We start from the raw sequence: 72,089 nt of genomic DNA on the forward strand, positions 1-72,089 counted from the left end.
TTTTCATCATCATTCAGCTTAAGATACTTCATTATAAACTATTGTTTTGTTTTCTTCTTTGATCCATGGGATACTTTGAAGTGTATTGCTTAATTTCAAACATACTGATTTTCTAGGTCTCATTTTGTTATTGACTTTTTGCTAAATTGTACTGCAGTCAGAAAACATATTTCACATGACCTTATTCAATTGAAATTTGTTGATGTTTCCTTTATGGCCCATCATATAGTAACTTTTTAAATGAGAGAGCCTGTAAATAATGTGTTTTCTGCAATTCTTGGGTGTATATGCCAATCTATATATGCCAATTTCTTATTTGTGCATTTTAAATCTTCTATATCCTTACAGTTTGTTTTGTCTGCTTATGTTGATAGTGAGAAACATATTGAAAGATCCCACTATAATTTTCTTAGAATTCTTTAGTTTATTCATGTACTTATTCATTCAACAAACAATTATTCTGGGCCTATCAAATTTTAGAAAATATAGCCTATGAATTGCATTGAGGAAGTTTTTAGTAATTAAGGAAAGTAGTTAGGCTTTTATAAATTTTAAGGCAATGTTATTAGTTCTATAAAAATTTAGGATTATTGTATCTTCCTATTGAGATAATAATGCTTTTCCTTTTATTTTAATAAAGTGTTTAACATTATCTTTTTTGAATATTTCATGGTTTATAGTCTACTTTGTCTGATGTTGATATAGTTACGCAATCTTCCTTTGGCTAGTGTTTGCATTCTATGTATTATTTTTTCATTCTTTTAATTTTACCTTTTCCTGTAAGGATTCCAAACATGCTCATTTTTGGAATCATCTTGGATCTGCAATGTGGATTAATATGAAAAAAATAACATTTTTACAGTACTTAATATGTTAGGCTCTAGCACACACATATTAATTCACTTAATCTGTACAATCATCCTATGAAAGCAATGATTATGTATTCATTTATTTCATATATTAATTCACTTAATCTGCTTGATGAGTCTACAAAATCAAATTACTATTATCATTATTATCATTGTTTTACAAATGGAGAAACTGATGCTCAAAGAGGAAAAAAAAAACTTGCTCAAAATTATAGAGCTAATGAGAGGCAGAGACAGTTTGGAAATAGCAATCTAGCTTTGGAGTCTATTATTTTACTTACTATCCTGTGCTACCACTTAAAAAAATTGAGAGCCCAAAAATGTAGTAGAGGGATTTATGATTCATGGACCTGCCACCGGTACAATCACTTAGGCCCCATGCCCAGAAGGGTGCCCTGTGTTTGGGGTTTAATGCCTTGCAGTGACCATCTTGAAATCCTGCATAATTTTATCTTTGTGATAAAATCTGTGTTTTGTGAGTGAAGGTGGACGGGATAATGCAGCACACCCTGTGGACTTGGAACCTCCTTACCTCCCTTGGATGGGCTCTCAGCCATCCTTTCCCCTGACTCCATGTAGCAATCGCTGTGGCCTTTCCACCAGGTCGGGGACTTGGCACAGGGAAAGTGGGATCAGGCCTTGTGCTCTGAGTCATGGGACGGGCCCAGCAGCTGTGAGGGTCTATACACACCCTTTGAGTACCCCTTGCTCAAGCAGCATGTTAAATCGCAAACAGAAAACACTATGAATAGGAAATATAAAACAGGTGAAGAGAGACCATGAAAGAAAAGTTTCTGTCCCCTTCTTCCCTGCTTTCTGGGAAAGGGCCTCACATTTTCACTGGGCTTGTAAATTATGTCACTGGACCTAGTAGATGCTAGTTGGTACGTTGTTTGCTGAGACCACACTTTCACTGTCTTTATCTTTTATATCTTAAACATCTTTTAGGTACATTTTTCTATCTAGTATTTGAAACACACAACCTTTCCATAGCTCTTACATGCAATTACACTTTGCTGTGGATGTTTACAGTTTACTGAGCATGATTACATGCATTGATCCACTTCTCCTTCTGAGTCCCCAGGTGACATGGGGGAAATATTATCATCCCTGCTTTGCCAAGGAATAAGTGAGTTATTCGAGGTTTCACATTGAATACATGGCTGAACTGGGGCTTAAATATTGGTGTTCTAAATACAAAATAGTTTCCTTCCCACTAAATGACAACTTACTTTTAAGAAGGCATCTTTTTTGGATCTCAATGAGGACAATTTCACATCCAATATTGCTATGGAATTCCCATATTGCATCTTTAGGATAGCTACTTATTAAGCACAAGCTTCTACTAACATATTTTATTCACATGGCCCTTTGGAGCCAGTTTTACAATGTTTTCAGTCACAAGCAAAGAAACAAGTAGCTGAAAGCGGGCAATTAGGATTGTACTGAGAGTTTTGGAAGTGAGTAGAATGTCCTTAAAATCCGAACATCTGGTTGTTATACTTGGTGAGCAATAAATGATTAAAGTGTTGCTGACACCAGTTAGCAGAAATGTATTCCAAAGCTTTGGTTTATGTGGGTTTTGTTTTTAAAAGGGCCAATGATAAAAATATAATCATTCCCAATGTGACTAACACACACGATTTGCCTCCCCCTTTTCAATTCATCCTATTTAGTATTGTATAAAGTATATTAAAATGATTGGTGAAATGGTGTTCACGATGATTGCTATGTCTACAACCCCTCTAAAGCACAAATGCTCCTGAATTTACAATGGTGTTATGTCCACATAAAACCATAGTAAGTTGAAAGTTGAAAATATTGTAAGACAAAAATGCAATTAATATAGCTCACCTACCTTACACGTGCTCAAATCACTTCCTTAGCCTGTGGTTGGGCAAGGTCATCTGGCAACACCACATGCTAGAGGCTCGATGGTTCACCCTCCTGATTGCAGGGCTGGCTGCTTGCTGTGGCTCTGTCCCTGCCTACCATTGAGGGAGAGTATGGTACCGTGTATCACTAGCCTGGGAAAAGATCAAAATTCAAAGTATAATTTCTACTAAATGTGTATCACTTTTGCCCCATCATAAAGTCAAACCATCATAAGTGGATCCTAAGTTGGGGACTGTCTGTAAATTCGAGGATTCTTCTACATGAAATCACTTTGAGGTTTTCCAGATGCAACACAGAGAACACAGTGTTGAGATAACTTTTATTTTTGTGGTGCCATCTCTTTAATAGTTACGTATACTTGGAAATTCAATTCACGTATTACCTGTAGGCACCAGTGGCATCGGGAGGCAAATTATTAAAAAATAACAATTTCACATTAAAAAAATGCTAGCCAGTTGCAGTGACTCACACCTGTAATCCCAGCACTTTGGGAGGCCGAAGCGGGCTGATCACCAGAGGTCAGGAGTTTGAGACCAGCCTGATGAAACCCTTTGTCTACTAAAAATAGAAAACTTAGCCAGGCGTGGTGGCAGGTGCCTGTGGTCTCACCCACTCGGGAGGCTGAGGCAGGAGAATCACTTGAACCCGGGAGGTGGAGGTTGCAGAGTCGAGACCGTGCCACTGCACTCGAGCCTGCGTGACAAAGTGAGACTCTGTCTTAAAAAAAATAAAATAAAATAAAAACAATGGTGAAAGCAAGTAATGGGGTAGTCTGAATCCAAAATTATTCTTTCCTGAATTTCCTGTTTATTTCAGAACATAAACAAAAGCTATTGGGTGCTATTTATGCTGTTTCCTCATCTCATTGGGAGTGTTGATAGAACTGTCCTGCCTGATGGAATAACCGCATAAAGTCAAACTCTCACGAAGACTCTTGAATGTTACTTTCTTGTTAAGTGGAAAATTTGGGACACTGGATCTAAACAAAACAATACAAAACATGTTCAGTTTTGCCCAAAAAGTAGAGTGGAAAATGGAAGTAAAGGAAGGACAAAGACAGTTCCTTGAGGTATATAACAAAATGCTCAGAAGTTGAACCAATTGATCTGTGGAGCACAGAGGAAAGTTTTGAAGCTAGAATCATAAAATGTTACTGGAAATCTAGAGGTGGTAAAGTAGGACAGTTTGGTTGTCTTGCAGGATTCTAGACATTGGAATAGAAAAGACTCGTGTGTGGGAAGGAAGTTGAGAGACAGTCCAGTGGTCTCAGTAAGTCTGATTTTGTTTGATTGCTTATTTCTCTCTTATTTTATTTTATTTATTTATGAATAAAGTCTCTTAAATAAATAAATAAATAATAAATAAATAAAGTCTCTTAGGAAACAGAATTGGTGTGGAATCAAGGTCAGTCTGTTGTTAGGTTAAAGTAAACTCAGTTGATAGCAGAAGAGTCCTTCGGATAATTTATTGAATGCCTTTATCAGGATCAAGAGTTTCTGTGGCCAATAGCTGTGTACTGAAATAAAGAACTGCACTCCACCCTTCCTGCTCCCACCACAGACACACACTGTGTGTACTTTTATTAAAGCTTATGAAAATGAATTTACAGAAAATCTTACAGGCAAAGTGAATGTGAGTGAAAAGCTCTCAAGTTGCTCAATTTCCAGCCTTCTTCAGGATGCCTACAGAGGCCTTGTTATATGTCAGGTCTGCTCAAGGCCCCAGCTCTACCAGATGTCAGCTGATCCTCCACGCATACTGCCCTCCTCAACCAGGCCTCCGATAGGTGCTCTCCTGCCAGCCCATCCATGGATCAAAGCTCAGAGCTGCTCCCACCAGCACATCCCTAGGCCTGGCTTGCCTCCTCTGATCCTATGAGAGGTTCTGTTCATGCCTAGAACGCATATCCTCAGTAGAGAGAAGGGGGTTTTCTTTCACTTGCTTCCTTTTGTAAGTAAACTGCCTTTTGATTGTAATACACAGGTGAATTTACTCAGGTGGACAACAATGTCACTTTATTCCTCCAGCAGATTTCATCTTGCTCTCAAGGCCTTGCAGTGGCAACAGCGGGAGGATTTAAGCTTGCAGTTCCGCATAAGCCAGTTTCTCCCAGTTGAAAGCACTCCCTTCAAATTGAAGTTTGACTCCCAGTCAGGATGATTTCTTTTCCCCCAGACAGCTTCCCTGCCCCTCCTCCTTCCCAGGAAGGGACCTGGGTACGGGGAGCTTCCATTTCCTGTGGCTGTAGGGGAGGGACCCATGGTGCCATGCTTTCTGGAAACTTGCTGTCCTCTGCAGCGTCCTGCAGGTCACTGGGTGCCCTGCACTGGTGCAGTTGAGGGTGCTGGCATCACTTCGAGTTTAGGCCACTCTTCTGTTGTTGGCGGTGGCTGCCCATGCCTCCATCCACAGGGTCCTCAGACTCATGCTGATTTGGGCCACTGGTTTGCTCAGGGGACATTTTCTCTGGCCAGTATACCCAGATATGTCCTCCTGCCAAGGGAGAGGCTACTCTGAATGACAGCCCACCTCCCCAGGCTGCACTGGGGAAGGAGGAAGTGGACCCCCATGTTCTCATAGGCTGGGTAACCCATCTGGGTTTTGGTCTTTGTCCCCCTCCTCACAGAAGGTTTCGTCCTGAGAGGTAATCAGGGCTGGCCGTCTGCATCCCTCTCTCCCCCTATATCACTCCAGGCTTCACTTCTGATGGGACCTGCCCAGTTCCTCCCTCACTGTCCTTCCCCGCTTGGGGCAATAAAGACAGAAGGGATGATTCAGGAACAGAAAAAGATGACTAAGATGGGGAAAATACTAACATACAGATGTTTCAAAAATATATTTCTTACTTGTTCTATTTATTTTTATTCTCTACTTTCTTATTGAATCAAGGGTGTTCTGCAGCCTCGATTTGAGAAATAGCTGATGGAGTCTTTCTCCCTTTCTCACTTCCACCATCTTCCTGCCCATTTTGCCCTGTGATCTTCCCCTGTATGCAAGGCCCGATCACGGTTAACTGCCTTCCAAAAGGACAAACTCAAAGAATCCAGCCAAATCCTCAAGGATCGCAGTGTTATCAATAGTCATCTGAGTTGAGAATATATACAATTATATACAGAATGTATTCTTTAATCTTCTTCTAACAAAGTTACATATAAAAGTGGGGTTATTTTTAAGGTCCTTCATAAAATGAAGAGAATGCTTCCAATTATGCCTAATTAAGCCCATACACGATTTTTTTTTTCTTCCTGATTCACTAGGCCTTAGGAGCAAGAACTCCAGTACCTAAGGGAAAGATGCTGCAGCTGCGTGTCTGGGATACTGAAGGAGCAATGACTGGATGGAGAGTCAGCTGAAGATTTTCTTCAACAAGAAAAATATTCTGTAGAGAAAGTATGAATGGATCATGTGAATAAGTAGGGAAAACACTGTTTAAAAGTTCAAGAGAACAGAATATTTTAAAATTGTATCTTAGAATCTGCCACTCATGTACACAGCTCAGATGTGCCCATTTCTCTCCAGCTTGCTCTAGTCTAAAACAGTCAGTGAAGAGCAGCACGTTTTTGGCCACGTTGAGGACATATGCTGTGGAAGGTTGTGCCTTGGCCTTAGGGCCACAGAATTCTCAGTGCTAATCCCCGCTTGCCACTTAATAGCTGTGTGAGCTTTGATAAATCAAGGGATTTCAAATCACTTGATTTCTCTGTGCCCCAATTCCTTCTTCACCCTCTGGGGATCTTGTAAAGACTGAGTTACCACACAGAATATCTAGCTAGTTCATTATATGGCAGCATATGGTACATATAGATACTCAATAAATACTAGTTCCTTCCTTTTTTCTCCTCCTTTCAGTTGCTTCATTTACATAAAAATAATACATCTTCTTACATTTAAAAAGAAATAGTTCAAGACCAGCCTGGGCAACATAGTGAGACCCTGTCTCTACAAACTAAAAAAATTGACTGGGCATGGTGGTGTCCATCTGTCCCAGCCGCTCAGGAGGCTGAGGTGAGAGGATCTTATGAGCCCAGGAGTTCGAGACCACAGTGAGTTATAATTGCGCCACTGCACTCCAGCCTGGGCAACAAAGCAAGAACTCACCAATAAAATAAAATAAAATTTAAAATAAAATAAAATAATTTTAGGCTTTCCATTGATTTAGATTGTTCTTCCTCAAATCAGGACTGATTGCTATTGGTCTAGTTAATAAGACTAATTCTATTCTGAGACAGGGATGAGAAATTTGCTTTTAACTTTGAACTCTGCCTCCAGAACTGCAACTCCAATATCAGGTCACTTACAGAACGAGCCACTTTCTGATGTGTGAGGTGCTTTTGTATGTCTGTATTCTGGAAACAATGGAACCTGTAGTATTTGGAGATATCACAAAGAACTTGTGGCAGAGGTGGCTACTGTCTACCAAAGATTCATATTTTCCTTCTAACCGTGCAGAATGAGGTGGTTCCCAGCCAGCTCCGCACTTCACAGAAGTTTTTCCCACTTCTGTCTAGTGGCCTAGAGGGGCTGGGCCACTTGTCTTCAATGGCAGTGTCAGAGCAGAGTGCTCTCTCTCTGTCCCTTCAGGTGGATGTTGTGGCAAATCAAGGCACCCTTTTCATACCTTTTTTCTTGTCTTGTCCAGCATTGGATGTTGATGGTCAGGGTGACTTTGGAGACCATTTCTTGAAGATGGCCGAGTTTCCATCATACCTAAAGGTAAATAGGTTCCCTCTAGCAACCCACTGAGATTAATTAGCACCCTCTGTGATTCCAGTCCCCAGCCGCACCCCTGCTGCTGCCTGAAGGCAAGAACCAACCTTTATAGGGAGACCAATGGATGGGGAGTAGAGTCTGGTTCCAGGGAATCTGAGCTTGGGCAGCTGCTATGAGTCAAATGGTGTGGGGTGAAGGGTGCTGGACCAGGGGTGGACTACTCGATCCACTCACTTTATTGTAAAGCAGTTAGTTTGTAAAAAAAAAAAAAAAAAAAAAATTGACCTTGCAGTGTTCTTACATTGGTTTTAGGAGCTTGGGTAATGTGACTCTGCCCTGAGAGATGATCATTTTCCCAATTTCTGAGTCCTCTGGTGGACAGCCACACCTAGACAAGGTTAATTTCTCCAGGACGGGCTGTTATATGTTACTTGAGAATCAGGATTTAGAGTGAGGACTGTGAAAATTGTGCAGTTGTTTGTATAAAATTTCAGGTTGAAGAATCACTCAGCAAAACTAAACAACAACAACAAAAAAATGAATTAAAAGAAAATCTGTTAGATGATATCTTGGTATTCAAGCTATCATCCCCTTAAAATAACTATCAACTTCTAAGTGGTAAATGGGAGATGAGTGGAAAATTCTAAAATGCCCTGTTTGCCAGCAGATTGTTTTCTATTCTTTTGTAGTATTTGGCATCTATAAACCTTAGTTCATGTTAGGCAATGTGCTTTTTCAGAAGATGAAGAAGATGGCCAAGTTGCACCTGAAAGGCACCCTGTATCCTGAATCTCCACATCATGCACCTCCACTGCAGTGAAGCCTCACAGTTGCTTTTGAAAAGTATGAGTTTCTACAGTGAGCAAACAAAATAATGCATAGTTCAAAGCACTTTGTAAACTATAAAGGATTATACAAATGTCAAGTATTATTATAGCAGAGCAATTTTGTCTGTTTCTTTGAAATGTTTTTTAAATCCCTGATAACTAAAAAGATGTGGGTCCATCATGTCATAATGTAAGAACTCTGTTCATTTCTCTGTAACTTAAGTTTGTAAATTTTCTTTTTGAATACCCCGAACTGCCCCCTCCCCTAAAAACACACACAGACACACACACACACACACACACACACACACACCACACAGAGAGCCCAAAGGGCTACTAAATATTAAAAATTTAAAAAGTAATTCTGCTACTAAATACTAAAAATCAAAAATGGTTATATTAAAACAACCTAACATTGCATAGCTTCCAAATCCTTCCCGTGTTGACTAAGGAAAGGGGATGTATTTCTATTTTTCAGAGTACCTATGATGGTTTGCTATGTAGTATCATGTGTAGCACAATCACTCAAGTCAATGCTGGAGAATTGAAAGAAATAATTGAACATAAAACAAGTGCTTTTTGGTATAGCAAACAAACTGTGTGTACAGCAGTACCAGGTGTGATGATTTCATTGTGTTTCACACTTTTGGACCCTTTCCTGAAGGCAAGTGTGGGGCCCACTGAAACAGCACAGTCAACGGCATGGTCTGCTCCCCAGGCTGGCTGTAGGAGCAGTGAGATGCAGTCATTGCTGTTGTTGAAAATTATAAGTATTTTGAGATGTTTGATCTTTTTATTTAAACAAAAAGGTTCTCCTGTAGGCGGGAGACCAAATGCTATGCAGCAGATGTAGCTGGGTAGGGCAAGTTGATAGTGACTGACGTGGTGATGGTGGTTTACAGTTTATTTTAGGTGCATTTACACACATGAGTTTTCTATTTTCTTTTTGAAGATAAAATAGATTTAAACTGCTTATTTGAATATACGGCTTCTAAAATGTAATGCATAAAAATATATAGAATATTAATTTTTATTTATTCACTTGTTCAGATGTTTGAAATTGAGAAACATTTATATCCTTTCTAGTAGTGTAAATCTATATTTTGTCAATAGGTAAGGAAGTACTGCAGGAAAATAGGAGAGCTGTTCTGGAGACTAAGCACTGTGTGTCTCTTGTGCAGTCTCTGCATTTCTCAGAAAAGACGGTATATTCCCTGTATGTACTTCAGGGAAAAAGCAGGCACACAAACAGATAAAAAGCAAAACAAAACCAAAACAATAGCACAATCCCATGAAACTAAAAAGGTCTCAAGGAAAAAAAAGACATTTATTCAATTTATTATTTAATCTTGATAGTTCTGAAACTAATGTAGAAATTTCATTCTCATTACAGACAGCAAAAAGAAAAGCTGAAAAGGAAAAAATTGTTTCATAACCCCCATTATTTTTCCTGAAAGCAAATGGAAATCTTAGGTTTTCAATATAAATGTACTTGGCAACTATTCTAAAAGACTCAAGGCTTGGGAATGATGATGGTTCTTCCTCTTCCTCAGTGAGCAACAGCTTTCGTTTGGATAAAATGACTCACACTAACTTTACATCATCTGATGAATCAGTTATGACCTAAATGTCTGCCAAAAGTTAAAACTTTGCTCCGCACTTACATACAATGATGTCTATCCAGCGAGAAAAGGATTTCCAGGTTTTGCCTGAAAATTGACAAGAATTAACACAAAACAGAATTGTATCTAACAGACACGCATAGGGAGCTCCTAGAAGTTGGGAAACCTTGACTCCCATTCACCTGACAAATATAGGTGGACTTTTCTTCTCTTCTTCCTCTCCCTCCTCCCTCTCCTCCCGCCCTTCCTCCTCTTTCCCATTCTCTTCCTCCTCCTCCCTCTGCTGCTTTTTAAATATAAGTTCTATTTATATTAAAATTACTTGAATTCATAGACATTCATTCCCCCTCTTCCTTCCCTTCCTCTTCCCACTCCTTCTCTTTCTCTCCTCCTCTCTTCTTCCCCCTCCCCCTGCCCCATCTCCTGCTCCTTTCCTTCCTCCTTCCCCTCCTACTTCTCCTCCTCCTCCTCCCACTCTTTCCCTTCCTTCTCCTCCTCCTTCCTCTCCTCTCGCTTTTCCTCTGCCTCTTCCCCTTTCTCCTCCTCCTCCTCCTCCTTTGTATTTTCTTTGATCCTAGGTGTACCCTCCACTCTCATCTTTTTCTTTCAAAATTACTTGAACAGACAAAAACTCATTTCTGTCTTTTTTTGAAGCGGGCAAAGGGAAAGATGCCTGGGAGGGGAGGGGAAGTGGAAATAAATTGCCTTCCTTCAGTTATTCTTTTGTCTTCTCTTCTCTCCGTGGCCCGTTTGTTCTCTCTAATTAAGATATATTCAGAGAAATGCAAATCAAAACCACAATGAGATACCATCTCACACCAGTTAGAATGGCAAGCATTAAAAAAATCAGGAAACAACAGGTGCTGGAGAGGATGTGGGGAAATAGGAACACTTTTACACTGTTGGTGGGATTGTAAACTAGTTCAACCATTGTGGAAAACAGTGTGGTGATTCCTCAAGGATCTAGAACTAGAAATACCATTTGACCCAGCCATCCCATTACTGGGGATATACCCAAAGGATTATAAGTCATGATGCTATAAAGACACATGCACATGTATGTTTATTGCAGCACTGTTCACAATAGCAAAGACTTGGAATCAACCCAAATGTCCATCAGTGACAGACTGGATTAAGAAAATGTGGCACATATATACCATGGAATACTATGCAGCCAAAAAAAAGGATGAGTCTATGTCTTTGTAGGGACATGGATGCAGCTGGAAACCATCATTCTCAGCAAACTATTGCAAGAACAGAAAAACAAATACCACGTGTTCTCACTCATAGGTGGGAATTGAACAGTGAGATCACTTGGACACAGGAAGGGGATCATCACACACCGGGTCCTATTGTGGCAGGCGGGGGAGGGATAGCATTGGGAGATATACCTAACGTAAATGACGAGTTAATGGGTGCAGCACACCAACGTGGCACATGTATACATATGTAACAAACCTTCACGTTGTGCACATGTACCCTAGAACTTAAAGTATAATAAAAAAATAATAATAATAAAAAGATATATGAGTGAAAAGGATACTAGAGGCAGAATATTTAGGCCTCATTTTCTGAGCGCACTCTTCTACGTGGCTAGCGTCTCTGCGCCGAGGTGCTCTGACTGACAGTGTAGACGCCCTGCTCTCATCCCCGCAGCCGCGTGGGATGGCCCCCGCGTGTGGCGAGTTTTCCATGCTTGGCGCTGGTATGTGTTCTCTGTCTGAGGGGTTTCCTTCGGCAGGTGGTGGTGAAGTGAGCAGGTGAGGTGTAGCACCCCCAGGGAGCCCTCCCCATCTCATAGATTCTCATCAATTCTGAGGACTGTTCCATAAGGGTTCTTGGAGGGTTCCCAGCAGAATCGAGCCCAGTTCCCATAGTGGTCACCAACTTGCTGTTATACACTTACATTAGTATAGTGCATTTTCTCTTTCCTGATATTCTAATATATTTTCCCCCTTCTTCCCTGTGCTTCCTGAGGTCATCTTCTAACTACCTGTCCCCAAGTCCTTTGCTTAGGTTCTGCCCTAGGAGGAACCCAAAGTGTGATGGTCACTGTCCTAAATATCATGGAAGATAAAGGGCTTGGAAGCATTTTCTTATGAACAACATTCACAGGGTTCTGGTACACATATTTTAATGGGATTTTCTAATAGTGTGTGACAGTTAGATGGTGCTTTGTGGTTAACTACAAGCTATCAGACAAATTATTTATGTTGATCCTTAGAGGTTAGTATGCATGCAATTATTATTAACATTTTACTTATGAATAAATGGTGTCACAGAGGACAAATGGCTTATTCAAAGTCACAGATAAGATCTACAAAGAAAACCCAGGTTTCCTTTTACTATGTGAAATTCTATGCATACAATTAGGACATTTATCCTTTACTGTCAAATTTATGGAAAGTGAATTTTACTAATTTTTGTTTGATTTTTCCTGCTGTCTTTATTTTGACTTTCTAGTTGTGGGCCTCAAAAATAGTAATATAGTTGTTTCCTGCTTTTCCCAGTGAGGAATAGAAATGAGCCAGTTAATTTTGTAAGTTACAGCTATAGTTCATGCCTATGTACAACAGGCCAGTGATATAATGTAAAAGTGAGTGATATAGTCCCTGGAAATTAATTGGGTAATTTTGTTATATAGTTGTATGATGATTCTTTTCTCTTGTTCCCAAAGCAACCCCCTAGGAGAGATGGAGATGGAGGTGGATGGGGTGGGAGTTGGAGAGAAAAAATGAATTATGTTTAGCAAAAAGAAGCAAATCTTGGGTGATTCATTTCAGATTGCCTAGGAAGACTGTCATCTCACAAAAAAAAAAAAAAAAAAAAAAAGCCTATTCTCGTAAGACTTCCCTACCCACTCTGCAGTGTTAAAGGAAAATTTTCTCCAAGATAAACACTTTGCATAGGCACTTGTCTTACTGTAAAGACTAATTCACTAGGTCTGCAATTCTTAATGCTGAAGCCTCAAAGTCAAAACTGCGGTGAAATTCCCAATACTTTCCTAAACAATGAGATAAAATTCGACGGACAGCCAGGATAGAAGTGTATATTTCTTGCATTCTCTACGTGCTAGCGTGCATGTAGTACTGGAAATTATTTTCTATAAAATTCAACAAATCCCTCAAGTTTTTATGAAGTTGTCTATTTTAAGGCTGTCTTCAGAAACGTCTAAAACGAAGTAAATAGAGTCACTGTTGACAAAATTTCCAAAATAAAAACAAGTTTTATTCCTAAACCTCCAGCATATTTAACTTTCTGGTTTGATTTAAGTTGCAGTTAGCGTTTTGTAGTGAAGAGTTATGATGTTAACCACAAGGAACATAAAAGTAAACATAAAGTCTGCTTCAAAAAAAAAAAAAGCAAAACTGAAATATCAGTCTCCTTATTAAGCAGAAGTTGTCTTATACCTGGTGTCTCGTTAATTTTTGTTGAAATCTTTCTAGGATAGATTTGTCTATCTTCCATGGGTCTGGAGGGCTACCCGTACCTTTTGTGTATTTAATATTTAGTATTATAATCATAAGTGTTTTTTTTTAAATTATCTGTTGTTTTTGTTGTTTGTTTTGGTTTAGGAATGTGAAGAAGTTAATATATTGGGGCTTTGGTTTCCTTCCTTTAGGAAAAAAGACTAGTTTGAAAGAGGTTTTTATTTCTGGGAAATATAAAAGAGAAGGGAATGTTTTAATGGAAAATTTCCAACCTCCTCTTCTTTTAATCCAGAGTCAGGAAACACTTTTAAAAATAGGATCAGATTTGGTACATATAGTTATGTAGGTGAAAAAGAACTGAACTGAACTTGGGCTGGACACATAAATGAAAGTCAGAGTTTAAAAAAGCCATGTTTCTATAAATGAAGAAAGTGGAGGCTTTGCATTCATATTGCTAATTAACTCAAAAATTAAATAAATAGCTTTTTCTGATGTTTTCTTAAAGAAATCCTGTAGGGATATGATTGCTTTTGGTACATAGAAGAGTAGAATGATTTGAAAATTCAGGTTAATAGGTCAGTCGAAGGTTGAAGTTAGTGCCTAAGAATGTTACAATTCCTTGCTCCCAAGATTTTTTTACTAGCAGTGAGATATTGGGTTAACAATGTTTTCATTCACTTGCAATTCACAGGATCCATTTTCTTTTTTCAATACCATTTGTTTGACTTAAGCTTTGGAAAAATCCCACTTTTGTATTTGTAAAAGACAGGTTTTTTAATTAGAAAATGAGACATGTTCAATTTTATCTTCTGACAGGTAAAAAGTCTTGGAACAAAAGAATTAGCATTTATTTTGCTAGCATAAATGTGAGAAGTCTCCAAGGACTTCTCCTTTTGGGAAATATATTTCAGTCAACCTGACTATTCTGCAAAGTAAGGAGTGAGTTCTTTTTATCTTTTATTATATTCTGAATTTGATATCAAAGAGGAATCTCTGGAGACAAGAGGCCATTATTTTGTGATCTAGTAGCTGCATGATAATGATGAAACCACCTTCCTAGATTTCATAACATGCCTCATACTTCTTAGCTGAATTTTAGAACAGAGTAAAGCTTTGCATTGCCTGGTATGTCTAAAGCAACGTTGGGCTTTGAGTACTGATTTGAATTTCTGTGCTCTCGTTGCCCTTGACTTTCCATGTGATGTTAAGCAAGTGATTTCATTTTTCTGGATCTCCATTTCTTCATCTATTGTGCAAGGAGGCTTTGTCCAGATCTTCTCAGTGCATCTCTTAGACAATACCCTCTATTCCATAATGACTTTTTCAAATGTGGCAAAGCTAATACTTACACAATTCATGGGCAATGCTCTCAGATGCTTTAGTATTTTTCAAAGGAAGACTTTGAATTCTATGTTCAAATCAGAGGTGAGAAATATTTGCAATGATTTATCAGACAGTGTTATTTTCTCCTCTTACTGACTAATCCTACAGGAAAAGGAGTTAACATAATAGTATTCGAATCATCTCAAACCTTGAATCCAAACAATAGCTTCAGAAAAAGTTGTAGTGGTGGGAGCTGTTTGGAGGCAGCAACAAAGAGCACAGGAACTGTAGAGGCAAAGTCAGAAATAAAGTTTCTTAAACAAGACCTAAAGCACAGTCACAAAGGAAAAGACTGATAATTGTTCTTACAATAAAATTTAAAACTACTGCGTGAAAAAAGACACCAGAACAATCTCAAATGACCAACGACAAATTGGAAGACTTGTGCCACGAATATAACCCAATGAATTAATATTATGTGTATATATATATGCATATATGATTTATAGAAAAAATATAAATTCCTATAGAAAAATGTGTAAAATATATTTGAACTATAATTTGAAAATATAAGAGTAGAAATTATTAAATGTGTAAAATATTCAACCTTTGCTAATCAAATAATTGAAAATTCATGTTTCAGATAAAATATCTTTCACATATTAGATTGAAAGATTTTAGAAAGAATGGTAATACAGTTGCTGTTAATGTGGAAAATTTCTTTTGGTGGAACTAGGAATTTGTGCAATATTTTCTTGGCATTTAGGCAAAAGTATTAAAAGGACTTAAAAGAGCATACTTTTAAGTATGATCCAGCAATTCTATTTGTTAGGAATCTATTCTGAGAACAAACTGACAAAATACACTATACATGGTGATTTTTAGAGTATCTTTCCAGTAGCAAAAGGTGGAATTACCCAAATGTTGAGAAAAATTAGTTAAATAAATTATGGAACATCTGCAACAAAGAATAATATGCAGCTCTTAAAAATGATTATACATGGGTTTATTGGAATCAGTCATTTATGTATATCATCAAGTTTTTTAAAAAATTACAGACCATAATGTAGCCATGCTGGAAATGTTTTTAAAAGAAAGGAAAAGAAGAAAAAAATAGACTGCGATTTGTTTGCCATAGCTGAATAGAAAAAAAAGCTGAAAGCCTATAAACCAAAATGAGGTGACCAGTTGTCAATTAGTTTCAAATTTGGGGTTATTTTTCTTATTTGTGTATACTTATATTTTCTAATTTTCTACAGTAAATACACATTCTTTGTGAAATAGAGAAACTAGTAAAATATAACAAAATTTGTACCATTTATCATTGTAATTTCACTTCTAATAACTTTCCTAAGCAAGTAATAGGAGCTGTAGAAGAACTTTTATGTAATGTTATTTATCAAAATGTTATTTAAAATAGGGAAAATATGGGAATAAACCTAAAAGTACAATGAGAAATGGTGAAATAAACCATAGTTCCTCCACGGTATGGGATGATCATTCTTACTGATAGAAGAAAGTACTATATTTCATGAAATAAGAGGAATACAGCAAGATTTCAAGTATGAACTCCAACAACAACAACAAAAAAACATTTTCTCATACATAAAGGGGGAAAGAAAGGCTGGATAAGCATGAACACACACCACACACACTGGCACACACCTGCCACCGCCCCCTAAACACACATACACATTCAGGCAAGCCAGAAATGTTCAGGTTTGTTTCGTGGGTTTTACAAATGGTTTTGTCTCTTTGATATGTGTTAGCATTTTCTAAATTCTCCCCATTGAATACTTATCACTATTTTAAAACACCCCACATCAAGCTTAATGCCCTTAATTCCTGGTGTAGGGTGTAATGGTATTAGGCAAAAAAGCTGTGCCGTGACGCAAGTGTGATGCATTTGAACAGGTATGCCTTCTTTTCCCTACAGTGTCCATACTGAAAATTTTCTCCCCACCCACTGTCTGTTATGCTGTCATCTTCTCCTTCTTTAGCACGCACTACATTTTTTGAAAATTAGGTTTTCGATACATTCTCATGGACAATTAAACAAATATTTCTCCATGATCATGACCTCACAGGGACTATGCACACACACTCACTGAAGTGCCGAGTGGAAAAGGAGACCTGCAGGGGCTAACTGGTAGCTCTACAGCTCTGAGGGCATGTCTCTGAAGTCACAGGGGCAACAAGGTGGAAACATCTGTGGTAAAGAGATTGAGTTAAAGATTTTATTTTTTTCTTTTTCATTACAAATAGGTTTAACTTATATTTCCATGATGATTCGTGATGTTGAGTATCTTCAGGGAATTGCAGGTCAAAACTACAGTGAGAGATCACCTTGCACCTGTAGGCCATTATTTTTTTAAAAAAAAAAAAAAGAGAGAGAGAGATAACAAGTGTTGATGAGGGTGTGGAGAAAAGGCAACCCCTGGTCATTGTTGGTGGGAATGTACATTGGTGCAGGAGAACAGTGTGGAGGTTCCTGAAGAGATTAAACATAGAGCTATCATATGACCCAGCAATTTCTCTTCTGCGTATATACCCAAAGAAAATGAAATCACCACCTCATAAAGACATCAGTACTCCCATGTTAATTGCAGTGCAATTCTCACTAGCCAAGATATGGAAACAACCTAAGTGTCTGCTGATGGATGAATGGATAAAGATGAATGAATGGATGCAATATTATTCAGCCTTTAAAAGGAATCTTGCCATTTGCAGCAACATCCATGAATCTGGAAGACATTGTACGAAGTGAAGTAGGCCAGATAGAGAAAGAAAAATACCGCATGATCTCAATTTTTTTTTTTTTTTTTTTTAGATGGAGCCTCGCTCTGTCGCCCAGGCTGGAGTGCAGTGGCGCGATCTCGGCTCACTGCAGGCTCTGCCTCCCAGGTTCACGCCATTCTCCTGCCTCAGCCTCCCAAGTAGCTGGGACTGCAGGTGCCCACCACTGTGCCCGCCTAATTTTTTGTATTTTTAGTAGAGACGGGTTTTCACCGTGGTCTCAATCTCCTGACCTCGTGATCTGCCCGCCTCGGCCTCCCAAAGTACTGGGATTACAGGCGTGAGCCACTGCGCCCGGCCTGATCTCACTTTTATGTGAAATGTTTTAAAAATTGAATACATAGAAACAGAGAGTAGAAGAGTGGTTCTCATGGTGTGGTGGGGAAAATGGGAAGATGTAGGTTAAAGGGTACAAAGTTGCAGTTATGTAAGAAGGATAAATCTAGAGATGTAAAGCATGATTTCCATAGTTAGTAAAATGGAATTTTATGCATGCAATTTGCTAACAGCAGATTTTAGGTATTCTTACCATACACACACAAAAAAGAAAGGTTACTATGTGAGAAGATGAATATGTCAATTTACCTGGCTGAAGTAATCACTTCACCATTTATATGTATGTTACCATGTCTATATACACCATTTAGTATACAGTAAATATGTACAATAAAAAAGAATATGAATTTCTCCATGAAATAATTTTCTATATGAAAATTGTTGTGCTAAATTTTCATGAGATTTTTTAAAATGATTCATTTGTAATATTACTACCTCCAGGTCACCTCTCTTTTTTTCTGTAAGTCTGGCTAATGACATTATCTCTTGCAGACCCAATGTCTAGACCAGTATTGAATAAAGAATGTATTTTAGTGCCAGCTAATTATGTAGTGTTATAATTTTTTAACATATTCTTGAAAACCTGGTTTTCAAGAATCGAACCTTTTTTTTCAGAAAAACTTTCATTTTCTATTCTTTATTAGAGTAAAATTTTATTACACTAGAACCAAAACATTGTTGCTTCTGTACTATAATAAACAAAAGGTTTTCAGGCTGGGTGCAGTGGCTCATGCCTATAATCCCAGAACTTTGGGTGGCCGAGGCAGGAGTTTGAGACCAGCTTGACCAACATGGTAAAACCACATCGGTACTAAAAATACAAAAATTAGCCGGCCGTGGTGGCGCGTGCCTGTAGACCCAGCTACTCAGGAGGCTGAAGCATGAGAATCGCTTGAACCGGGGAGGCGGAAGTTGCAGTGAACCGAGATTGCGCCACTGCCCTCTAGCTTGGGCAACGGAGTGAGACTTCGCCTCAAAAAAAAAAAAAAAAGAAAAGAAAAAAGAAAAAAAAGAAAGGCTTTCAACCATTGCTGTTGCCAAGGCAAAGATCTACTAGAATACTTTTCAATTAGATCAATCATATATACAAAATCAAAAAGTAAGAAAAAAATATTACCCAAACTTTCACCTTAATTCAGAAGCAAATGAATATTCATTTCCTTCTTTTTCAACCAGTTTCTTTCTGCACTGGGAGTTTTTAAAAATCATAGGTTAAGAACTCAAATGGTATTTTAAAAAAATGTTTTAGAAATTCAAAATATCTGTTTTTTGTGAGCATTTTATGTAAAAAAAGTATTATTGACACACACGACATAGGGAAATAGGCTTATAACTTTCTAAAATTCACAGCTCAGTTTAATCAAGCAAACAATTTTCTAATGTTTAAAGAAGTACAGCTTTAAGCTAATATTTATTGCTGGATATTCATACATGCCTAAATGTGTGATGCTTTATTAGAAATAAACTGAAAAGGATGTGTGCAGACTTGGTGTGACGACTTGTCAGCTGTGTGGACCTCCAGTAGTTCTCTGTACTCATGGAACAATTCACAAGGCTGGAGGTAAAGGCTATGTGTGAAGGAAAAACCAAAATCAAAACAGAAAGAAATGCTTTCCCTATGTTTAGTATTAAATGAAAAGCCCAGCATACACGAAAGAATACGTGATATGTTCACCACATTAGAAACTTTCTCTACAATAGGGCGTGTCTCTGCTTTTACACATATGGGTGATTTTTCTCTTTCATTTTCTACATTTGCCATGTGGTCTGTTATAAGTACATTTTACTTTTATAATAGAAGAAAGACCACATTTTTTCTCTTCTGTTTCAAACATTTTGCTGAGGTCAGAGAAAATGACTACTTTCCATAAGATAATTTTCTTATTTAAGTTGTCCTTAGAAATGCATCCAAGTGGTAATTCTAATTGACAAAGAATTCTTATTCAGTACAGGATTGTTTATTTAGGAATCTTCTGCTTCTGTGTCACACAATGAGCACACAAAGTATTTTTATGTGGTTATTAATCTAGTAACTTGGAAGTAATAATCTTTATACAATTTATATCTTTTACAATTTGACTTTGATTTTCCCTCTGAATTTTCTTTAATCAATATCAGATAAACAATTTAGTTTACAATTTGGTTTTGATTTTCCCTCTGAGTGGTGTTTCTCTTATCAATATTCACTCTTTGAAAGAATCTGTGGCTTCAGAATGCTGTTAAAATTATAGTGCCAAGTACCAGAAGATATCCCATGGACTCTCTGTACATATTTGATTGTGTCTTGCATTGTTACCTCTTATTTTATTAAAAGATATTTAACTGATACTAAATCTTGATGTAAAATCAAAAGAGCAATTTGACATTAATAGGGATTCCTGGGCTTTGCTGGCCAGTACTCTCCCATTTTCAGAGCACGTGGGGCTGATGCCCCAGCCCGCACCATTGTGGGGTGGGGGGCAGTTCTCTCTGGCACACCTGTGCCCTTGCATTTTCACTGAGCAGTCACCTGTCCAGATGTGTTGGAAAGTAGACATCCACTGCCATCCACTTTCCTCAGGGTTTCTGGATTTATCTTGGGACTAGTATTTTGTAAACAATGTATATGCTTTTTGTCTGGCTGGATGAACTGGGTATTTCCAAGTGTTTATTTCATGATTTCTCGGCCCCATAGCAGACTGAGACTGAAGTGTGGTTTTGATATTAATAGCACCTCACTTTACAGGCCACAATACAGACCAGACTGGGTCCCAGAAGGCTGCCCACTTTCACTCTTCTGCTTCATCTTGAGAGATATGTAGGTGACCTTTAAAAAATGTTGCTATGGCTAAAATAACATCACAATAGTGAGACATCAATAGTAAAAATAGTAAAAAACAAAAAACAAAAAACAAAAACCATCACAATAATGTTTAGCATTTCTGAAGGTTGTGGAAATCTGGGATGGGAGAGAGAATAGCCATCAGTTATTTAGGAAGACCTTTGCGGGGTAACTTGCTAAGGTTCTACAGATCCCTAGTGATAAAGTCATGGCTTGCGTTTTCATGGTGCTTTCAAAGTACTTTCCTATATACCATTTCGTTTTCACTTTCCTACCCACCTAATAGAGTAAGCGGGACTGACATTAATCAATTAAGGCTCAGAATCCTGAAGCAAAAGAAGGTTTGCTCTTTTTTTTTTTTTTTTTTTTGAGATGGAGTCTCGCTCTGTTGCCCAGGCTAGTAGTACAGTGGTGCCATCTTGGTTCACTGCAACCTCTGCCTCCCAGGTTCAAGTGATTCTCCTGCCTCAGCCTCCTGAGTAGCTGGGAGTTCAGGCGCCAGCCACCACGCCCAGCTAATTTTTGTATTTTTAGTAGAGACAGGGTTTCACCATGTTGGTCAGACTGGTCTTGATCTGCTGACCTCAGGCGATCCACCCACCTGGGTCGCCCAAAGTGTAGGGATTACAGGTGTGAGCCACTATGCCCGGCCAGAAGTTTCCTTCTAAATAAGACTAGGGACATTGCCTATTTTGTTCACGCTGTATCCCTGATGCCTAGAATGGTGCCTGACAAATATTCAATTTCCCCTCGATCTCTGTTGAATGAAACAAATGAAAGAAAAAAGCTACCAGGTTTCATAGTCAGGACTAGCATCTCCCCAACCCCCTTACCCCAGAGATTCACATTTCTGATCAGTGTTATTTTTATATCACATAAACTTAATCCTTAGAATGTGAGACTAACTACCAATTAACTTATTTCTTTGAATGACAGACTAAACAGCAAAAGATATTCAGAAATAACATTCTGGGTCATCCAAATTTTAATTGGAAAGTTTTAGCCCTCACTGTGTGGACTTGCCCATGTGTACTTGTGTGGTTACTAATACGCCAAGTGTCTGCTCGCTTAAACTTGGTTGATATCCATAGATTCAGTGATGTCAAGCCAGGTTAATAGACACCAAATTGAAGTAAAGATTTGGTGGCTGAGGTACATGAAAAACTAGCGATGAGCCTCCATCTGCTTACCTACCTACCTTTGAGAATAAATCAGTGATAAACAAAAAGTTTATAGAATCAGAACTGAGCACTTGTCTAACTCACATTTACCTGATTATTGCCAGTGTATCACTTTATTCATACTATAAAAAATCAATGAACAGGTATTTATGACATAAAATCCAATGCTACAAAATGTTGATGTTAAAAAAAAAAAGCTTTATGTCTTTATATTTGACTCACAATAAGGGAGTAATATATTTATAATAGGTAAATAGAAAATTGTTTCTCAAGTTGAAGTAACTAACCCTGTAGAATGTCTTAGCTGAAGAGACCTTGTTATCTATCAGTGTAATTCACGTGGAGCGCATCAGGGCTAAGCAGTGCTCAACTGTAGGCTGGGAACTGATGGAGCTATCAGAGTTGAAGAAACAGTTTGGTGATAGGTGTCTGGAGACAGTAGCTAGCTCTTCTCAAAAAAGCAGCCCTAAAATATCCTGAAATTGCTGGTTGCACAAGGGACAAAAGAACTGATTAAGAAAATGAGAAAAATAAGATAATAAATGCTGCACTAACACTGAGTGGATGTGGAACATTATTTCTGTATTTCAGAGCCAACTACTATTATAAATTATGAATGTTCCTTGTCCCTGAGATGAAAGGATGAGGGCTTCGTGAAGCTGGTCCTGTGGCTATTTCCCACTGGTGCTTATAGCTCTTTTTATCATCTTGACAAGTAGTATAAGTGAAAGCTTTTTGTGACTCTAATAATAAATTTTTGTAAAATTCATAAAAAATCCATTTTCTGGCTGAAAGAAAGGGAAATTACGATGATAGTTTTAGGCGTTTTGTGATAGTTTAATATGTTATATATAACAACGTTTTATTTTTACTCTCTTTTCATTAAGAAGAAGCTCTTTAGAGTAATATCAGTGGAAGTTATCATCAAAATAAATACTGCTATTCGTTCTAGCTTAGTCAGAAATAAATTTATAACTAGGTTTGGGCAACTTAAAGGGTGTTATTCTCAATAATTACTTCAATTAATGACAAAGAGAAACTAGTCAGATTCTAGATACAACCCAGTGAAATAAACCACTTCCTGTCTCTACAAATATCTTAGAGATAATATAAAAGGACATTATTTATCTGTGGAAAATGCATATGATATAATATTTCAGCCTGAATACCTTTTTTCCACAGAGTACTTGAATCCTTTCACAAAATAGTATGTAAATTATGAATTGCTAAAATGTACATATGTATATATTCCTAAATAAATGTGTATGCCTGTATGAGTATGAATAAGACTTGGATATGAACTTCTTTATATATATCCTATTTTTTCCCTGTACATTACATGCATTCTTGACTTAAATTTTTTTTTTTGGTAATTTCCTGCTAATTATTCTTTCCATATCAATCCAGTCTTTTGACTTTTCTTTAACTCTTATGTATTATTTTTCTAATACTGCCTTTTAAATGATTCAAAAATTTAATGGAATATTACAATTTTTTTTCTAGTCTCACACAGTTTGTTTGACTCAGAAATCCACAGCATTTTGTATGGGTGGTTCTGGCTCAGGGTCTGTCATGGGTTTGCAGGCCATGTTGTTGGCCAGAGTTGCTGTCATCTGAAAGCTTGACTGGGGCAGGAGGATGTGTTTCCAAGAAAGCCCACCCAGATGACTGTTGGCCAAAAGCCTCAGTTCTTTTCTGGCTGTAGGTTGAGAAGCTCAGTTTCTTGCCACTGGGTTCTCCCCTTAGGGCTTCTCATGACATGACATCTAATTTTTCCCAGGATGAATGATTTAAGAGATAGAGAGAGTGAGAAGATTACATTGCCTTTTGTGACCTAGACGTTGCAGTCTCACAGCATATCTTCAACTTTATTCTGTTCATTAGAAGTTAGTGACTAAGTTCAACCTATACTCAACAACAAAAAAATTAGACCCAACCACTGAAAGTTAGGGATGTCAGAAAATATGTTGACTTTATATACACCATCACATCTTCTAAGATTTTTTTTAGTCAAGTAACAATCAAAACCCAGGATTTGTTTCTTTTAGTCAACATCTGTCTTATGCTATACTTTCTAAATAAAATTACTGTCTTCTGGAGTGTTAAAATAGAACTTGAAATTCACTACTCAGATTAAGAAAGGAAATGGAGTGTATCTCTGTACTTCTTCTCCTGCTCCATACCTATTGACATTCAAAATACTAAATTAAAAATGAATGCATACCTATGGTTCTAGAGTAGAAGAAAAGGTCTCATAAGTGGACCAGTAGTTAGGGGACAAGTTTGGAATGCAGATAGTACAACATTCAAAGAGCTGAATAAAGCATGGCACAAAAGGTGGTTCAGATACAACAGCAAGCTATCCCTAATTCTCTAATTCAGGAGAAGCCCTACAAAGGACCTAACCTTCCCACAGGCCAGCTACCTATGCTAATCAGTCTTTTTCCCATATTGTACAAAGACAATGAAATATGAAACATTTAGGAAAGCTATTGGTAAGACATATAAAAACAGAAGTGAAAACAGAGAAATTATTCTAAAGGAAAAAGATAATTCAGACAATTCTTTGAGGATTTTCAATTTTCTACTCATTCAGAGATGCATTTTATTCACTATTAGTTTTATAGTGGGAAGTTATTCCAAGTATCTGTTCCACTATTTTGCCAGGAATTGTAGTGTAAAGAATTTCTTAAATATAAAAAGAATCTAACCCATTCTTAAATTTATTATGAATTAGTGTCATCTATTGGATGAGGGCTGAGATCTGTACTGAAAGCAGAACTCAGGGCCAGAGAAAAAGAGAAGAAATATTTAAAATTATTTTTAAATGCAGCAAATGATCTGACCAAAGTAGTCAGGTTCCGAGCCAGGACATAGGTTGAACAGACAGTAAAAAGCCAGCAAGCTGACTGACACAGAGCTCTTGTAAACTTAGTGGACATCCTGTTGTCTGCCTTTGTAGGGATGGCTACAAGGGCTTTCTGCTCGATTTAGCTAGCTAACCCAGCCCTCCAGTGAGATATTATTAGAAATTCATAATAATTTCGCCACTCATACTTAGAAGAATTCTGAGAAGTAATTCTCTAGCAAACTCCAAGTCAGTTTTGGTTCTAATTTTCCAAGTGGAGAAGTGAATTTCTATTGAAAGAATGCCACATATGGCATTATAGGAACACAGAAAACCCTTACCTCCCTATTTCTTTTACTTTTGACTGGCCCAGTTATAAGGAAATGGTTGGTTTTAGCTGGCAATTGCCTTGTGGAAAAGTGATGACCCATAGGACATTTTTGGCCTAAATTTTGCTTTGAAAATTTTTGCCTTATTTCTGATTTCTACATGTCTTTTTTTTTTCACTTTCCCATTTTCATTAAAATAAGCTATATCCTGCCACAAAAAGTATAGCTGTCAATCTATAAAATAGCACAATTTCAGTAATCGTGTCTGGTATTTTAAATTGAGAACCCTGAAAAAAATATTATTATGGCTCTGAAGAATATAGAACTCCTCTGGAAACCTCATAAAAAAGAATTCAGAGTGTGTGTCACCCCCAGAAAGGAAGGAAGGGAGGCAGAGAGGGAGAGAGAAAAAATTTAGTAGATCATTTTAAGTTCCAGAAAATGTAATGAAAGGAGAATCAAAATTTTTAGTTTAAGAGAAAAAACGTTAGTTTCATGAAAATTATTATTTGTTTTTCTTTGTTCATGCCCTTTTTTCTTTAATCTTTTTTTTTTTTTTTTTTTTTTTTTTTTTTTTTTTTACAACAGAAGATATTTAGATCATTAGGTCTAGTTTCTAATAATTCATGAAAATAATGAGATCACTGGTAAACATTTTTTTTTTGTCAAAACATAAAAATGTATGTTTAGAGTTGAAGCCAGAAAATGTGTATGCATCTATTTGGTGCTTGCTTTTAAAAATATAACCTACTTCATCCTTTGTTTTTTTCCTTGCATAATACATCAGCAATGTGAGGTAAAAGAAGTCTGAATTAAAGGAATGTTATGTCTACATTGTGGGCCCTTCTCACAGTAGCCAAGCAACAAAATACTTGCATTTAATTCTGCATACTATGTTTTGAGGAGAAAGTTGACAAATTAGGGAATATCCAGAAGACAAAATATTGTGCAGACTCTACAAATTACTTCATGCAAGGAACAGGTGAAAGAACTGGGGTTGCTCAGCCTAAAGGAGAATAGAATATGTAAACTATCTTTAGAGATTGAAAGTCTTTTTGGGGTGGGGTGTATATTTGTCATTATAGTAGCAGAATGTGAAGTATATTTGTGTGGAAACGTAGACTGGAATTAATTAGAGTAGCTCCACAGGCAAAATTGGGAACAAAAGGAAGATTATGAAGTAGATGTGGACTCAAGATAAAAAAAAAAAAAAAAGGATTATCAAATCATTGGAATAATGCCACAATGGGGATCCCTTGGGCAGCAGCAGATCCCCATAATTTGAATCAAAGGCAGACGATCATCTATCAGAAATGCTGCAGAAAGACTTTTATCAAGGACTTTGGGTAAAATTATTCTATGGTTACTTAAAACCCACAGTTATAGCAGCAGTCAGTCCTTGCAACTTAGAAAAGATTTAGTGACTATACAGAAAATACAAAGAAGAACAACTAGAATGACAAAGACAGGAGGTGCTCCTTATAAAAACAAACCAAAAATATTAGAACTCTCACTTGAAAAGGTAAAGATATGATTCAAAATTTCAAAAAAATTAGTTTGTTTACAGTAATATTAAGAAAGACTTTGTAATGCATTTACCCTTTAATCCACATTTTTAAAAATCAAGGCAACATCTAGTGTTAGAAATAAAAGCAACCAAAGAATGAGTCACTGTCAGTCCATTCTTGTAATGTTATAAAGAGATAATTGAGGCTGGGTAATTTATAAAGAAAAGAGGTTTAATTGGCTTAGTTTCTGCAGGCTGTACAGGAAGCACGGTGCCAGCAACTGCTTCTGGGGACACCTACAATCAAGGTGGAAGGTAAAGAGGGAGCAGCACATCACATGGTGAAAGCAGGTAGCAAGAGAGAGACGGGGGGTGGGGGCACACTTTTTAAACAACCCGATCTCACGTGAACGCACTGAGTGAGAGCTCACTCCTCACCATGAGGATAGCTCTAAGCCATTCATGAGGGGATCCTCCATCGTGATCCAATCACCTCCAACCAGGTCCCACCACCAACATTGGAATCACTTTTCAACATGAGATTTGGAGGGGACAAACATCTAAACCATATCAGCCACAATGTTGTTGATGTGGCTGTGGTATAAAAGACTGATGAGAGCTCCTCACAGACCTCCCATCTCTCTCTCTTTCCATTAATCATACACATTAATGGCAGATTAATCTTCCTAAAGCCTTCAGCTAAGTCCTACTGGAGTCACTTTCCTACTCAGAATCCTTCAGTGTCTTCTGAGTTCATACCAACAAAGTTCAAATTCGGTGTCTTCTGTGGTCTGATAGATATCAACTATCTACCCAGACCCACTGTCAACTTTTTATGTATCAGCCAGATGCCTTGAACTTTCCAAATTTCATGTCTCAGTTTTGAATATTCCCATCTACTGGCATAGCTTTCTTTCGCATCTGCAATTGTCCACCTCCTACCTATTCTTTGAGATCTAGCTCAAATGCTGTCATCTCCACAGAGCTCTCCTGATCTCCCAGATAGAAATAATCTCCCATTCTAAACTGCAAACATATTTTATATCCTTTTAATTTCACTTTAAGTTTTTACACTCAAGTTGTGTAAGTACATGTCCTAGTCCACCTCCTAAACTGCTACAAGCAAAAAACCAGCTCTTACGATTCCACGATCCCCAGAGGGCCTTCTGTATGACTCAGTGAATGAATATTTTGCCATACCCAATGATTACTAGAAATGCCAGTCAGTCCCAAGGATATTTCAACCTGCTGCATCATTCATGCAGGGTTGACACAGGATTCTAGCAAGGAAAGATGGCACCAGCCCTGTGAGCAGATTACAGACCTCCTCAATTGCAGCCTTGATCGCCCATATGGATTGCTTTTTTTCCTTGCATTTCTTTTCTCCTCTTGTCTTTATATTACATTTGTAGTTTCCAGGAAGCTGGGCATAGGCACCCAAATTGAATATTACAAGCATATTTTCCTTCAATTTTTTTTTGTTTGTTTTCTTTGTTTTTTGTTTTTTGTTTTTCTGAGACAGGGTCTCACTCTGTTGTGCAGGCTGGAGTGCAGTGCAGTGAAATGATCATAGTTCACTGCAGCCTATAATTCTTGGGCTCAAGCAAGCAAACCTCTCACTTCAACCTCCTGAGTAGCTGGGACCACAGGTGCGTGCAACCAAACTTGGCTATTTAAAAAAAATTTTATAGACATGGGCTCTTGCTATGTTGCCAGGCTGGTCCTGAACTCCTGGCCTCAAATCATTCTCTAGCTTTGGCCTTCCAAAGTGCTGGGATTGCAGGTGTGAGCTACTGTGCCTGTCTCCTTCAAATTTCTCAATGAATCACTGAGTGAAAACGCTTTCTAGCCTGCCCCACTCACACCCACACCCACCGTGTACAATAACCCTTTTTAACTGTCCATTTTATTTTATTTCCTTTCTTTCTTTCTTTCTTCCTTGCTTCCCCAGGTTGATGTGTTTAACCAACACTTTTCCCAACAATTACTTCTCAATTTACTCTACTTTGGTGATTTTATTTTCTCCCATCTTATCAAAACCACCTCTATTAACAGGCCATCTTTTAAGCAAACATATTTGAATATCTTTAATGATTCCTCTTTCACATATCGTTATCAGTAGACCCACCAGACCTAAAGTTTATGGTACAATGAAGTCAATTTTATAAACAAAAAGCTACAGAATAAATTTTGGTGATGATATTAATGATATGTGTTTGTTTTCTTTTTGAGATGGAGTCTCGCACTGTTGCCCAGGCTGGAGTGCAGTGGCGCGATCTCGGCTCACAGTGATACGTATTCTTACAGGGATTTCATTACAGCTTTTCTTTCTTACTGCCTTTAATTTGTTTTTGTTTGAATGTGATATACTATGTGACAAAATTGTATGTTGCTACTTTTTAACAATTGCTTATAGGATTAAAAAAAATTTCTAATTAATTCAGATGTCTGGCTTCCAAATTATGTTCATGTAAAAATATAATATTTAAATTTTAACATCAAGCACTGGTGATTTCTACCTCTTTATTAATTGTCTATTTTCAAAGTTATTCCTATAGATAGTAAACTTAGTTGGAGCCACTGCTCGCTGTTTCCAAAAGAGAATTGAAAACCTGAGGGTGACACTCATAAGATTGGCATTTCATTTGAAAGCCCATGGGTTTAAGACACATCTAGGCATGAATCACATGGGCTGTCCAGGTGCTTATTTGCACATGGGACCAAGAAGCATCCCAAAAAAACACTCACCATGAAGGAAGGAGTCAGCTCCATTAGCCTAAGCCTATTAAAATGTTTTCAGTAACTGGAAGGGAGAGAAAACTTCTGAATTTGGATGATGCCTGTCATCATCCTGGATTTGTCTTCCAAAATGCAAAGGAGTGGATTCTATGGAAAACAGAGAACTAAAAAAAAAAACAAAAAACAAACAAACAAAAAAAACACAGAAGAACGATTTTGGTGGAGTCTCTACAGCAGCTTCTTCTCCACCCACATAATCATGGACATTGTCTCATGTCTCATGAGCTTCCAAGCATCTTGGGTCGTGGGACCCCGCAGAACCTTGGCATGCTAGGGAGCACTCTCAGTACCAGAGGTAGCAGATGTTTTGTGCAGTACATTTGAAACTTCCAAGAAATACCAGGGTGACTTTTCAAATACGTTAGCTAGGGTGAGAACCAGTGACATTAGGTCACCACTCTTAATGGGGCCCCACCTGTGCTCACTGGCTGGTGAAAGGTAAGAATACTCAGGTTTCACAGAATATTATTTGTAATCTACTCAATGCCCTGAGGCAACAGGAAAATGAATAAAGCATGCACATATATACATACAACTTTCAGAGTATGTATTACACTTTTGTGGCTTCTCATCTCACCTTTGAGACCTTCCTTGATCATCATTGAAACCATTTAGGTAAAAAATGAGAAATTGGAAGAGCAAGTGACTAGTCTTTTAAGGGCGCTGTGCTCCTTAAAATGCATATACCCTTACAACACAGCTTTGTTGCAGGGGTAAACATGAAATAATGTCTTTCTTTCACAAGTGCAGCAGAGTATAAATAATTCAACAGTAAAACCTAATGTACTTCCAACAATGTTTTTATTCTGTATTCAATATCATCACTAAATTCAGTAGCGAGGGTGAAATTTACAGCTGTGCTTTCTTATAAGCACTGTCCTAGGTACCACCAAAGAACCATTGCTGACAGTCAGATGGAATCAATATTCACGGAAAGGTTTTTTGGGGTAGCCCAGGGCTTCAGACACAGATGTCCAAATCAGGGACTAGGGAATGGCGTTTTTGGTTATTGCTGTTATGCTATCGAGCAAGAGTCATGTTCTCATTCCAGCTTTTGATGATGTTTCTCTCTGGGCCTTCTGTAAAGAGCCAGTTGGTGCTAATAACTCAGAAAAGGTATAAACATTTCTGAGAACTGCATTTTGGTGCTGAAGTAGGCTTTGCACTGTCTCATCTGTAATCAGTGTTTGTGGCCCAGATGGAACTATGACAACCAGTTATAGCTAAAAGATGACCAAGAAAGGCAGCCGTTAGTATAGAGTAGTGCTTTTCCAACTGTAAATGTGCACAGAAACCAGGTCGGGAATTCTTGATGACACACAGATTCTGGCTTAGTAAGTTGGGGTTGGGCCCAATAATTTGCATTTCTAACTAGCTCTCAGGTGACAGTGATGGTGATGCTGGTTCAAGAAGAGCAATCTGAGTAGCAAGCGTCTAAGATAGCACCTTGCATGCCAAACTAAGACGCCTGGGGCAATTGCTCTGTGGGACAACAAATTACACAAAAGTTTTAAGATGAGAAACCACATGACCAATTTAATATTTGAGGGAGATCAAGGTCTGCACCAAGTAAAGCACTGTGATTGATAAAGAGAAACAGAAAAAATTTGAAAATTCGGTCTCTGCCTTACAAAGAGATTGCCCTCTTGTAAATAGCAAAGGACATTGGGCATTGATATTTTACTGTAACCCAAATGTACCACCTGTCCATGGGCTCAAATGACATCAGATAAACTTTCTTCCTTAGATTTCATAGGCCATGGTTCTGACCCACATAGCTTCAGCACCTCAAGCCTTGCCTCCTGCTCCCATCATTTCCAGGAGTCTCCCATAGGTTGCACATGTTCAGGAACTGCTCTTTTGTGTGTTTGGTTCTGGTTTCCTTACTGATGTCCACTTCAGGCAAAGTGATTTAAGGCTAATGCTCAGTCCCTACCAGTGCCCTCTGTGGCCTACTGCTCTCCTCGCAGGGCTGACTCCTGATGCTCCCAGAGCTGCAGGATGCTAAATGAAGAAGTCAGGACATGCTGTTGAAGGGAAACCTTATTCTCCATCCCCTGAGGTTTTCTTTCATATGGAGGAACGTCCATTAATGTAACATCACTGCCCTCTCCCCACCTCTCCTTCCATTTCAACTTATTCCCTGACCCCGAATATGGCTTCACTGGACTCATGTTTGGAAGAAAAATTCCGATTAATAATCTAGCTTCTTTTTTCCCCTTTCCTTAGAGCGGTGGTTCTCAAGGTGTGGACTTTGAATCAGCACATCAGCACCACCTGGAGCTTATTAGAAATACAAATTACCGGGCCCAAACCAAGCTGCAAAATCAGAAACTTGGGAGTGTGGTGGAGAGTGAGGTCCTGCAATCTGTGATGTAAATACTCCCTCTGGGTGGATTCTAAGACACTGGTTCTCAAACATTAGAGAGCATCAGAATCACTCCTGCAGTTTCTGATTCTAGAGAAAGGTCTGCTGTTCTTCAGAAAACGTGCATTATTCAGTATTTTTTGAGGTAAGGTTTTGCTTTCCTTGGGCTTAAAGTTATATAAAAGCAAAACCTACTAACTCTTCCTATAGGAAACAGATATGTTTACCTGAAAAATTAAATTTGAAATCAAACTAATGCAACATATAAACATGCACTTGCAAGAATAACAAAACATAATTTGTGAGGAAAATTACATAGCTGTTGAGCCGTAAGATCACTCCTTCCGACCTAGCTGAAAGTTGTAACCAGGAAGGAATGGGCTGCTTATTTTGAAAAATAACAAAGAACTTCTCACCTCTTTAGGGGAAAGAATTTTTATGGATAATGTTAAATTTAAATGCCATGGCCATGAAGAGACCCTGATTTCTGAATTTATTCTTCATCTTTCAATCGGCTGTGATTCTTTATTTACTCTAGAAGACACCACAACCCGGATAAAGTCTACTGGGGTGTTGGTGAAAAAAGAGTCCTGAAAAATATACCTAGCCAGGCCCTACTTGCACAGCATGAAGAGTAACTCATAAAATGAGAGGCTTGGTGCCTTCCCGGCAAATGCGCCTCCAGAAAATATTTAATTCATTTATTCAAACACGTTTTCATTAAACAATTCCAGAGACTTTTTTTGAATACTTACTCTGTGCCAAACTCTGAGGCTAGAAACATGATAATTTATAAGAAGAAATTTGGCTCTATATGTGAAAGCATTCGTCAATACATTTTATTAGCAATAACATGTGTGAGATTGACAAAATGCTTTCACATGTAATATTCCACTCAGGTTTTCCAGAACCTTATAAGATAGGCATCACTTCACCTTTTATGGATGGGGAACCTGAATGAGGCCCAGGTCAAAAGGGCAAATCAAGGCCTCCCGTGCCGGGGTCCTGTTCCCAGACCCTACCCCCATTGTTCTTCCATCACAACATGCTGGGCTCCTCACACAGGGTGGTCCTGGCTCCCTCTTTGATGGAAACTGTGGATATGAACTTATTTGGAAAAAATGTCTTCGCAGATGTAAGTAAGTTAAGAATCTTGAAATGAGATCACTCTGAATTATCCACTGGAGATTTAAACTAATGACAAATGCCTTTAAGAAGAAGGGAAGACACAGAGGGAGACAACCACATAAGGATGGAGGCAGAGACTGGAGTGACACTGCCACTAGCCGAGGAACACCCGCAGCTGCCAGAAAAAGAAGAGGCAAGGAGGGGGCTTCCTCTAGAGCTTATGGAGAGAGTGTGGCTCTGCAGCATCTGGATTTCTGACTTCTGGCCTCTAGAGTTGCAAGAAAATAAATTTCTGTTGTTTTAAGCCACTATGTTTGTGGTCATTTTGTGATGGCAGGCCCTGAATTCGGATACTAATTCAGTAGTCATCAATTCATTTCTGAAATTACTTTCCTTGGCAATTCTAAGCTGTGTTTGTCACCTTTCTTTAATCCTAATCTCCTGAGAGCAAGGACTCTGCTTTACATTGGACCCTATTCTGTTCAAATGCCTGCCAGAGAAGCATCCTTGAAAAAAAGATTGAAATAATGGAATAAGTTTTGGTGTTCTCAATGGACTTGCAGTTATTCCCAAAAGATGAAACAAGGAAAGAAGCAAACATCTATTTAGTTTTTTGAGGTTACTTTACATTTGTAATTGATTTTATTCTACAGTTAACTTTTAAGGTCACTAGGTATTTCTTTAACATAATTATGCTATTTTCTTATAGAAGGAAATATATGAAAGCTGCAGAGCAAGCAAAGTACTCTACCCTGCGCTGGTCTTTCCCCATGCAATGGTTACATCCTTGGGCGGCGTTAAGCTCCAGGGGCATTACCCTACTCCCTGCAAGTGCTCAGCTCCTGCAGCTGTAACCACTGATCCTATGCCTACTTTCAAAGACTTGAATCATGGTCCGTTCCCTTTCAGAAAGGTTAGCTAGAAATACAGCTCTGTGCAAAGCCTCCTAGTGGATCATACTTGCAAACAATTCTTTTCATAATCATCTTTTATTTATTCACTATAAAGTGAAAGAGAAGCAAAACCAAGTAATTTTCTCTAAATACCTTATGAACAGTGTACTGCACTGTATAATTACAAATTAATTATAATGAGTGGATTCAGGTTGATATTTTAATTGCATCTCTAGCTAGCCACCGTTGGAAGTATGTGTTGGAGATTTAAAACCTAAAAGCAAATTTACAACTTGCCACAATCCTTGCCTCATAAATGCCACTCATACATGCCAGCGATCCAACTTCTGAGCTTGATTTGCAGAGAAAGAAACAAAAAACTATAATGAGTGGATGGCTCTTGTTCTTAGAACTGAGAAAAAACTGTACGTAAATCACATAGAATAGGCTTTACTATTTCTTCTATAAAAATATATTGAGACACAGAACAAAAATAGTAAGTGGACAGTGCATCGAGATATTTTAAAATAGAATGACATGTGGTCTCACAATCTGAGGGTGGTTTCTTCACAGCTCATTTAGGTACAATTTTGCTTGAAATAAAACTGGAAATATGACTCTCCACTGAGTGTTTTTAAAGCATCCATGTTGCTGATGGAATTTCCTCAGGACTTTACATGATGTTTACTTTCGAGGTGTTTCAGACAGTAATCTCACCTTATTTTTCTTGCTCTTTTAGGAAATTCAGAAGTTTCTTGAGACTGGATAAAGAAAAAATAGAAAAAAGTTTTGCTCTTTTATCTCTGCCTGAAACTTCTGAATCAAAGCCAATTGGCTAGCCATAAATCCTGAGTACCTTCTCTCGTAAGGATTGCCAAGTCTGCGTTGTAACAACCAAGATGATAATGAATCATCATTTCTTTCTGTCATCTGGAGTTGATGAGAGTTTCCTTAGCTTTCTGTTAAGTGCCTTCTGATACACTTGATAAAATTGTTCATCACTATAGAAGCTACATTAGTTATTTCTGTGGGTGAGGCAGAGCCATTCGTTGCCAGATAGCAAGATGGTAGGAGTGTAGAAAGCAACTTACTCTTTATAACGCAGGGGCAGAAATCAATTCCGGGGCCCATGATATGGGATCTAAATAGAGTTTCTCTTCATATTTGAATATATTATCACTCACACTGAAGCTATGTGTGCTGTAGAAAGATCATGAATAACAAATTGTATTCTACCTTGCATTTGAAGGAAAACTACCTGCTGGGTCTTAGTTCGTATTCAATTCAATTCATTCAAAGTTATAAGCATTAAAAGATGATGATGTTTTCAGGAGCAGCCTAGTGGGATGGAGAGACATTTTCAAAAACTAAACATCAAGTAGAATGTGACAAGTGCTTTTATTAGAAATAAACTGGATGAGAAGGGGACAGTGTGGTAAGCAAGATTAATTTCAACTGGATGGCTCAAGAAAGACAAAAATCAACCGAAAATAGATGAAAGACTTAATATAATACTTGAAACTATAAAAATACTAGAAGAAAACATAAGGGAAAAATTCCATGTTCTAGACAATGAATTTTGGGATATGATTCCCAAAACACAGGCAACAAAAGCAAAAGTAGAAAAATGGAATGGCATTGACTAAAAAGCTCATGCACAGCAAAAGAAACAATTAGTAGAACAAATTGACATCTCACAGAGTGGGAGAAACTATTTCAAACTATCTATCCAATAAGAGAGTTATTATTAAAAATATATAAGGAACTCAAACAACTCAATATCAAGAAAAAAATCTGATTAAAAAAATGGGCAAAAGACCCATATAGACATTTATCAAAAAGAAACGTACGAATGGTCAACAGGTTCATGAACAGATGCTCAATATCACCAATCATTAGAAAAATGCAAATTAAAACCACAATGAGATATCACCTCATATCTGTTAGAATGGCAATTGACAAATAGATGAAAGAAAACAAGACAAAAGATTGGCAAGGATGTGGAGAAAGGGGAACCCTTGTACACTATTGGTTGGAATGTAAATTAGTACACCTAGTATGGAAAACAGTATGGAGGTTCCTCAAAAAACTAAAAATAGAACTACCATATGATCTAGCAATCCCACTTCTGGATGTATCATCCCAAAGAATGGAAATCAATCTATCAAAGAGCTCCCATGTTTATTGAAGCATTATTCATAATAACCGAGATATGTAATCAACCTAAGTGTCCATCAACAAATGAATGGATAGAGAAAATGTGATATATGTACACAATGGAATACTACTCAGGCATTAAAAAGAAGAAAATTCTGTCATTTATGCCAACATGGGTGAACTGAGAGGACATTATGCTAAGTGAAATAAGTCAGGCACGGAATGACAAATATTACAAAATCTCACTTATATGTGGAATCCAAAAAAGTTGAACTCATAAAAGTAAAAAGTTGAGTGGTGGTTACCAGAGGCTGGAGTGGGGAGAAAAGGGATCAGCAGGTACAAAGTTTCAGTCAGAGAGGAGAAATAAGTTTTTGAGAAATATTGCACAGCAAGGTGACTGCGGTTAATAAAGCTTCACTGTATATTCCAAAATAGCTAAGAGAGTAAATTTCAAAGAACTAACCACAAAAGGTGATAAGTAAGTGAGGCGATGGAGATGTGAATTAGCTTGGTTTAATCATTCCACATTGTTTACCGGTATCAATACATCAGTCATAGCTCATAAATGTATACATTATTACCTATTAAAATAGTGATAATTTTTTAAAAGGCTTTATGAAGGAGGTGATATTTGAGTTGTAGCATGGAAGAATACTTAGGATTTTGGTAGGCAAAACTGACGAGGAAGGCACCACAAAATGGGCTAATGATTGCAATAAAGCCAGGAAAAGAGACAGCATTTCTAGACTTGGAGAAATACTTTTATTCTTTTGTAATTTGAAGAAAAATAATATGTATATAGACCAGCTCCAAAGCCTCAGGGATGTCCAAGAACTGACCTCAATCTTCCACAGTCCACAGGACGAGGCACTGTTTGTAAATTTATTACATGATCCATGTCTCTGACTGAACGATTCTGTTGGCTTTGTATTTTTTAGACTATTGTGGTTATAGTAGTTCTCTATACCTATGGATTTTCGGTTCAGTTCTCAAAAGACCTGTCACAGGTATGAGGCTGATGTGAGCCAGAAGTGTCATAGAGTTTTCTAAGAAATACAGACTTTTCCAAATTTAGGAAATCGTTTTCAGAGGACACTTGGAATCATGATTTTAATTTGTATAACCCAAAATGCTGTTTTTAGTGAGGAGGAAGCAGCACTCTAAAATGCCCACCTTATTAATTGTGATAAAGTTGAGGTCATTTTTAAAAATATTTTTAGAAATGGGCCCATTCTTTGAAATGTCATTTTATTTTTCTTCTTTTTACTATTTACCAGATGTTGTGAAGAATTTTACAATTATTATTTTAAATTCATTTAAACAGAAAATGCTTGTTTATTGAACTCTCTAGTGAGATGCCTTTTATTTATTTTCTTGAAAACATTTTTCAAGGAAGCATTAACTTGGAAGGCAGTTTAGTCTCATACGGGAAGCTCAAGGCAGGAAACCAGACACATGATCCTATTGTCCTGTGACTTTGGGTAAGGAATATCATCTCCTTGTAGCTCAGTTCTTACCATTATTTTTTTTAATAATAAAGAGGGTATTAAATAATATCTATCACTTGTTATCTCACACAAGCGAAATGAGAATATAAGGAAATAGATAGATAAGACTGTTTAGATAAAAATACTTTGATTATTTTAATAGCCCTTTAGTAAATTCTTTTTGACTCTGCTTAGAATTCATAAAGTTATGTAGGGGAGTCCACTAATAAATACATGGTTTTATCCTGAGCCTTATCTTTAGTATCTGATGTGATGTAGATTTTTGATAAATTTAAAAATAAGAAATTTGTGCAAGAAACTTCTACCCTTCGCCCTGGCTCGAAATCAGCTTCCTTTAGGCTTAAATCCATAAAACATAATCAGAGTTTTTTATGAGGAACACTTACTAAAGTCATTAAATAAAGGTCAGAATATCAATATAATACTCTATTATTTTTTAAAAGGATTGCGAGTTAGCCAATGGTTATAAATTCTCCTGCAGATTTATTTACATTCTGAGTGTCTGCACAGTTCTGTGTGCCATAATTCCATATTTATACTCCACATGTCTTTGGCACATCAGATAAATATATTTTATTGTATTATTCTGCTTCTGACATGTGACTATTTCTCTATTCCTTTCTAAAATCTCTTTTTTTCCTGCTTCTGGTTTCTTATCTTTGAACTACCTGTACTTTTCTCAAAAATACTCTTAGTATTTCATAACTGTCATTTTATGAGTCATCATAGTGCATACATGAGACATTATAAAAGTTTATATTACCTGCTTTGGGCAGAAAAAATAAAGCCAAGGAGAGTTTGTGTTAGGAATCATCACGGAGACAATGGAGCCAAGATTTCAAGGTGCTTTTACCTGACCAAAAAGTGTGCCCACATCTCCCCATCAGCAGACCTTGCAAAGTTCTTGATTGAGTCATTTTATAAATCTTGATTCTTTATAAGATTTTATGCTAACTCACACAGGCTGATATTTAAGATTTATGGAAGAACTATGACACAACTCTATGAAATGAAAGTAAACATATCAATAAAACATGAAAAAAGTTTTATTTCACAATACATAAATAATGGTACCATGTATCTAAATCGAGTCAATTATTTAGTTGTCATATGCTGTATTTCTTACGGGTTCCATTTGATGCACAGATTCCAAGGTAGGGGATTTCTAGCTCAGATTAAAGTGTCAAAGGGGCACAGCTAACAGGGACAGGTAGAGGTCCTATTTTGTAGCAGAGTGTGATTATTCCACCAACTCAGGGTGTATTATAAATTAAAAGAATTCAAAAATAATTTTCCCAAAACATGTTTATTCACTTTGCATATTTTTCTTTCCTACTATTTTGCCAATTAAATTTACACAGGCTGGTCTACATGTTCCAAGAATACTCCATGGTGCAGGCATGCATGCCCTTTTAGTATTTCTCTTTGCAGCAAAGCTACTTAACCTGTGGCCCCTGGGCCCTGAGTGGCTCAAGGATGGTTTTCAGCAGCTCTAGTCACTCCCTGGAGTTGTGTATACAATTTTATGGGTAGCACATATGTGCATTATTCTGCACAGAGTAACTTTCATTAAAAGACCTGAAATATATTCCTCCAAAATAAAGAACACCTACTTATCTGTTCCTTTCGTTTAAACATCTGAGGACACACAGATCTCACTTATGAGCCCTGATTCCTGCAACATACACAGAATAGTTTCTATGAGAAAAATCAATGAGAACAGTGATTAAATCAAACAAATTTTAGTTTAAATGCTAGATGCGTTTGAGATATAATTGATGAAATAGCTATAACTAAGGTCCCATTTCACTTGAGGTTCTTGAAGTGAAGAACTCCATAATTTTACCATGAATACACAGTGATTTTAAATGCCCAATAGACAACAGAAGTGGGTAGAGCAAAGGGAAAATAAGAATTTTAGGGAGCAAAATATTGGGTACCTTAGGCCAGGGGTCCCCAACCCCTAGGCCACAGAACAGTACCAGGTCACACAGCAGGAGGTGAGTGGCAGGTAAGCCAGTGAAGCTTCATCTGTGTTTACAGCCACTCCCCGCTGTTTGCATTACTGCCTGAGCTATACCTCCTGTCAGATCAGCAGTGGCAATAGATTCTCACAGGAGCATGAACCCTATTGTGAACTGCGCATGTGAGGGATCTAATTTGTATGCTTCTTATGAAAATCTAATGCCTGATGATCTGTCACTATCTCTCATCTCCCCCAGAAGGGACTGTCTGGTTGCAGGAAAACAGGCTCAGAGCTCCCATTGATTCTACATTATGGTGAGTTGTATAATTAATTCATTATATATTACAATGTAATAATATAAATACAGTACACAATAAATGTAATGTGCTTGAATCATCCCCAAACCATCCTCCTCTCCCTATCCCCAGCATGTGGAAAAGTTGTCTTCCACGAAACCAGTCCCTGGTGCCAAAAAGGTTGGGGACTGCTGCCTTGGACGCATTGACCTTTGCACTCTCCATGTGTGCTCTAATTTCATGGGGATGTCCTAGTGCAAAGGCAGTCCACTGCTCTTCAGAAGGTGGAGGATGCTTTCTGCCTCCCTCGGTCCCTGTAGATATCTAGTTTGGGATGTGCAATACATAGACTCCTTCCCAGGGCTTGGTTATTCAGTGATTATGAAAGTGAGCACAAATATATCAACACTCTTCAGAGTGTTAAGAATATTCACAAGTTTTTATTAAAAATATGGGACATAAGAACAGTGGCTCTAACTTTGGAGATCAGAATTACTTGATTTAGTGCGTCTGTAAAGCTGCTATACTTGTTTTCTATAGGAAAGATGATGTTTTCTTTTTCTTTCAATTTTGCTAACATTGTTATAATAGTTAATAGATTACACCATTTAATTCTTACAACATCTAGGTAGATGTGATTGTGTAAATGTGGAACAAAGGTGAAAACAGATTAGTGAACTTGAGTCACGTGTACAAGATCGAGGTAGGAGCCACAGCCACAGCATGTGGCCTTGAAACTATACCTGACAGTTACAATACATCTCTGGTGCTACAGATTTGGGTTGTAGTTCTGTCACAGAATTTTCTGGAGGCTTCCAATCTTGCCTTTCAACTGAGGCTCCAGTCTCTAACCTCTTTGGTCATGTTCTCAAACTTGCATGCATAGGCAATGCTGTGGAAATGAGCTCCTGAAAGAAAGCTTAATGGCAAAGAATGGAGTTTTACCACTAACTTTATCATCTTAGGCAAAATTTGTGAAGTGTGTTTGGTTTTGTCACCTGGAAGTTGAGGGAAGTATATAGGGGCTCTTCCCATTCTTCCCATGCTCAATGTTGAACAAATTATGAAGAGAGGAATGCACATCTGGCTCTCTTTCCCTCCTCCCACTAGATTACTCTGTCTTCACAAGGTATATTTCTTAAATTAACATTTTAATTTTAGTTCTGTGTGCAGTCATGTGCCATTAACAACAGGGATACTTTCTGAAAAATTTATCATCAGGAGATTTCATCATTGTGCAAATATCACAGAGTGCACTTCCACAAACCTAGATGGTACACCTACCACACACCTGGGCTATATGGTACAGCTTATTGCTCCTAGGCTACACACCTGTACAGCATGTTACTCTACTGAATACTGTAGGCAATGATAACACAATGGTGAGTATTTGTGTATCTAAGCATAAAAAATGTACAGTAAAAATATGATATTATAATCTTATGCAAACATCTTCATATATGTACGGTTCTTTGTGGACTGAAATGTGTTATGTGGCACATAACTGTACATGCACCCCATTGTATTAAGTTCTATAGCTTTATGTTACAGAATAGCTGATTGTCTGTTCTTACGGAACCTTTGTGTCCTCAGGGAATAGCAGATATTTACAGAGCAGAGAAGGGATTCCTACCTTTCCTTCCCTCTCCATGCTTAGAAAGTGTCATGTTTTTCTGGGTGAAGAAGATACATTCCACTCAAGTTAGACTTAGATTTTTAACCTCAGTCATCAAATGACCACTTTAAGGTCTTATATTTCTAATTTATTTTATTGGCCAGATAAATTTGGCTAATAATAGTTAAAATAATGAGTGATTATTACATGTTTGACATAAAGGTAAGATCTTTACACATTTTATTTAATCTGCACAACAATGTCTAGGTCACAATAATGGGACCAGGTATGTGCCTTTACCTTTTCTATTTTATAGATAAGGGCATTTTGTTAGTGTGCTAGGGCTGCCATAATGAAGTACCACATACAGGGTGGCTTAAACAACATAAATTTATTGGCTCACAGTACTAGAGGCTGGAAGTCCAAGGGCGAGGTGCCCGCAGGTTGGTTTCTTCTGAGGGTTGTGAGGGAGAGTCTGCTCTAGGCCTCTTTCAGGTGTCTTTATACCTCTTCCCTCCATACTTATCTGTGTCCAAATTTCCTCCTCTTATGAGTCATACTGGATTAGGACTCACTCAAACAAATGCAGTTTAATTCAATTGCCTCTTTAAAGACCTTATCTCCAAATCCAATTATATTCTGAGACACTGAGGGTTAGAACTTCAATATATGAACTTTTGAGGGGCCACTTCAGCCCACAGCAGGCAGTGAATGCCAGAGAGGTTTAATAACCTTAAAGTTTCACAGCTGGAGTGTGGCCAAAAATTTGATCTGCCACAGTGGCTGTGCATGATCTTATTTTCTCTACCCTGTGGTTTTATTTAACTGGTTGGAAACCTATGGAGAGAAACAGGAGAGAACACAAGAAGTGAACTTTACATTTATGTAGAGTTTACTAGCAACGGAGGGTGAACTGAAGGAGGTTTGGTGCAAAGTGACTAATTCTCATCGCTGCCTGTGCCGCTTAATGCTGGTCAGATTAAAGAGATCTCTGTCCATCAGGAGCTACCTGACACCCAGACAACGTGCAGAGCCTTATTCAAGCTGGAAGGAGCTTTCCAATTCACTCTTCCTCAAATTTTCACTGGACACCTACTCTGTCATGCTGTCTTAGTCTGTTTTGTGCTGCTATAACAGAATACCACAGATGGACAATTTATAAGCAATAGAAGTGTATTTGGTTGTGGAGCCTGGGAAGTCTGGGATTGAGAAGCTCCCATCTGGCAAGGAACTTCTAGCTGCATCATAACATGGAGGAAGGCGTTCTATGGTGAGAAAGCATGCCAGAGATCTGAATGTTCTTTCATGACAAACCCGCCCTTGAGGTAAAGAAGCCACTCCCATAATAACAACATTAATCCATTCATGAAGGCAGAGCATTCATGCCCTATTCACCTGTTAAAGGACCTACCTCTCAACACTATTGCATCAGGGGGTTAAATTTTCAACACATGAACACCGGGGCACACATTCAAACCACAGCACATGTCAAGACTGTTCCAGATGGCAGAGACACAAGTCAACATGGGATGTCTCTGCTGCCTGCAGGGTGCTTGCATTCCGGTCAGGGAGGCAGGCAATACACAAACTGTACACAATGCTCTGTCAGTGGGGCAGAGTGCTAGACAGAGAACAGAAAGTTGGATGAGGGGCAGGAAGTGATGAGAAATGTGAAGATCTGGGACAAGTGCTCCAGGCAGAAGAATAGCATGTAAAAAGGCTCCTGGGGGAATTAGGCTTGCCTGCTCAGGAAATGCCAAGGAATGAGGTGAGTGGAGCACAGTGAGCAAAAGTGGTGACTGAAGACGATTCAGGTGGTTGAGATCTACAAGGCCCAATAAACCAAGGGGAGGAGTTAGAATTTTATTCTTGGTGTAATGTGAAACCTTTGAAGAGCTGGTATGTCCCTGTTGTGTGTGGGGGTTAGGGGGCGGGGAGGCATGTACCGTGTTTTGCATTTTGAAAGGATTATTCTCGGAGCTCTAAGGAGAATAGACTGTGTGTTGGGGTGGGAAAGTGAAAACAGGGAGCCCAGTTAGGGTCATTCAACTCACTTAACCAATTAATCAATCAATCAGAATGTCACCTTACAATGGGATTTATACGTGGAGGATGGAATTACAACCCTGGAGTCTCAAATCCTGAGTTTTATTTTTGGTGTGCTCCTTCAGTCCATTTTCTGTGATCTTGAATTAGGTCCTTAAAATTCCTGAGAGGCAAAGGAAAAAGTCTGAAGATTTTCCGCCTTTAGATTTGTGAGTTGTAGGTGTTTGACAAAACGTGAGCTTCTGAGTGTAGAGGGAATGTCAGGACTGTCAGAATGTTGTCTGCCTCCAGTTGATGGAGCCAGTGTGGCCGTTATAGTCACTCCAAAAGGTCACATCAAGGTAAAGAGAAGCACTTAATGCTCGAATTATTGATGTTCCCGTTAATATGCTTTCCCCACAAAAGCCCTGTCTGACTAGAAGCCGCCTCTGCCGAATGGATCTAGCACTAACCTTGCTATACAACGAATCCCCTGGTATCCCGTCTGGCTACCAGTGTGGAAACTGCCTTCACTTTCCAGGCAGCCCCAGTGATTCCTCCACAACCCAATTCTTTTAAAAGCTGAGGGCCAAGTCCCACAGAGCAAGAGCCAGGAAATACCAGCCACCTAAGCTTTTGAGAATCAAGGAGTCAAAGAACCTAACAATGTTGGCTTGTCTTGGTTTACTTGGATCTGAGCCTCCTGAGAAAGATTCCTGTAAATGGCCTGAATATATATTTTGTTTCTCAGAGCAATAACATTCTAGGACATTGCCTCTGTTCAGAGCTCTCCTAAGCAGGCAGTAATTATGGGCAGTGGAACTAATCACTGTACATATACCTTTGTAAATCTGGCTCTCATTGGTGGAATTTGTTTAACACCCTCCAAAGTAGGGTACATGCTTTTTTGGCATTAACATTAACCTGAGTCTTTAAGGGACTCTCACAAAATATGACACTGGATGAATGAGAATGATGTGCTAGAAAAGTCCAAAGTTTCCATGTACTTCTATATACTGGACCCTGGGCATGAAATTTGAAAAAGTTTTAGGTGCCGTTTACCTTCCTGATGGATTAAATCTGAAGAAAAGGGAGGGATAAAAGACATTAACCAACTTCTAATTTCTTTTATTAGTAAGAAACCATTGTGTTTAGGGGCTCAGATTTGTAAAAAGGGGGAAAAACCCTGCAAATAACTTACTATATTTAAGGAAAGTTCTTCCTTTTCAAAATAAGAATACAATCAATTGCAAAAATTGCTTTGAAAGAAGAAAGAAATATTCACAATGGGGCAACTTTCAATTGTATGATATATCCGCAAAATCAATTCCTTTTCTTCCTGTTTATTTTTCGTAATTTTTTGTACATATGCTAGTCATAAAACTTACTTTATTTAAAAAGGCTTAACTGATTCTGAATCTGTCTTCTCTGATTTTTAAAAAATAAATAGAAAGACATTTAGATTTTACTTATAACCAGATAAATCCGTTCACATGAAAAACACAGGGGACTGTAGCTTTCTTGAAGGCCTAAGCAGCAGAGGAAATTGTTCTAAAGGTAGAAAGAGGGATGATGTTGAAATGAACTCAGATTTAAATGTGCCACCTGAAAAAAGGAGAGACAATATAAGAAAAGCGCACTAAATGTTAACTATTTTAATATGAGTTTAGCATCAGGGATAGAGGTAATGGCTTAAATAGTAAATTTTAAAAGATAGCTGAGATTGATTTCGCATGGTATTCTACATTTTCCCTCTTTCCTTATTGTGCACCAACTTCTAGAAAAATGAGTTTGGGTTCTTCAAGCACACATGTACAGTGCATATAAAACTTAGAAGCATGTCAGAGAGAAGGTAAAGCTAGTCTTAGTGTAAAAATTTACAGTTTATCTGCAGAGTGGTTTGTCCACATGCACATGACTACACCTTAACTTTTTATAGATCTACTACCAAATAATAAAACAATGAGTCACTGGTCTGGTGACTCCATTTATAAGAATTTCCTGAGTATGAAAATGACATGTATTCCACATCACGTGAAGTTTTTCATTTTTCGACATGCTTTGCCAGCTTGTTAGGTCTTTTGGGATAGTGTAGAGGTGGTGCAGTGGTATTGGGAAGGGAAGGTGAATGAATGCACACGCATGTCCGTACCCCGGACAGACATTGCTCACCAGTCATAACAACCTTTCTTCTGGGTCCAGATGCAGCTTTAGACTCTTTCTCAGCACAGCATTCTAGGCAGCCACAAGCAATTGCTTTGAAAGCAGGCATTCCAGTTGAGCCTTGTTATTATCTCTGACACGGTATATGCATGCTCCTAAAGTTGTGACTAAAATCCTAATGGACAAGATGAATATGCTGATGAGTGGATAGAGAGAATAGTTCAGAGGAGCCAAAATGACAAGGCAGCAATAGCTAAAGACCGCCAAATGAAAACATTATGTCTTTTAACCTTGGGAGTAAGTTTTTGGATGTGTGTGTGTGTGTGTGTGTGTGTGTGTGTGTGTGTGTGTATAATGTCAGGAACCTCCATTCTTGTTAGATATTTGAATTGCATAATTAAATGTATACAGAGATGGCATGCTGAATAATGCCAATAAGAATGATAGTGAAAATAATACATCTAATCTGTAGTAGGCATGAAAGACTTTATATATTATCTCTGTTCCGCTCATTAACCCTGCAAAGTGAGCCCAGAGAAGATAAGCATCTTATAGAAGATCAAGCAGGTGGAAAGCAGAGGAGTCAGCACAGAAACCAAGTTTCGTATGACCTCCAAATATATGTTCTTTCTAGTCCATCATGTTGATTTTCACAATTGCAAATAACACAACAGGTGACATTTTAGGTGACAACCAAGACACAAAATGACCTATCAACTGGAATTATGGTTCTGAGCTAAGACTAAATTGAACAACAATCAATTTTAACTTCTATAGTACGATTGTTCCTCTAAGACAGCAGTCCTCAATCTTTTTGGCGCCAGGGGTCAGATTCATGGAAGACAATTTTTTCGTGGACAGGGGAATGGGAACAGGGGATGGTTTCAGGCTGAAACTGTTCCACTTCAGATAGTCAGGCATTAGAGGTCTCATAAGGAGTGTGCAACCTAGATCCCAAGCATGGGCAATTCACAATAGGGTTTGTGCTGCTGTGAGAATCTAATGCTGCTGCTGATCTGACAGGACGAGGAGTTCAGGTGGTAATGCTCACTTGCCTACCATTCACCTCCTGCTGTGCGGCTTGGTTCCTAAGTTTCCTAACAGGCCCAGGACTGGTATGGGTCCATGGACTGGAGGTTGGGGACCCCTGCCCTAAGATATAGGGAGGGTAGGAGGCTTGACAGTCTTTCCATTGAAAAGACTTGAAAGCTCCATTTTACTTAGGTTAAAATATGCCACTTAGCTTGGCTTTTGTTAATAGACAGAAAGTGTCCCGATCAAAGGAGGTACTATTCCCAGGGAAGCCAGTGTGGAAATCAGGGTAGAACATACAGGAGGGCTCACTTCTCATCTTCCCAGGATTCAAGAAAGGAGCTTACACATGTAGCCGTCTGTTGGCAATGATTTTTAATATTTTTATTCAGCATTTATTTAGTAGGAATGGGAGAAATTGATTTTCTAAAATTGATTTTCTAGACTAAAAATCTATATTTCTTCTTTATCTTTAAAATAGGAGATTTGCTTCTGAAACTAAAAATCATTACAATTTTGTTCAAGGTTTTCTTTTGTTTCTGTTTTTCTGACACTGAAACTAGATAGTATTAGTGTCAGAAACACGAGGAGGATAGAAGTAACTTACATGGATATTATTTTACAGTATTATTCAAAACATGTATATTTCTTTGGATTTTTCTTATCTGTAAAATATTTTGGATTTTTCTCCTCAGTTCTTTCTTGTCATTTCCTAAACCAAATGTATTCTTGGAAATCTTATTACAGGGTTTTAGCTTTAAGTGATCATTCATAATGTGATTTGCCATTTAATATTTGACTTCAGAATGCTGACTCTGTGATGGCTGTTTTTAGGTGACTGCCAGGTGACTGGTCTCAGAGTGGCCTGTGGGCAACTTGGATTTTTTTCTAATTCTGTTGCAAAAATAGCCACTGGAGTTTTTGTTTTGTTTTGTTTTAACTCAAGTATAGTGTCTGGGACAAATTTACATACTACAATTTTATAAGGAGCCATGACAAAAACTGAGTTACCTGGGACCATATTCCATTTATTACAGTGATATTTAATGTCCAGTATAGATCAGTGCCCTAGCCAGCAGCAAACTGGTCCACACTTAGGCTGCTTCTGAATAAAAAGAAATCAAACTGCATTTTTGAGCATGCATTACCAAAACCTTTACTTTTATGACTTTAAACACATAACTCTTTCCATCCTCATTATTTATAAGTCAGAGTTAAATTGAAAGGGAAATAGGTGGATGATTTGGAAATTCAACTATAGGTACTCCACAGATGGCTTACATTATACTGAAGGGTATGTAAAATTTGGCAGCGTCAACAAATATACTTTCCTTACCCTCAAAATGAAAGGGAAAGTCTTAAATAAAAAGTGGGTTTTTGAAATTGTATTCAAAGGTATTTTCTAATTTTTTGAAAATGCTTTAAGTAGGGATCCCCGTTTTAGAACATATTTGACTTACAGCTTTACTTACACTACTGAGTAGTAGCATGTGCAGCTTTGTGAACTTCATGGTGCTTTCGAATGAGGCGGTCAGAGACTGGGCAATCCTGTGTAACTAATCTTGTTGAGTCTCACTGGTGACAGTAAAGAATGTTCTTAAAAACAGCAACATAAATTTCAATAGGCATCTCATAAATGTTTGCGGTAGTTTGTTTTCTTATCACTTTGATCATCAAAGATCCCATCTCCTCCTGGTTGCTGGTTCGGATTCAGAGATGTTGCCATACCTGAGTCTTCTTTTTTCACAGAAACATTACACTGAAAAAGAATAATATTTAAATATTTCATTTAAAGGATCCTGCCAATCTTGTTACCTCTGAGGCTTCCTAGTCTTAGAAGCACAAAGTTTTAGTGTTTAAGATTACGGTGATACCTGCTGGGAAAAAGTATACATTTCTCAGCTTGACTGTTGAATCAGACTCTTGCTTGTGTTCAGAGAAAGCAATTTGCTGAAAAGTCAGGCTTTGTTAAAAGTGAATTTGCTAAATTGCTTTAGCATATCAAGAACCAGGCTTGGAGGGCTCAGACCACAGAGTTTTTATGTACATAGAAAAGGTCTCCTGACCAACCATAGAATCTTTAATTTGTATGGAGAAGCTGTTCTTTTATGGCAGCTAGGCTGTGAGATTTGATACTATAGGATAAGCTAAAAATGTAATGTAGAGAGAAAAAAAGTCCCAAATCCACAACTTCTAACCCAAGACTTTCAGGGGAACAGGGAGATGAAGGTAGGAGAGGCAAGAAACAAGTATTGTGTTAGATCTCTGTGTGCTTATCGACCTGGACGGGGAAATATATGAGGCAGATTAAAAGGGACTCGGAGAAACTGAGAACTTGGGCCTGTATTCATCTTTGGAGGTCTCAGAGGTCACCTGGCAAAAAGTCCCACACAGTCTTCTGTGGGTGGCTGCATCAAGATCAATTTAGTAAGCAAGAGAGATGTGGAAATTTGGCGAGCCAGAGAGAGCCTGGCATTGTGCTTCCCAGCCACCTTGAGTTATCAGGTGGCCTTATGGAAGCTCAAGATCACTATGTGCACACAAAAAGGAGAAGGAGCCAGGCAGGCAGCTGGCAGGAAGCAAACGGCCTGCTGAGGCTGGCTACCAGGAGTGGGGCTGAACTGCAGCATATATGTGCATGTGTATGTGTGTGCACGTGTGGGCATCTGTGTGTGTGAGTATAAAATTCAGGTTTAGGAGGAAGATCGGAATAGTTATAGAGAGATCAAGAAACTATATTAGTCCATTCTCACGCTGCTAATAAAGACATACGCAAGACTGGGTAATTTATAAAGGAAAGAGGTTTAATTGACTCACAGTTTTGCAGGGCTGAGGAGGCCTCAGGAAACTTGCAATCATGGCAGAAGAGGAAGCAAATGCATTCTCTTCACATGGTGGCGGCAAGGAGAAGTGCCGAGCAAAAGGGGGAATAGCCCATTATAAAACCACCAGCTCTCATGAGAACTCACTTACTATCACAAGAAAAGTATGGAGGTAACTCTCCCCATGATTCAATTACCTCCCACCGGGTCCTCCCATGACAAAATGAGATTTGGATGGTGACACAGCCAAACAATATCATTAACTATGTTTATTTATTTAGTTAGTTTTGCACATCTGACTCTAGTTTAACAAACGTGGGACCCTAATATAAAAAAAAATAGAGCTGATAAAAGATATATCTTATCCCTATTTTTGAGACTTGATTTGGGCATCATAATGGGATGAAAGGGTAGTGGGGTGCAAGAAAAGAGAGGGGGAGATATTTCAGCAGCAGGGGCTTTCACTGTGTAGTCTATGAGACTTTGATGTTTTGTGAATAAGCCTACAGCCTATAAACCTATATGAGACCCCTGAAATTTTGTACTACATTTTTAGGTATATGGATTTTGGGGAGAGGGAGGATATATCACTTGTGGCAAATTTTAAGAAAAACACAGTTTTAAGAAAACTGTTTTAAGTTTTAAGAAAAACCCAGTTGGCCGGGCGCGGTGGCTCAAGCCTGTAATCCCAGCACTTTGGGAGGCCCAGGCGGGCGGATCACAAGGTCAGGAGATCGAGACCATCCTGGTTAACGCGGTGAAACCTCGTCTCTACTGAAAATACAAAAAAAACTAGCCGGGCGAGGTGGCGGGCGCCTGTAGTCCCAGCTACGCGGGAGGCTGAGGCAGGAGAATGGCGTAAATCCAGGAGGCGGAGCTTGCAGTGAGCCGAGATCGCGCCACTGCACTCCAGCCTGGGGGACAGAGCAAGACTCCGTCTCAAAAAAAAAAAAAAAAAAAAAAAAAAAAAAACCCAGTTAAGAACTGTTTTTCAAGCACACCAATTTCTTCACCCCAAACTATGTTCAGCTATTTTGGACTGGAGAAGTTTCTATTGTGTGACAGCTCTGGATTGGAACCAAGAAACAAAAGGCCTGAATTAGGGAAAGAAGGATCCATTCTTAGCTGTTGCTATGGTCTGAATGTTTGCTTCCCCACATATTCATGTATCAAAACCCAATCACCAATGTGAAGATATTAGGAGGTGGGGTATTTGGGAGGCCATTAAATCATAAGGGTAGAGCCCTCATGAATGAGATGAGTGCCATCAGAAAAGAGGCTCTAGAGAGCTCCCTCACCCACTTCACCATGTGAGGACACAGTGAGAAGGAATCATTTATGAACCTCAAAGCAGTATCTCACCAGACACTGAATCTGCTAGCACCTTAATCTTGGACTTCCCAGCCTCCGGGAAATAAATTTCTGTTGTTTATAAACCACCCAGCCTATGGTATTTTTTTATAGTACACAAATGGACTATGAGAGCTGTTTTGTTGTGGTCTTTTGAGATCAAGTTTTTTTGGAATTATTCCAGATACCCCAGAAGCATATTAGGTAGAGGTAGAATGCTTAATTTCACCCTGTGCATACCGGCCAGTAACAAATCCAAACGGGATGTTTGGGACTGAACTCATGATCTCAAGAATGCATGGAAATGGATAATGACTAGGAATCCCTATTTTTGATTAGAATACTAGAGACTGTGGCCATTCTGAACTATATGATGAGTTGCTACTTATGAATGTTATGAAGACTTAAGCAAAGGTATAGATAACATACATTTGAATGTTTTAACTCAAGACACCAGCTGTCTTGCTCTAGAAATAAAAAAAAACACTGCAATGGGCAGTCAAGAGGCTTATGTTTATGTGCTAGATTCAAAGGAGCTCATCCATTTTCTTGAGGCTGTTGAGTTCCCTGCCAGTTTCCTACCTGTGTTCTCCAGGCTCTATCAGTCTATGGATAGAGAAGGAAATGTGCCATCTAGCCCCAAAACTTAATCTCCTATGTTGTAATATTAAATGAAATTTAGTTGAGATTTCTATTTGGGGTGGGATGATGTATGGAGTCATTATAATAGCTTCAAAATGTAAATGTAAAAACCTCTTCTTTTGTTCCAGAAGCACTGTTCTCCCAAGCAAAATTCTCCACAGATCTGAAGGATATTTGTGAATTAGACTTTTGGGAGTTCTTCCAGTTCCTCAGGCTTTGGTGTCACATGTTTTCAGACTGAAGAAAACACAAAACAAATGGTTTTCATTGTTTGGAAACTGCATTGTGATTCATAAATAGTTCTGTCCAATGTTTCCTTGAAAACATTTCTTCTGACCAAACATGTTGGAGAACTTTCAGTTGGGAGAAGAGAATTCCTGAGCTATGTCATCATGAAATCTATCTAAGCTGCCTCAGGCTTCTCCTGGCAATCAGAGCACAGTCCCTGTGTTCCTGCCATGAACTCTATTTTCCATGGCATCTGGAGCCTCTGGCCTTTAAATGCTTTATCTCTTCAATGTCATTCTCAGCAATCAGAATGCCATTGATATTAGAGCTCATGGGCTGATTAAATCATCAGCCGGCCATCAGTTCAGTTAAGGAAAAATAAAAACATAAAAACAAACAACAAACTAATGCCCCTCAGATGTCAGCCAGATGTTGGCATAAAATAAAGTCCATCTTCTCTGCTGCCAGTTATGATAGAGTTCCTTTATCCAAGTTTAGTTTCAGAACAAACTCAAGCCTCCCACCTTGAAACAGATGAGAGCTTCAGGGCACACACATTCAAAGGGCTCTGAAATTCGAGTCAATGGTGCATCTCTGGCTCTCCCAAGGTGGACTGGCTTTGGGGATGGGGAGGGGATGTGCATAACCACAACCAAAAACGGCCATAGTGGGCGCACTCTGCCAAGAGGCCTCCACATTTTAGTTAGGGGGAACTAGAAAGAAAATGCAGCAATCAGGTTTGAATGTTTTTCTAAAACTCAGTCTGAGATTGCATTTGTCTCCTAGGACTGTTGCAACAAAGTATCACAAATTGGGTGGCTTGAGAAAACAGAGATTGATTCCCTCACAGTTCTGCCTGCCAGAAATCCTAAATTAAGACAGGGCTGGGTCCTTCTTAGAGCACTAAGAGAGAATCTGTTCCACGCCTTTGTCCCAACTTCTCGTGGCTGTTGGCAATCCTTGGTGTTCCTGTAAATGCATCACTTCAATCCCTGCCTCTCACTTCACATGGTGTTCTCTGTGTGTGTGTCAAAGTTCCCTCTACTTAAAAGGACATTAGTCATGTTTGATTGAGTTCACCCCACACCACTATGGCCTCATCTTAATTTGATTATACCTGCAAAGACTATTTCTAAATAAGGTCACATTCATAGTTTCTGGGTCGATAGGATTTTTAAAGAAGTTATTATGGATATATAATAGCTGTGCATATTTATGGGGTACATATGATATTTTAATATAAACATAGAATGTGTCGTGTTCAAATCAGGGTAATTGGGATATGCATCACCTCAAATGTTTATCATTAATTTATGTTAGGAACAATACAATTCCACTCTTTTAGCTATCTTGAAACACACAATAAATTATTAACTATAGTCACCCTATTGTGCTACTGAACACGAAATCTTATTTTTTCTGTCTAACCGAATTTTCGTACCCATTAAAAAATCTATTTCCCCCTCCCTATTACCATTCCTAGCATCTGGTAACCATCCTTCTACTCTCTATGTCCATGAATTCATTGTTTTTAGCTCCCACATAAGTGAGAACATTCAATATATGTCTTTCTGTGCCTGGCTTATTTCACTTACCATGATGTCCTCCAGTTCCATCCATGTTGCAAATGACAGGATTTCATTCTTTTTATGACTGAATAATATTCCATTGTGTATATGTGCTATATTTCCCTTATCCATTCATCCCTTCATGGAGATATGTTAGTTGAGGGGACTCCATTCAATCCAGTTCTGAGACCATTCTGTGTCTAGAGACTAGTTAGAGCCATTGTTAGAGTTCCTGTCGTGAGCAGAATATAATGCTGCTCAGGAGTCTTTGCTGAAGCCTTGAAAATTTAGATTGTGCTGGACCTGACCTGTCTCACTGGCTAGGGCTAAGACGCATGTATTTTGTCTTACACTATTTTTTGTCTTATTAGAAGTATATACTATATGTAGTCTTAAATGATTGCTTTCTGTTTAACTAATATTTTTACCTGCCCCGGCTACACAAGATTGGTCTGTCCTCTTATGAAAACATCTACGGGAAACAAGCAGGTTCTCCTTTAGAAACTGAAGTTGATGAAGCGATCCCAGATATTTATAACTACCAACATTTTTGCAATGAATTCTGATAATGTCTACATTTTCCTAGGAATTCAAATACTTGACAGAATAGTTTTTTTTATTTTACCTTCCCTATGGATTATAGTCACTTGTCAATTTCTGCCTCCAGCCTGAGTTTTGAAAAAACACAGAAATTAGATGAGAAGCTGCTTCTTCCACTATTAAAGATATCACGGCAACTATTTCTTCTGTCTCTCGCTTCTGATGAGTTACATTTTTGCTGATGATGATCCTGTCCTACTTACTTCCAATGAGAGAAAGGCTTGGAGTTGCACGATAATATGTTCAAAAGTGAACTCCTGTGGTCTGTCTGCATTTTAATAATGGCTACTCTTGGTCAGCATTCTCAAGCTGTTTTCCTCTGGACACTGTTGTCTTGTGAGTTAGTATTTGATGTTCCATGATAAAAAAGATCATTGGTCAAACTTGCTTGGGAAATATTGGATTGTAAACACGTCCTAGAGACTCTCAATGCACATTAGCATATCAGAGACTGTAAGAATGCAGTAAAGAAATCCTAAATAAAGAAAACTAAAATTTGTCTAGGTTGCTCTACCCAGTGTTTTCTTTTCAAAAAAAAAACTCTTTCAAATTTCTTTTCTAAGAAGTAAACAATTTAGAGAATACTGTGCTAATACTCAGAGAAAAAAACAGATGTGATATATATCTCACCTAAAAAATTAGACAACTGATATGTGCTCTGTAGTTTTTATGTTTACTTTGTGATTTTATCTTATTAAAGCCTTACCAGATGTCGGAGATATCATGACAGAAAGACATTTAAAAGTGTTTAGAAATTTTTTATTTTATTTGTTTATCTATTTATTTTTTATACTTTCAACTCTTATTTTAGATTTGGGGGTACATTTACTTATTTGTTACATGGGTATATTGTGTGATGCTGAGGTTCGGGATATGAATAATTCCATCACCCAGATAGTGAGTATAGTGCACAACAGTTAGTTTTTCAATCCTTCCCCCTTCCTTCCTCCCGATTCTAGTAGTCCCCAGTGTCTATTGTTGCCATCTTTATGTCCATGAGTACCCAATGTTGAGCTCCCAGGCATAAATGAGAACATGTGATATTTGATTTTCTGTTTCAGTGTTAATTCACTTGGCGTAATGACTTCCAGCTGCATCCATGTTGCTACAAAGGACATGATTTCATTCATTTTTATGGCTGTATAGTACTCGATGGTGTATATGTACCATATTTTCTTTATACAGTTCACTACTGATTCCATGTCTTTACTACGGTGAATAGTGCTGGAATGAAGTGTGTCTATTTGGTAGAACAATTTATATTCCTTTGGGTGTTGATATGGTTTGGCTGTGTCCCCACCCAAATCTCATCTTGAATTGTAGTTCCCATAATCCCCACGTGTAGTTGGAGGGAACTGGTGGGAGGTGATTGAATCATGGGGGCGGTTCCCCCATGCTATTAATGTAATAGTAAGTTCTCACAAGATCTGATGGTTTTATAAGGGGCTTCTCACTTTGCTGGGCTCTCATTCTTCTTCCTGCGCTATGTGAAGAAGGATGTGTTTGCCTCACCTTCCGCCATAATTATAAGTTTCCTGAGGCCTCCCCAGTCCTGGGGAACTTGAGCCAATTAGACCTCTTTCCTTTATAATATATGCTATAATATATGCAGTCTTGGGTAGTTCTTTATGGCAGCATGAGAACGGACTAATACAGGTGTATACCCAGTAATGGGATTGCTGGGTCAAATTGTAGCTCTGTTTTAAATTATTTGAGAAATCTTCAAACTGCTTTCTACAGTGGCTGAACTAATTTACATCCCAACAGTGTATAAGCATTTCCTTTTCTCTGCAGCCTCACTGGCATCTGTTGTTAAAAAAAATCCATATTTTTATTACAGCAGGAATAGACTTCAGCCCTTTTGTTTTTTAATAGACTATTTTTTACAGGAGCATTATGTTTCCAGAAAACTTGAGCAGAAAGTACAGAGATTTTTCCATACACTTTCTGCCCGCAAATATACACAGTCCTGCCTACTATCAAAATCCCCTCTAGAGTGATGTATTTGTTACATCCCGTGAACCTACATTAACACATCATGATCACCTAGAGTCCATAGTTTACAACACCTTTGGTGCTGTACATTCTATAGGTTTGGACAAATGTATAATGACATGTTTTCACCATTATAGAATTATACATAATATTTTCACCGCCCTAAAAATCCTCTGTGCTCCGCCTATTTAACCCTCCCTCCCCTCAACTCTTGACAATCACTGATCCTTTTACTATCATTTTAGTTTTGACTTTTCCACCATGTCATGTAGTTGAAATCAAATGATATGTGGCCTTTTCAGATTGGCTTCTTTCTCTTAATAATTATGCATTTAAGTTTCTTCCATGTCTTTTAGTGGCTATTCGCTCATTTTGTTTTATCACCAAATACTATTCTATTGTCTGGATGTACCAGAGTTTATTGATCCATCCACCTATTGAAGACCATCTTAGTTGCTCCCAAGTTTTGGCAATTATGAATAAAGCTGCTGTAAACATCCATGTGCAGGTTTTTGTGTGGATATAAGTATTCAATTCATGTGGGTAAATGCCAAGGCAATACATTTGTGGTAACATAGTAAGAGTATGTTTAACTTTATCAGAAACTGCCAAACTGTCTTTCAAAGCTGCTGTATCATTTTGTATTCCCACAAATACAAAATTGTCATTTTAATTTTGACAATTGTGACAATTGTGACAAATGGGCTGCCCATAACAAAATGCCACAAACAGGGTAGCTTAAATAACAGACACTTCTTTTCTCCCAGTCTTGGATGCTAGAATTTGCTCCACATCTTCACCACTATTTGGTGTTGTCAGTGTTCTGGATGTTGGCCACTCTCATGGGGATGTAGTAATATTTCATTATTGTTTTAATTTGCATTTCCTTAATAACATACGATGTAGAACATCCTTACATAGGTTTATTATCCATTTGTAAATGTTCTTTGGTGATGTGTCTGTTCAAGTCTTGTGTCCAGTTTTTAATAGGGGTTTGGTTTTCTTATTACTGAGCTTTAAGTGTTTACATTTTGCAAAATTTACATTTTGCAAATATTTTCTCCTTTTCTATAAATTATCTTCCCATTCTCTAGACAGTGTCTTTCACAGAGCATCAGTTTTTAACTTTAATACGACCAGTTTATTCATTTTTTCTTTCATGGGTCATGCTTTGGTGTTGTATCTAAAAAGTCATCATCATGCCAAAGATCGTCTAGGTTTTTTCCTCTGTTATCTTTTAGGAGTTTTATAGTTTTGTCTTGTGTTCTAAATTTAGGTCTATGATCCATTTCAAGTTTGTGATGAGTGTAAGGTCTGTATCTAGATTCTTTTTTTTTTTTTTTTTTAACATTTGGAAATCAGGTTGTTTCAGAGCTATTTATTGACAAGGATACCCTTTCTCCTTTTCTCCATTGTATTGCCTTTGCCTGTTGTCTAAGAGCAGTTGACTATATTAATAGGGGTCCGTTTCTGGGCTCTTTATTCTGTTCCATAGATTTATATGTCTTTTCTTCTGCCAGTGCCACACTCTGATTATGGTAGCTTTATGTAAGTCTTGAAGTCAGGTAATGTCAGTCCTCCAACTTTGTTCTTCTCCTTCAATACCATAGTGGCTATTGTCTATCTTTTTCCTCTCTATATAAACTTCAGAATCAGTTTGTTGATATACGCAAAGTGACTTGCTAAAATTTTGACTGGAATTGTGTTGAATCTAGATGAAGTTGGGAAGATTTGCCATCTTGTCAACATGGAGTCTTCCTGTTGATTATATGGAATATCTCTTCATTTATTGCATTCTGCTTTGATTTCTTTTATCAGAGTTTTTAGTTTTCCATATATAGATCTTATACATATTTTGTTAGAGTTATACTTAAGTATTTCATTTTTGAGGGGAGCTAATGCAAGTTGTGCTGTAATTTTAATTTCAAAGTTCACTAGCTGATTTAAGGAAAGTCACTGACAATTGTATATTAACCTCATATCTTGTAACATTGCTATAATTTATTATTAGTTCCCAGAGGTTTTTTGCTAATTCCTTGGGATTTTCTGAATAGACTATCATGTCATCTATGAACAAAGTTTTATTTCTGTCCAGTCTGTAACCTTTTATTTCCTTTTCCTTTTTTATTACATTAGCTTAGGCTTCCAGTATAATGTTGAAAAGCAAGGGTAAGAGGGGACATCCTTGCCTTTGTTCCTGATCTTAACAGGAAAGCCACTAGTTTCTCACCAGTAAGTAATGTTAGCTGATTTAAAGATATTATTAATCAAGTTGAGAAAGTTCCCTCTATTTCTCCTTTACTGAGAGTTTTATCATAAATAGGTGTTGGATGTCATCAAATGCATTTTTGCATCTATTGATATGCTTATTTGATTTTTTTCATTAGTCTCTTAATGTAATGGGTTATATTAATTGACTTTTGAATGTTGAAACAGACTTGCCTACCTGAAATGAATCCCAATTACTTGTAATGTGTTATTCTTTTTATACGTTGTTGGATTTGATTTGCTGATATTTTGTTGAGTGTTTTATGAGATATATTAGTCTTTTATTACAATATCATTGCCTGGTTTTAATATTAGGGTAATGCTGGTTTCATAGAATGAGTTAGGAAGTAGCCCTTCTGTTTCTATCTTCTGAAAGAGATTGTAGAGAACTGGTATAACCTCTCTCTCAAATATTTTGTAGAATTCACCATTAAACCCAGATAGGCTGGTGTTTTCTGGTTTAGAAGGTTATTAATTATTTATTCCATTTTTAAAATTGATATAGGACTATTCAGTATGTCTGTTTATTCCTGTGTGAGTTTTGGCAGATTGTGCCTTTGAAGGAATTGGTTCATTTTCATCTAGGATATGAAATTTGTGGGTATAGAGTTGTTCATCCTATACCTTCTGCTATCCTTTTAATGTTCATGGTATCTGTGGTAATGTTCCCTTTTTTATTTTTGATATTGGTAATTCATTTTTCTCTTTTATTTTTGCTTAATTACCCTGGCTAAAGATTTATCCATTTTATTGATCTTGTCAAATAATGCACCTTTGGTTTTATTGATTTTCTCTGTTGATTTACTATTTTTAATTTCATTGATTTCTGTTATAATTTTTATTATTTATTTTCTTCTGCTTACTTTGGATTTAATTTGCCCTTCATTTTCTAGTTTCCTAAGATGGAAGCTTAGATTATTAATTTTAAATATTTCTTATTTTTTATTATATGCATTCAGTGCTATACATTTCCCTCTAAGCATTGCTTCCATTGTCTCCCACATATTTTGGTAAGTTGTGGTTTCATTTTCATTAATTCAAAATATTTAAAAATTTCTCTTGAAATTTCTTTGACCCATATGCTATTTAAAAGTGTTTTGTTTAATCACCAAATAGTCTGAGTTTTTTTTTCAGTCATCTTCCTGTTATTGAATTCTAGTTTAATTTCACTGCACTTGGAGGGCAAATATTGAATTATTTACATTGTTTTCAACGTGTTAAGGTATGTTCTATAGAATAGAATGTGGTCTATCTTGCTAAATATTCTGTATGAGCTTGAGAAGAAGGTATATTCTGCTATTGTTGGTTGATGTAGTCCATACATGTCCATTGTCTACAGGTGATTGGTGCTGCTGCTTAGGTCAACTTTGTGCTTAATGATTTTTTGCCTACTGGATCTGGCCATTTCTGATAAGGAGGCTTTAAAGTCTTCAACTATAATGGTGGTTTCATCTCTTTCTCCTTACAGTTCTATCAGTTTTCACCTTATATATTTTGATGCTCTATTTTTACATGTATACACAATGGTTGTATGTCCTTTTGCAGAATCAACCCCCTTATCATTACGCAGTGCTTTTATTCCTGTCTGCTTGGGCTACTATAACAAAATATCACAGAGTAGCTTAAATGACAGGCATTTATTTTTTCCCAGTCTTGGATGCTAGGATTCTATGGCCAAGGTGGTGGCAAATTCAGTTTCTGATGAGGGCTATCTTCCTGGCTTTAGGAATAGATTAGGATTAGATTACAACACCAATCCTATCAGATCAGGATCATAATGTTATTGCCTCATTTAACTTTAATTACTTTGTTAAAGACCCTCATCTCCAAATATAGTCACATATAGAACTTCAATATATTATTTTTTGGGGAAAATATACGTTTATGCCATTTAATCTCTGACATTTTTTCTTGCTCTGAAGTGTGTTCAGCCTGAAATTAATATAGCTATTCTCTCTTTTGATTAGTGCTAACTTAATATATCTTTTACATCTATCTCCATCTCTTAACTTTTAATCTATTTTTTTTTATAGTTAAAGTGGATTTCTTTTATACAGCATAAAGTTGTGCCATGGTTTTTGATCTACTCTGACAATCTTTGTCTCTTAATTGGTGTGCTTAGATCACTGGTGTTTAAAGTGATTATTGATATAGTATGTCTAATATCTACTATATTTGTTATTCTTTTTGTTATTTTCCCTTATTCTTTGTTCCTCTTTGTTTTCCATTCTTTTATCCTTTTTGTGGTTTTAATTGAGCATTGTATGTGATTCCATTTTCTTTCTTTCTTAGCACACCAGTCATGCTTTTTTAGTGGTTCCTCTAAAGTTTGCAATATATATTTACAATTAATCCAAGTTTTCTTTCAAATAGCCTTCTATTGCTTTACAGATAGTGCAAGTACTTTATAATAACAAAATAATTCTAATTCCTTCACCTCTCTCTTTTTAATTTCTGTCATTTGTTTCCCTTATACATAAGCTTATTGTATTAGTCAGTTTTCATGCTGCTGGTGAAGACATATTTGAGACTGGGCAATTTAAAAAAGAAAGAGGTTTAATGGACTCACAGTTCCATGTGGCTAAGGAGGCTTAACAATCATGGCAGAAGGCAAAAGGCACATCTCACGTGGCAGCAGACAAGAGAAGAGAATAAGAGCCAAGCAAAAGGGATTTGCTCTTATAAAACCATCAGATCTCATGAGACTTACTCACTACTACAAGAACAGTATGGTGGAAACTGCCCCCATGATTCAATTATCTCCCACTGGGTCACTCCCACAACACAAGGGAATTACGGGAGCTACAATTCAAGATGATTTGGGTGGGAACACAGCTAAACCATATCATTCATATATATATAAATAAAATATATTATATGTAATATATATGAATAAATTGCTGTTAGTTTTTGAGCAAATTGTATCTACTAGATCAATTAAGGATTTATTTTACAAATTTTGAACAAATTGTATCTACTAGATCAATTGTTTATTTTACATTAACAAGTGTTTATTTTACATTCACTTATTACTTCTCTGATACTCTTCCTTTCTTTATGTAGATCTGAGTTTCTGACATACAATTTTCCTTCTTTCTGATTAACATTTCTGCAAGGCATATTTCTGCAAGGCTACAAATTCCTTCAATGTTTGTCCAAGAAAATCTTTATTTCTCCTTTGCTTTTGAAGGATAGTTCTTCCAGGTACAGAATTCTAGATTATGTTTATTTTTCTCTCTCAAAATCTTAAATATTTCACTGCACTCTCTTTTTGGTTGTATAGTTTTTGAGACGTCAGATGTTATTGTTAACTTTGCTCCTCCATAGGTAAGGTGTTTTTTCCCTCTGACTTTTTTCAAGACTTTTTCTTTGCCTTTGATTTTCTGCAGTTTGACTATGATATGTTCAGATGTGTGTGTGTGTGTGTCTGTCTGTGTGTTTTACATTTATCCTGCCTCATGTTCTCTGAGCTTCCTGAATCTGTGTTTTGGTGTCTGACATTGATTTGGGGAAACTCTCAGTCATTATTGTGTCACATATTTTTCTGTTTCTTTCTTTCTTCTCCTTATCTTCCCATTATTATGAATATTTTTTTTTGTAGTTGTCTCATAGATCTAGGATATTCTGCTCCATTTTCCAGTTTTTTTCTTTGATTTTTTGATTTGGAACTTTCTATTGACATATTAATAATAATTGTGTTAAATTCCCAGTCTGGTAATTCCAACATCCCTGTCATATCTAAGACTAGCTCTGGTGCTTTCTCTGTCTCTTAAAATTATATTTTTGGCCTTTTAGTATGCCTTGATAGTTTATCTTGACAGTCATACATGAAGTCCTGGGTAAAAGGAACTGCTGTACATAGGCCTTTAGTAATGTGGTAGTAAGGCATTGAGGAGGGGAAGAGTGTACTGTGGTCCTCTGATCAGGTTTTAGTCTTTTAGCGAGCCTGTGCCTCTAGACTGTGAGCTTCACAAATATTTCCAAGTGATGCTCCCTCTCAATCCCTGCTTAGATGGGACAGAATGACGAGGGTGGGCTGAAGTTGGGTATTTTTCACACCCTGTGTTAAAGGCCAGAGCGGGCTAGCATTGGATATCATCATTTCCCTCAGGTCAGTTAGGTTCTAATAATGCCCCAGGAGGTTAGTCTCAGGTTAGCCAGTTTCTCTGGAGGGCAGACCTTATTAAGAAGAAAACGTGCTCCGGCATACCTTCAAATGATTCCTTTTTCCCTCCTTTGCTAGAGGCATGAGGGGATTTTTCTTTAATATTTACTATGAAAACCTATAAAACTCCTGGAGATAAAGCTCACAAAAATGTGGAGGTGGACCTATGACTGAGTCTCCCTGGAGTTTTAATCTTTCAGACTTGCCACACTGAGTCTCCAGAAATTCATTTCTCGTTTACAGTTCAGGTTTTCCTACCTACACATGTGTTCTCTTGGAGTTTTCTGCTTCTGGATTTCTGCTTCTGTAAGTTATGATTCTTTGTATTTGCCCTTCTGTCTTTCCAACTGTAGGATCAGCAGTTTGCTCACTGACCTTGCTTCTCCAATAGATCTAAGAATACTTGTTGACTTTTCAGTTTGTTCAGTTTTTACTTGTTAGGACTTGGGATAAAGTGATTACTTTTCAGCTTCTTATACACCTGACTTGAAATCAGTATTCATTGACATCATTTCTTTTTGATCAGTTCTTTTCTGTGCCAAATACTAGCCTTAGGCATCAAAGAATGCATCTACTAAAATGAAAATCTTAGGTTGAATAGGACTTTACAATTTTATAGTGTGTTTTTTTGTGTTTTGTGTCATAGTGACCTGGCCCATTTAGGTGCAAAGGAAACTTTGTTCTCATTTTATGTATGAGAATAATGAGCTCAGAGATCCTGAGTGACATATTTGCACAGCAAATATGTAACTCAAAACTGGATTTTCTGACTCCAAAACCACATCTCTTCCTAAACCTCAAATAGTACCATTTGCTAAATGAAAGAACTTAACATAGAGAGGAAGCCAGTTTAGTGTAGTGGGAAAGAGGATAGGCTTGCAAGTCAGATAAATCTGGGCTCAAATCACAGATGTGTTGTTAGTTTTCTGACTTGGAAAGTTTTTTTAAGCTTCCTGAGTCTCAGTTTACTAGTTGCAAAATGGAGCTAATATGACCTGCCTTGCTGAGATATTATGAGGATTCAACAAAATGATGTACTCAAACAACTTACCATGAAATCTGATAGTAACCTACTCAAAACATTAGTAGTTGTTGTGTGATCATCAGTAAGATAAAGAGAATCACCACCAGGTGGGGCAGATTTCAGCACAAGGTCAAAAGAGTCAGATCAGTCCAGAGCTTCAGCCCACTGAGAATGGCATCTAGAATTCTAGGTGCAATTCAGCTAATACATAATAGTTTGCATATCTATCTTGAATTCTTGCATTCACTCAATAAATATTTATTGAGCTGGATACTGCTTTAGGTGCTTAGGATGCATCAGTGAACAACACTGACTTATATCCCTGCCCTGAGAGGGTCTCGGTGTTAGCAGAGAATGATAGACAACAGAAAATCGCCTAATGAATAAGGAAATTACTTTGTGTGTGAGAAGGTAATAAGTGCTACGAATAATAGCAAAGTGGAGCAGAGCAGGGGAAACAAGAATACAGTGGGAGGGACAGCCTGTAATTTAAATGATGTGGTCAGCGTCAACCTCATTCCAAAGGTAACATCTAAACATATGCTTGGGCGAGGTGAAGGAATATAAAGGAAGAGCCTGGAGGAAGAGCACTGGGTCGCAGGATGCAGCCTGGACAGCACTAAGGCAGGAGGGTGCTTTGCGCCAGGTCGGCATTAGAAAAATTGGGGGTTTACTCAGAGTTAGATGGGGAGGAGCCATGGCAAGGTTTTGAACACAGGAGTGACGATCTGATTTACATTTTAAGATAAATACTCTGGCTCCTCTTTAGAGAATTAAAGGGTGGAAGCAGGGTAACATTTAAGAAGTTATCGCATTAATCCAAGTATAGGGTGATAATAGGTAGTACTAGAGTGGTAGCATAGGAGAGAGAAGAGAGTGGTTGGATTCTATATAGACTGAATGTAAAACCAGTAGGATTTCTTTAAAGAAATAAAAGAAAGAAAAGATTGGAAGTGTTGATGAGAGAAAACAGGACTCGAGAATGACTCCAAATATTTTAACCTCAGCTAAAGAATGGACTTGACCTTAAGACCGAGCTAAGGATGGAGTTGCCACTGGCTGCGATAGGATTCCACATTACTGATTATTATGGCTCTAGCAAGACCTCAACATATTTGTTGAACTGCAGACTTGGCTATGGCCCAAAATGAGCTAGTTTTGAATTACAGAGGATTCAATGCAGAATCGGGAAGTTGAAGGGGAAAAAATCTTGATGTCACTATTCTTACTATGAGCGGTCTGATGTCATCGTGCCATCATTTGTCACCAGCTGCCTGGGGTTCAGTAGTGTCTGTCACAGCAGTCTCTCAGAGGTAATTCTTGGGCATGAGATTATCATTTAGGAGGAAACTGAAATTGTAGTAACTTTCAATTGAATACCTAGCACTAAAACTCTAGGAGCTCTCTGCATGTTGTGGCTAATAGAAAAGCAAAGGTCTGAGAAATGGTAATATAGTTCTGGAATTTATACTGCCATATTATGATTGTAAGAGGTAAAGGTATATTTATTTCTCTGCGGGTAAGAAAGTAGTACTTTAGGAGTGAGTATAATTAAGGAAGTCTTTTAGGTAGGGACAAAGTAATTTAATTTCCATAAACTATTAAGGCAATTCCACCGTTATTTTTCCCTAAGCCGCCAAGAAAATGAAAATGTATTTTACCAGCATTTTTTTTTTTACCAGAAGTTTAGCATTTTGTTTCTGTTTAAGATGGTCTTTCAATTACTTTTCTCCCTTAAACTATAAAAGTTCCCTCTAACAACTTGTGGGAAGTTTTCCTGCATTTTCTGTGTAGTTTGCCAATTCCCTAGTAAGTTTTTAAATACCTTTAGACACCAAATAATCTCTTGCCTAAGAGGATATATACAAAAATGATCTTTAGGCTAACAAGAGGATATTATTAAATTATTAAGAATATTAAGAAACATTCAGGAGTTATGATTTATTTATTCATTCAGCATACACATTGATCACTTCCTATAAAACAGGTACTGTGTTTGGCCCTAAGGATATCACCCATTGGCTAATGGAAGACAAGCATACAAAATAAAACTTTAGTAGATACAGTTTGACAAATCCAATTATAAAAGAATGGAACAGTGGTAACACGGACGAAGGCATGATTAAGTATTTTTGGAGGGATGGAAAGTGGCTGAGTTAGGTCTTCAGTGAAGAATAAGGGCTTTCAATATGCATATGCATGGTAGAGCATATGAAATAAGCACCTGCCCAGACAGGGCAGTATATGATGCATAAGCTCACTGAAGAGTGGAAAAGGCAGTAAGTAATTGAGGGAGTATCAGAAAGGTTCCTGAAAGCACGAAGAGTGTCATGGGTTGAATTGTGTCATAAGCTTAAGTCCTAACGCCCAGTTTCTCAGAATGTGACCTTATTTGGAAATTGGAAAGTGAAGATAATCTGACTTAAGCATATCAGTCAGGAAATCCAGTTAGAGAACTGGGTTTTTGATATCAGCGAAATCCAAATAGAAATAGAAAAATTACCTTTGCTTGATCATAGTGTTCCCATCATTGGCCAGAGAAGGAATTTCCAGGTACATTTGGCTCAGATAGTTTGTGCAAACAGGTGAAAATAGTTCTTACCAAATTGTATGACTATAATAAAATGGCTAGTTTAAGAACACACCTGTGTCCAGAACACACTGTGAGGATGAACAAACTTTCTCCTGGGACCACAGAGATGATAGGGAACAGCATCTGGTAGTTGTTTTCTCCATTGCATCGGGTTTTTTAACGTGAGGGTGTCACGGTGTTTGTGTCACACTGGCATGCGGACATTCTGCTAGGACTATATTGCATATTACTGGCACATATAAACTATGCTAGTAATATATCAGTGGAGAAATTCACCAGGGAAGCCATCTAAGCCTTCGGTAAAGAACAAAAAATAAGAAAAGATAACAATTTGAAAGTATATTTCTTGTGATGGTTACTGAAGAATACTTAGCAAAACTTGAAGTTTTGCTAAGGTAATGGGGCACTTGGAGAAGGAACAGAAAACAGCAGAATGACCCAGGTATAGGGCAGGTATCTGTGTGGTCACCACAAACCTGGCGCATGCTACTCATTCCCTCTCTAGCCATCTTTTCAATTCCATGACTTTGTGGAGAGAAGAAAAAAACCCTCAATTTGAAAACAGAAAATCCCTCTTATTTATTTCTAATATAATATCTTACTTAACATCGATGCTGTTGTTTCTTCCTTTATTGTGTTTTTATTTACCTCTAGATGTTAAACAATAAAATTACCTTCTAGATATGATAATAATGTAATATTCAGTTTCACATAGGATTGTAAACAGTTGTTAAAATTATGAATTGATCATAGATTTTCCCGGAATTCCCTCCCAGAATAAGGAAACAGAAAATAGAAGGTAAACTTTGGATGGTATGGGGACATGAAAAGCTCTGGGGACAAAAAAGGTGGGCAGATATTTTTCTCTATCTGTCTGATGTTTTATCTTTAAGAAAACCAACATTCTCACTTCATATTTTTAATAAGAATCTAGTAAATAGCTTTAGGCTAGGATGGATTATGAGAGATGAAATTATTCTTGTTAAAAGTGTGTCTAATGTTATTGGTTATTGAGAGTCACAAGTCACACACACACACACACACACGACTTACTGAAAGTTCCATGAACAGTTAAGTGTGTCTTATTTATTGAACGAAAATTAAAAAGCTAGAGACCATTCATTGGCATTAGACAGCTTACCAATTTTGGCATGTGACACCTGTGGGAAAAAACATGAAATAGTAAGAATTGGTGCTTCACAAAATTAATGTGAGTTAATTCTTCTACAGCACCAGATTTTAATTTTATCCAAAATTATTTGAATCTTTACAAAAGTCAAAGTACCCTTTACATCTATAAATTCAGTTCCTCTTATTTAAAAAATATTTTGTTTTTGTTTCTGCAAAGCTCTTAGTGAAAAGAAAACCTAATCTTTGCTCAAAGTCAGCTGGCTAATAAAAGGGAAAGAAGCAAATTTTCTAACTCTAATCCTGTGTTATTTCACGCTGTACTGTTAAGAAGACTCAACCTGATGATGGTATTTTTTTCTGTATTGAAAATTTCTCTTGATTAGAGGATTTCAAAATTCTTCAAATAATAATTTTCTTTTTTTATAAATCTCACATTATGCTTATTTATTATTTATTATTTTTAATTGAAAACAATGATTATTTTATGGGATATAATGTGATGTTTTGAGATATCTATTTGTGGAATGCATATATAAAACTAATTAACATATTCATCACCTTACACAGTTTGAGGTGAGAACATTTAGAATCTACCCTTTTAGCAATTTTGAAATATATATTATTCAAATAATAATTTTCTACGGCCATATATATGCTGTGTCATATTTTGTAGTATATTCTATGAATTAAACATATTCCCCATGTGTCAGGTTAAGAGTAGGTAGCATCTGCTTTTAAAATGAGAATAACAGTAGCTATATTAGAAGCATGCTTTTGGAGGAGTGTATCATGAAAGAAACTGAAGAGAATCATATCAAATTAATCACAACACAGAAAAAATAGCTTATAATAGGTACTCTGTGGAAGGTAAATAAAGTTTATTGAGAAAATCATAGTATCACCTCTAGTCCATTCTTCAGCGATAACCATTGTTAACATTTTGGTATGCACATCCTTCCTTTTTTTTTTTTCTGTGCATGATTTGTATATGTGGGTATTGCTTTTTCCACAAAAATGGTATCAAACTTTATATACTGTTTTGTTCTTGCAGATTTCACATAGAAGTATGTTGTTAATGTACATGTTCTCATGTGTATCAGTTTCTTAAGACTGCCATAATGAGTTACCACAGACTTGGTGGCTTAAAAGAGTAGAAATTTGTCTCAAAATTCTGGAGGCCAGAAGTCTGAAATCAGGGTGGCATCCGAGCCTCCCTCCTTCTAAAGACTCTGGGGGAGAACCTTCCTTGCTTCTTCCAGCTTCTGGTGGCTCCAGGCATTCCTTGGCTTGTGACTGTGTCACTCTGGTCTGTCTCAGTCTGTACATGGCCGTCTCCTCTGTGTTTCTTTGTCTTAAATCTCTCTCTGCCTTTCTGGTATAAGGGTACCTGTCACTGGGTTCAAGGACCATCTTAAATCCAGGATGATCTAGTGTTGAGATCTTTAATTACATCTTCAAATATCCTTTTCCCAAATAAGATCACATTAACAGATCCTGGGTAGACATATCTTTTAAAGGGGTAACATTCAATCCACTACATCAGGTCAATAAGTATTCTATGTTATTAGAAAAGGAGTATGAGGGGTATGAGGGGAAGCACTGCAGAGGAAAGAGCTTTCTTACCATTTTGAGCACCTATGGCATCCTAAAAGCTCCAGAACTCCAGGTTGCCTTATGCCCTTTTGTAGGCAGGGGTTTTGAAGCAGTAGAAGAAACCTAAGACTTCAACCCTAAGTTACTCTGGGCTGGACCAAGGCTGTTTTGCATACTCAGAGACCAGTAGAGCTCTGGCTCATTAGTGAGTGTCTAACTTTCTGCGTGAGGACGGGAATCCCATTGAGGATCCCCATAAGATTTTACAGAGCTGTGGAGATGGAACTGTGGGGGTGGGATTGTTTAGGACTGAAATAAGCCCAAGAGGGTAATGGAGCCATTTTCTGAGCAAGTCAGTTTGTATACTAAGAGGGCAGAAGAACTTGATGTGGGATTTGAGAAAAACATTCAGAGACTAAAGGAAGAGTTTGACTATCAAAGGGAAAATAATACTAACAGACTACTGACAATTAATTCCCTCTCAATAAGACAGACATCTACTGCCGTGCCTCATACCATGGCTCAGGAAAGTCAAATACTGAGATCCCTTTTCTTATTTATGGTTACAAACAAGTGGACTCTTTTACTGGAATTTAGGACAAATATAATATCCAGATAACTTTTCATTAAATTTTATTCTCATATCTGGTATTCACATACCTTTGGAAAACAGGGTAAAAAGCTATGATAAAAGGAGAAATTGACATTTATTTAACATAATGCTGCATATACTTTTATAGCTTCCTTCATACAGAAACTTGGGCAGTCTTCACAGTGCTAGCACTTGTGCAGAATAGCATGTTGAAGATGCCCCATTGTGGTGTTTTATTTTGATTCAGGACAGAGGAAGAAACGACTAGGAAATGTGTCCTCATCTGACAGCAACATATCCCATAGACTGAAAAAAGTTCCTGCAGTCCTTCCTTCATGACTTTCCTGATGGGATCTGAGCCCACTGCGACCCAAAACTCTTTTATTCATTTTTTTGTTTTATATTGTGGTGTATAACAGAGTGGCTGTCCTGTAGTAAGTACTTGCTAATGACTGCATGAGTGAATGACAAGATAAGGCATAAATTCACTCAAAAATTCTAGACCTTTACTTGCATTGTGCTAACACCAATGCTCCAAAACACATTAAATATATACCAACACAGAGAACTGCTTCAAAGATACTATGGCCTGTGAGTGTCTGCCACAAGCTAGCCACATGACCATGGCCAAGTCATTGTACCTATCAAATCCTTAGTATACTCAGCTAATGAGAGAATGGGACAAAAAGACTGAAAGCTCCAAAGAGGTTGGTCACAGTCTCACACTCAGTTTGGATTTGCATTTGGAATGATTTTACTTACCATATCCCTTACTCATAATCTGTAGCTTCTATTTTTCAAGCATCTCCCAGCACTGACTTAAAAAATGTGATTTTTGTTCTTGAGGCATTTAGTGAAAAGCACTGTGTTCCTTCCTAATTTATAACAAAACACTTGAGGAGAGAGTCTTGCCTTACAGTGCATGAGTTATGAGGCCAACGTTCAGCCTGCTCTTCCTTCCTTAGCTGAATTCCATTTTCTCCTTTCCAAGTTGCAGTATTTCTTCTTTCTTGTATGTCAAATTAATCTTTGCTCTTAAAATTATAACCACCAAGAGGAAATTTAACTTGTTGTGGTAAAGAATTTGCTGGACTAAACAAAGCATATGTTTTACTTGATATTCTATTCTGCTGCAACGGAACAGCAAATTATCGTCTCCACTTTAGGGACCTGTCATTGAAAGTAGCAGTGCTGATTCTCATTTTACAAAGAAGAGTTCTGGCTAACTGGATGCTCTTACTTATGGAGGGTTGTTATATATAACAAATATGGCAAAATATGACAATATATTTGAATTATTATAATCTGTGCATACCAAAATTTTTAAAAACTATATTATGGGGCACAGTGAAAACTAGCTAGTGGTTTGACTTCTGTTAAACCTTATTTAACATATTTCTACTTGAAAGCTCTGTCACTACCTACCTTTTTCTTGTTGCTTTAGAATTTTGCAATACTCATTTTTCCCTAGAAGATTCCAAAGATATTGAGAACATCTTATCTGGTGAAGTTTGATTGCTTTTCTGTTTTTTTTTTTTTTTCCAATCCTATAAGTGAATTCATCTTACTGTAAAGTTGTAAATGACAGCGCTGTACTGTAGTTTGGATGTTTGGCTCCCAAATCTCATACTGAAATGTGATCCCCAGTGTTGGAGGTGGAGTCTGGTGGGAGGTGTTTGGGTCATGGGGGAAGGCTCCTCACTAATGGCTTTGTGCTGTCCTCACAGTAATGACTGAGTTCTCACTCTACTAGTTCCCATGAGATCCAATTGTTAAAAGAGCCTGGCACCTCCCTCCCCTCCCTCACGTCCTCTGTCATCACGTGATCTCTGCACAACAGCTCTCCTTCACCTTCCATTGTGAGTGGAAGCAGCCTGAGGCCTCACCAGAAGCAGACACTGATGCCATGCTTCCTGTACAGCCTACAGAACTGTGAAGCAAATATACTTCTTTTTGTTAAAATAAATTACTCAACCTCAGGCATTCCTTTATAGCAATGCAAATGGACTGAGACAGACACTGAAATATAAAAAAGAAAAAAGGCAAGTTTTCCTTTGATGTCCCACTCCACCCATGGCCTTTCCCATAGTCAACACTTTGATGTGCAAACTTTTGATATATTCTTTAATTTACATTAAATATGTATACACCCTTAATTTGGTTTTGTTTTCTCTTTCTAACTATATGGTTCGCCCAACGCTTACTTTCTGCAACTTATGTTTTTCATGTCAATATTTCTACCATGGAAATCATTTCATATCAGAAGTGTAGATATATCCCATTCTCATTAACCATTCACTAGTATCCTCAAGTATGAATAGATGGATGCACCAGAAAAAACATTTTTTAAATTGATATGTATTTGGTCCCCCAATATTTTTCTATTAAAACATGCACCCATCTTTGCACACATACATTTATGCATATCCACATGTACTTTTTCTTTTTAAAATTTTATTTTTAATTGACAAATAATTATTGTATATATTTATGGGATACATTGTGATGTTTTGATATGCACAGTAGATATGTTTTTACTTAACATTTTTATTCTTGTTTTTGACAGACACAACCAAATTGCATTCCAAAACGCCATACTAAATCATACTCATCAATACTATATGAGAGTGCCTGTTTTCCCATTTCCTTGCCAACACAGTGTATTATTAATATTTCAAAGTTTTGTCAGTCTCATGGGGGAAAAGCATTATTTCATTATGTTTTAAATTGCATTTGAGATTAGTAGTGACATTGGTGATATTTTCATATGTATATGAGACTTTTATTTTCTTTTTTGTAAATTACCTGTTCATAATTTTTTTTGATTTTTCTATTGGGTTATTTCTTTTTCATATATACATATGAAATATATTATTTCAGTTCATGGCTTTTAATTTTGTTCATGATATCTTTTGAGATATAGTCAAAACTGTCAGTTGTTTCCAAAGGGAGAATATTGTTTGTCTTTTTAAAGATATTTTTCCTACTCCCAAGTTATTTTTTAAAAATCCTCTTACATTCTATATTTACTCATTAATTTATCCAGACTTCACTTTTTGTGTACAGTAT

Source organism: Mandrillus leucophaeus, unplaced genomic scaffold (assembly GCF_000951045.1).
Source record: "Mandrillus leucophaeus isolate KB7577 unplaced genomic scaffold, Mleu.le_1.0 Scaffold542, whole genome shotgun sequence".
NCBI classification, from domain to species: Eukaryota; Metazoa; Chordata; class Mammalia; order Primates; family Cercopithecidae; genus Mandrillus; species Mandrillus leucophaeus.